General features: G+C 39.6%; 3 protein-coding genes across 4 annotated transcripts; 2 read left to right on the top strand and 1 right to left on the bottom strand.

The window, feature by feature from the left end:
• Window positions 1-10,898: 10,898 nt before the first annotated feature.
• LOC134213376 (BPTI/Kunitz domain-containing protein-like) lies at window positions 10,899-25,025 on the top strand. Its single transcript, XM_062692387.1, has 2 exons — window positions 10,899-11,351; window positions 24,585-25,025. Exons 1-2 carry the CDS (start codon window positions 11,026-11,028, stop codon window positions 24,694-24,696), a joined length of 438 nt encoding a protein of 145 aa, XP_062548371.1. The 5' UTR covers window positions 10,899-11,025; the 3' UTR covers window positions 24,697-25,025.
• A 650-nt stretch (window positions 25,026-25,675) lies between these two features.
• Window positions 25,676-46,158, bottom strand: LOC134213374 (dymeclin). Of its 2 annotated transcripts, none has more exons than XM_062692386.1 (11): window positions 45,797-46,158; window positions 45,497-45,643; window positions 44,336-44,638; window positions 44,177-44,281; window positions 43,789-44,114; window positions 43,556-43,728; window positions 27,640-27,765; window positions 27,239-27,571; window positions 26,984-27,160; window positions 26,802-26,924; window positions 25,676-25,999 (listed from the first exon to the last, which is right to left on the bottom strand). In XM_062692386.1, the coding sequence occupies exons 1-11, from the start codon at window positions 45,937-45,939 to the stop codon at window positions 25,850-25,852; spliced, it is 2,106 nt and encodes a 701-aa protein (XP_062548370.1). In that variant the 5' UTR covers window positions 45,940-46,158; the 3' UTR covers window positions 25,676-25,849. The 2 variants fall into 2 exon arrangements, with proteins under 2 accessions (XP_062548370.1, XP_062548369.1); XM_062692385.1 differs by having other exon boundaries at window positions 26,984-27,166; window positions 45,797-46,156.
• A 9,848-nt stretch (window positions 46,159-56,006) lies between these two features.
• Window positions 56,007-57,367, top strand: LOC134217668 (uncharacterized). The gene is made up of 3 exons (XM_062696477.1): window positions 56,007-56,385; window positions 56,452-56,779; window positions 56,839-57,367. Exons 1-3 carry the CDS (start codon window positions 56,120-56,122, stop codon window positions 57,262-57,264), a joined length of 1,020 nt encoding a protein of 339 aa, XP_062552461.1. The 5' UTR covers window positions 56,007-56,119; the 3' UTR covers window positions 57,265-57,367.
• Window positions 57,368-72,089: the final 14,722 nt, after the last annotated feature.

Below are 72,089 nucleotides of genomic sequence, written 5' to 3' on the forward strand. Positions count from 1 at the left end.
ACTTCGCTTCCTGATCGAAAACCATGAAAAAAGAGCCGTCGAACGACTGGTTTTGGTGGTAAAACTAAAATGTCCCCTTCAACAGGTTCCCCGGGGCCAATCCGTAGATCCTGGAAGCGGTCAGAGCCGTCAATGGACCATTTTATATTCATACTTCGCTTCCTGATCGAAAACCATGAAAAAAGAGCCGTCGAACGACTGGTTTTGGTGGTAAAACTAAAATGTCCCCTTCCACAGGTTCCCCGGGGCCAATCCGTAGATCCTGGAAGCGGTCAGAGCCGTCAATGGACCATTTTATATTCATACTTCGCTTCCTGATCGAAAACCATGAAAAAGAGCCGTCGAACGACTGGTTTTGGTGGTAAAACTAAAATGTCCCCTTCAACAGGTTCCCCGGGGCCAATCCGTAGATCCTGGAAGCGGTCAGAGCCGTCAATGGACCATTTTATATTCATACTTCGCTTCCTGATCGAAAACCATGATAAAAAGCCGTCGAATGACTGGTTAATGTCTTCTTCCACAGGTTCCCCGGGCCAATCCGTAGATCCTGGAAGCGGTCAGAGCCGTCAATGGACCATTTTATATTCATACTTCGCTTCCTGATCGAAAACCATGAAAAAAGAGCCGTCGAACGACTGGTTTTGGTGGTAAAACTAAAATGTCCCCTTCAACAGGTTCCCCGGGGCCAATCCGTAGATCCTGGAAGCGGTCAGAGCCGTCAATGGACCATTTTATATTCATACTTCGCTTCCTGATCGAAAACCATGAAAAAAGAGCCGTCGAACGACTGGTTTTGGTGGTAAAAACAAAATGTCCCCTTCAACAGGTTCCCCGGGGCCAATCCGTAGATCCTGGAAGCGGTCAGAGCAGCCAATGGACCATTTTATATTCATACTTCGCTTCCTGATCGAAAACCATGAAAAAGAGCCGTCGAATGACTGATTTTGGTGCTAAAACTTAAATGTCCCCATTCACAGGTTCCCCGGGGACATCCCAGCGACTCCAGGATCCATTAATTCAATTGGTTCTTCATTCTGGACACATTATAGGCCTTCTAGAATAAAATCATAGTGGATGATCTATCAAAAAGCGAGATTCAAATGAAGTTGTGGCCTGACCCCTTTGACAAGTATCGATCGGAACCGTTTTTAAAGAAATGGCCATATCTCACTTGTATCTGGTCCGATTCCAAATCTCAATATATGGTTCCAATCAGCAAGAGCCCTACATCATTTGTGGTTACTAATATTATTCAATTTTTAACCACAACTTCTCCTAATATCCACCTCAAATTTACGGTTTTGAACCTACCTCCGAAAAACCCGGAATATCTCCGGAATCCGGTGGCCATAGTCGGTTCCATGGACATACCGTCAAACTGCATTAATTTTCTAGTTCGGGCATGCCTGAATTGTCAAAATCGGATGATAACTAAGATAGTTACAACCAGGGTAGAAATATTTCACAGTCAATGCAGTGAAAAACATGGATCTCAGTATAATCTGCAGTCGCCTTCATCGCCCCCGTGGTGAGTGCGACTGGGTGCAGCCGAAAAATCATTTCCAACACCGACCTTTCAATTTCGCATTCAGCCACTCACAAGTCACTCTGATATGCTGCTCAGTTCACTCCTTACCGTATGACTGTGAGTGGCCCATTTAAACGCGTGGTGAATTTTTTCAATTTGCTGGGTGAATGTGTACATTTTGCTGTGGTAGATTTCATCTTCGCGGCGCAGTGGGTGATGTGAGTTCTGTTGTTTACTTTTCTGCCTCTCCGGGTATGTGAGGTTGATTTCAAAGCAGGAAGAAAATAAAAACATGATATAAAAAAACATCACCTTCATCCAGTGCTGCCGAAAATTTACAACCCTGGTTACAACACATCTAATTTTACCAAAAATTTGCCTATCCTAATTATTTTGTCCATCCCCTGTATGGTTACCGAAGAGGAAAACCCAACTTCCTTCTTGTCGGATTTTTTTCTTTGTGAAATGATTCAGGATACCTCCCATTAGCTCTAAAGCCCTATAAGATCAATTATTTTGAAATAACACTCAGTAAAATTATTGGTCTACGTAGTTCGGCAGTGCTGGCAGAATAAACGATTTTTTGCATAAGGATTGAACACTCAATCTTCGAAGCGTTATAATTCTTTTCGTGCACGTTCCAGCAACGTGCTTCTTCAGCAAAGTTTTTCGGCATCCTTTGAGTTATACTTCAACGTAATGTGCCACTTGGTTTACGATGAACTGAAACCTCTAGTAGTAGAAATGCAAAAATATACGTTCCCCATACTAATTTCCATACAAACTTCAAACGCGAGGCCGAAAGCGAGGAATCAACCAATTGGTCCCAAATTCTACACAGTTGTTCAGGACCCAGAATTCAATAATTTTTACGTGATGAACTTTGTGAACTCGTTCAAATTCTATCGCCTATGTACGAATATAGATGTAACAAGTGAATGGTTATAGAATTTCTAGACATAAAACCTACCCAAAACCAAAAATATAGATTTTATTCGTGGACAAGAAGGTTTCCGAATATTCTTAGTGTGAATCCACGCACTATTCGATCTAGTTAGGCCAATAAATTTTAAATCTGAAGTTTGTCGGTCGTTGTCGAATCAAGTTAATCCCTACTTTGAAAAGGATTGGATGAAATTTTGAATCGCCATTGGATCTACTCGGATGAATAAAAATCCAACTCTAGAGTGGATTGGTCGGAACTACTGAGCTTTCAATAAAATTCGGAGTAAGTTGGTCAATGATCGAAATGACGATTGGACCTAGTCGGATCCAGAAAATCCGAAATCAGTTTATTCGGATCAAGATAAATCCATTTTTGGAGTGTTGCGTCAAAAACATCTAACTTTTTGAAGTAGGGCTTAGTCGAATACGACTGTTCAAAAACTTATAAGCATTAAGGTGATTATAGAATGAAGCCAGAAATCGGCCATTTTGTAAACCACGTGCTTTTCCAACATTTTTTTTCACGTATGGGGCTGAAATAATGGAAGATCGTTTGCTTAGTTATGCTGAATAATCATAATTTGAGTTTCGGCACTGTACGAAAACTATTACGCCAAATTTGGGCTTTTGGAAATGTATGTAGATAAACGTGTGATGAATTAGAAAATCACCACGGGCTTCATTCTATAATCACCTTAAAGTTGCATCGGCCATATAAGGATTTGGCGAATTATAGCGCTCATTGGTTACTTGGATTATTTTGTTTAACACATCCTCGTTTAAAGTTTTTATATACCCAAGAATATGTCAAATACAATTTACAGTATCCCCCGCTTATCCGGACCTCGCTAGTCCGACGACTCGTTAGTCCGGATCTCGCTAATTCGGAATTTTCCGGATTAAAAAGTATCAACATCCATTTAAATGGATGTTTAAACACATTATGCTGTCAGTTTTCAAATTTTTGCTGTGATTTTGTTTTGGTTCATTTGTATGGATCTGACAGTCGGATTAACGAGAGAAACCCTTAGTTAAAAAAGTTTCAGCACTGTACGAAAACTATTACGCCAGATTTGGGCTTTTGGAAATGTATGTAGATAAACGTGTGGTGAATTTGAAATTCACCACGGGCTCCATTCTATAATCACCTTAAGAAGATGCGGAGAACTCGCGCGGCCTTCATAGGTAGGGTAAGACGGTATAATATGCCCCCCCTAAGGCAAATCCTTGATAACTTTTTACTTTTCAACGCAATTTATGCAAACTTTGTGTTATTTGGTAGTCCAGGAAGTCGCAAATGTATTGCCCGTGAGTAGCCATGTAAAAATATTACAGAACACGTAATAAAGCTTTTTTGAAAAGTCGTGAAAAAATGAATTTTAAATAGTGCCTGGGCAATACGCCCCACCTCAACCAAAGTCATTTAATAGCCCTTGATTAGTATTTTATCAATCCCATAATAAAAAGGCTACAAATCCTTATGCGCTTGACATTAAAAAACCAACATAGGTCCATTCAAGCAGGTATGAATTACATTTCAATATTTTCCATACAATTTGGAAGCAACTGCTGCAGGCTCGCTGCGCTTGTGTCCAGTTGGTAAGGGCATATCGTCCTGCCTACACTGGGGCATTTTGGCCAGTGAAACATGTTTTCGAAAATCGTTACATTTTTGAAGATGGAAGCAATTTTATATCTTATTAACCACTGAGAAAAGTAATTTTGTTGCCCAACTGAGTGTTCCAGTGCAAGTTTTGCGGACAGTATGCCAGAGTCGCTCCAGAATGTTCAGCAAACAAACATTAAAAGTTACATCAAAACTGTGACTTTTTGTATTTTGCAAATATTTTCATTATGTAATACAAAAATATTCACATATTCACATAGGATGATGGTTTTACAAATATTTATAGGTACCAACTGACCCTTAGTTAGTTATAGTTTTCTAGAAATCAAAGGGGGGCGTTTTGGCCAGGTGGGGCGCATTATACCGTCTTACCCTATCTGGAGTTTGGATGGGTTATTAAGGGGTGCTTTCTTGGCGTTCCGAAAATAGCCCTTTTGTGCAATAAAAATATCGTGATTTTTCAAATTATTAGCGAAGGTTGATTTTATTGCCTTCAACGAGGAACATTTCGAGAAAAGCAGATGCAGACATGGGCGTAGCCAGAATTTCGAGTAGGGGACCAACTTTTTAAGGTTTTCTGAATCGTAATTTTATAGTATATTTATAAAAACAAATGAAAATTAGTGCTTGGAACTATTTCCTTCTAGGTTCCGAAAACTTTGAAACCAAATCCACAACCATCAGTAAAGGCTGGATCACAATAGCGCGATGCGCGTCGCGTCGTGCTGGGCGTTGAAGTCAGCGTTTTGTACTAAAACGCAACGCGAATGAACGTGACGCATTCACGTGCACAATGCAACGTTCGCGTTGTGCGTTTATTTAACAGCAATAATGATTAAAACAATAATGGATTTAAAAATGCATGATTTATTGCTCATCAGATATTTTTAAATAAAGTGAGAAAGCTATTAACAAACTTAGTATTCAGAAAGAATATAAAATTAGCTTTAACAATTATTATAAAAATTCTCTAGTTTTAGTGAACTAGTGAACCATGCATCTGAATTTCTGAACAAATCCTCTCTGAAATAATATTTATCATAAAATAGGCAGGAAAAACAATATGTTAGCTTTCTCCAGGAATTCCTTCGAAAATTGCTCCAGGCATTCTATCGGGAATTCTATAAGGGATTCTTTAGGAATGCCTCCAGCAACTTCTTCGGCAATGTCTTCAGGAGTTCCATCATCAATTTCGCTGGGAATTGATACGAAAATTTCACCAGTATCTACTCCAAGACATCCTCCACGAACTAATTTACAAGTTCTTATAAGATAATTATTTCGTACTGTTTCTCATAAAAATTTCTGAAAAATTTCACCATGGAATTCCTAAGAATATTCCGTGGAAATTCCGCAGAATTGCCAGAAAACATTCCTGCGAATTTCGCGAAAAATCTTCGAATTTCTTGTGTAAATTCCATAAAATTTTCCGTGAAAAATTCGCAAAGAAATCCTAAAAGAATTACGGTGGAAACTTCAAGATTTCCACTGGGAGATCCTCCAGGAGTTTCTCCGAAAATTCCTCCGGAAGTTTCTTCGGGAATTCTTCCAGGATTTCCTCCTTCGGTAGTTTTATCGGCAGTTCCTACGTGGGTTCCCCTGAAAAATTCTTCCGGGAATTTCTCCAGAATTTCCTCCCGGAATTCATTCAGGATTTCTTTTTGGAATTCATTTAGGCTTCAACAGGAATTTATATAGAAATTACTTCAGAAGCTCCTCCGAGAATTTCTCTGAGAACTCCTCAGGGGCCTCCCTCTAATGATGATGATGGTCCAGCTGCATATCCCTACAAAGGTTTCAGCTAGACGAGATTTGTCTATAAGATGAATTTTCCAACATTATTTCCGAGAATTCTGCTGGTAGCTTTTTTGGCAGTTCCTCCGGGAGTTCCTTTGAAAATTTTCCCGGGAGTTTCTTAAGAAATTCCTCCAGAAGTTCCTTCGAGAATTCCTCAGAGAGTTCCTCCGGGAGTTCCACCAGTAGGACTCTTCCAAAACAATCATTCAGGCTTTTTCAGGAAATCATTTAGGCTTTCTTCAGAAATTTAGCTGAAAATTCCTCCCGAAGTTCTTCCGATAGTTTCTCTTGGAGTTCCTCCTCCTGAAATTTCTCCAGGAGTTCTTACGGGAGCTCCTCCGGCAGTTCTTTCGAGAATTTCTCCGGGAGATCCACCGGCAGTTTCCACGAGAATTCCTACGGGAGTTTCACCGGCAGTTCCTCTGGGTGTTCCCCTAAGGAGGAATTCCCAGAGTAATTTCCGGAGGAACTCCCGGAGGAATTTCTGGAGGAATTCCCGAAGAAATTATCAGAAGAATTCTCGCAGGAACTTCCGGTGGAACATCTGGAGGAATTTCTTGAAGAACTACAAGAAGAATTTTCGGAGGAAATCCTGGAGGAACTCTCGTAAGAACTCCTAGATGAACTCCCAAATGAACTTCCGTAAAAAATCCAGGAACTGCTGGAAGAATTCTTAAAGGACCTCCCGGAGGAATTCCCGGAGAATCTCCCAGAGTTATTCTCCGAGGAACTTCTGGAGGAATTTGTAGATAAATTCCTAAAGAAAGCCTAAATGAATTTCTGAAGAAAAGCCTGAATGAATTCTCAGAAGAACTACTGGTGGAACTCCCGGAGGAATTTTCGGAAGCACAGCCGGTGGAATACCCGGAATTGAATTTCTAGAGAATCTTCCGAAATACCATTTCCCGTGAAATTCCTGCCAAATATGCTCCAAATATCATGGAAGATATCCTGGAGAAACTCTCAAATTAATTTCCGAATGAAATTCTGGAGAAAATTCCAAGTGAAGTCCGGAAACAATTCTAGGAAAATTCCGCGGAAAAATTCGGGGAGAATTTCTTGACGGAATTCCTGAAGGAATTTCCGGAAAAATACCTGGAAGAATATCCGGGGAAATATTTGGACGAATTTTCTAAAGAAATTTCTAGAGGAATTCTTGAAGGATATTCTGAAGTAATTGCTGAAAGAATTCCAGAAAGAAATCCTAGAGGATTTCGCTATTGATTTTATGGAGGTATTCCCGGAGAAAATCCTGGAAGTTATCCCGGAGGAATTGAAGGAAGAGTTCCTGGAGAAATGCCCGGAGAAGCTTTTAGAAGAATTTCCGAAAGAATTCCTTATAGATTTACAAATAAAATTATGGAGTGAAATCGGAGGATTTCCGTCATAAATTTCTGAAGAAACTTCTGGTGGAATTTTGGGAGGAAATTCCATACGTATTCTTGAAGGAACTCTCGAATGCATTCCTGAAATAAATGCTGGAGAATTTTTCTGGAAGAATAGCCGAAGAAATGTCTAGAAGTAAAACTCGGAGAGAAGAGAAGAAATCTTCAAGGAATTTCCTCTTGAATTTTCTAAACAAATATCAGTGAGGTTTTCCTAGATAAAGAGGAATTACAATTACATGAGAAGGATTTTCGAGCGATTATCAGGGGAGCTTCTAGAAGGATTTCAAAAACAATTCTTGATCCCGAAATGTTTCGAGTTGTTTTGAGCTTTCAAATATTATGGATCCTGGATACCCTAATAAGTTTTTGGGAATCTTTTGAATTTCAACCACCTATTTCTGAACATAATTGGAACGTAAAGTGCACATGTTTAAGGGAATTAATTTCAGTACCCGTTCAATCTTTCCACCATATGGGGGGGCGTCCCCCCTCTGGCTACGCCCTTGGATGCAGATGAATTATGCAACCCATGATAGCAGTTACAAAGAGTGACAAATTTCAGTTGAATGCATGCGCTTGCCGTTCTTCGAGGTCTGCTTTGTATATTATTGGTGGGTGGTCACTGATCAACAATTGAAAGTGTTAATAAGAGGTGTAAACCATCTGCTCTTCGTTTCGCATGGTTCGACTTAGCTGTCGAAGCACTAATTGGGTCAACGCTGTTCATTCACCAGGCACAGGCAGCTTCGGATGCGTGTGAGCGTTAAGTATCGAACAGTTGCACTTTTCTAGAAATCAGCTGGTTGTTTCTGCTGTCAGGTTCCTACCATCATTCGAATCGTAATTTCATACCTTCTAGTTGCTATATGTGTACTACAGGTGAATACTAATTTTTCACCCGCAGTAAACAATGCAGCAAAAATCAAGGTACTGACATGGTTACGTGCACAATAAGGAAAACAATATTTGTATGCATTTGCTGAGTCGATTTTATTGATCAGGTAAAATAATTCATTTACGAACTATACTTTTCTTCGTAGGTAATTCTACTTCCAAAAGTGACGAATATAATGTTTTTGCTTTATTTTACTCCTCCTCTATATTTTGCAATTATCTAACTTTTAATACTTCATTTGAAATTTGCTTCAAAATCATACTTTATTAAACGGTTTTCTTCATCATCCATTTTTGTTTCACATACCTTGAATATGATAATTATGAAAAGTAAGGTGGCTCAAAAACTCTTTTTCATTTTTTTTTATGGGCCGCCCTTTTATTCGGTTCTATTTGATGCCCTGATGCTCTGGACAAAATTTCAGCTAAGTCGGTCAACGTTTGGGCGGTGCTAAACTCGTTGGAAGTTTATATGAAAAAATGTATGCAGAAACATACGAAAACAGTGATTCGCAGCACACACAATTTACGATGAAGAACTATGATGCTCATTCAGATCTTGAAGATTTTTATACCCTAATGAAGAGTCATGATCCAAAATTAAATTTTTCAATAGGAGTTAGTGATAGTGATAGTGATAGTGGTAAACACATATTATTCCCTCTAAAGGTGTTGTAACCCCTCTCATCTATGACAACACACGGAATTCGTTTCTAAAATATAAACAATCACGTAGCTTCTCTCCCATTGAAATTCACAGATGTAATCTTCAACGTTCTACTTGATTAGATAATATAAATAACACCACAAGTCGTGATAACAGTCACGAAAACGTAAAACCCCGTACCCCAATTATAACTTGCCACCACTTCGTGTAGCTGTTGTGTTGCCTTCGAATGCCTACCCAGAATTGCACAATCGTCCATTAACAGCTCCACCGAACAATAAAATTCATCTTGTTACACCATATCCCACCCCGTTGGCGCGTGCGAATAGGAAAACAAACTTTCCAGATTTATTTCACCAATTTCCGATGTAATTTCACGGTGGTTTTCCGCATGATCGATCATATCTAATACCGAGACCCACTCGTTTGGTCCCCAGCAGCGTAAGAGATCCAAGATCGACGACAACAAACAGTGTTTAGATGCCGATGATAGTTTTGCGGTAAGACAAACGATCGGCTTCAGCGCGGTCAATGGCTCTGCGCACGTAAACCACCTCCACCGTGCAATGTGCACATATTGCGGAGCAGATCGCAGATTACACATTGGCTACAGTTTTCTGTTTTGGCGCGCAAGAGGTACCTTCGGAACGGATCTATGTCGTGAGCAATTGGAAACTACTGGAAAAGACAACAACGTCAATCGATGTGACGACATCGTTGCCGCTCGATTGCAAAATAGGCTACCGCTCTCTGTGTGAACGATCGTTCGAACGGAGTAGGCCGGTGAAGCAGATACGTTCCTTTGAAACTAATTGGCTTATGAATGGCCGTCAAATGCTGATTTTTTACAAGGTGCGAACTGGAAAGTTGTTGAATTTCTGTGACCGTTAGTTATTTCGATCATCTTTGGGATTTTTAGAAACCGTTCTGTTTCATACCAAATTTAAAATTTTTGGTATAGAATACAATAAATTTTCAAATTTCAAGTGAATTTTATTCGTTTGAAGAGTCTTCGTCAAGCAAAAGTCCGAATCTTCCTGTTAGCGACTTTACTGCCGGTAACTAATGTATTTTGGTAGGATTTATTCATCACTGTTCAATACTGACGTGACTCTACTATTAGATATTAAACTGATGTTGATGCATTTCTCATTACGAAGCCTACTCTATAAGGCGAGCTTTAAACAAGGAAACTGTTTTTCGTAATGTAAATCGAAGATTGAAATTCTCCCAGTGAGGCACACCTCAAGTAGAATATATTCATAGTCTTTATTCATTGATTTCAATATAAAATTAATAAGAAAGTGTAAGTTTAAAATAGCATTGTTCCACGAAAAATTTCGTAATCTTTCACATAATCTACGCATAGGTCAGAACACTATAGTTGGGTAATACATGCATATCCTCCATAATTCCATTCTTCAATATCACATGAATTTTCTAGCATATTCCATCGCGAGCCACCGCCTTCGAATGATACCTAACCGGTATTATGGGTATCGTGCGACGTGCGTGGAGAAACGCATTTGAAACATTTGTTCAAGAAACTGCATAAGTCCATTGCAATACTGAGAAAACTGGAAAAAGGTGTGTTTTGTACCTATCAGGACACGTAGATGTTTTTAGACAAGGTTTCAGAATAAGTCTAATTTAGACTTAAAAAATATCAAATGTGCAGAATCTCGAAAAATCGATTTATTGATAATTTCTACCTTCATGATGCACTCATCTCAACGAATCTGCATCGCTTTATGTCTATTATGTTGCGCTTATTCATGATCAAGAGAGTGAACGAGCGGAACCTCGAACGATTTCGTGCTCGATCGCGCCAACTTCGGGTGGCATTTAGGCCCCCAAACACACGCGACGCGACTTTCGCCGTCACTTGGAGACTGCGATTCTGTTGCCGTTGGTATGGAAGCGTAAATGGAACAATGTATGTAGTGACCCTGCGATAGAGTCGCGGTGACAAGTTGTCACCGTCGCGTCGATGAAATCGCTTAGGTTTGGAGGAACCTTTTATCGAAATGAATATAAGATCGCGTAACGACAGCCACCATCCAACAGTATCCAGAGTGAAGCGAAGCGATTGACTCGAAACAAGTGCAAAAGAAGTGAACTCCGGTTAAAAGAAAGTGTTGAGTGTTGAGTCCAGAGAAAAAAAATCCAAAGCAGAAAAATGCATCTATCGAGTAGCATCCGGTGGTCCGTATTTGGAGTGGCAGTTTCCTTCCTAGTGTTTGCAGCCACGATAAGTGTCAGTGAGGCGAAACCGATCGATGTGTGGGATCAACTGACGAGGGATGGTGGCAAAATGTTCTACAAAATGTTGGAATACCTAAGTGACTACGACGAGTTCGATGAAGAGCACCGCTATCAGAAACGCGAGGGTTCGTCTCCGGTGCTACAAACCAGTAATCGAGTGGAAAGTGCATCAATTAAAGATGACAAATGCATGCTACCGGTGCGGAAGGGTGTTTGCCGTGCACTGCTTCCGAGGTGGAGGTAAGTCGAGGGGTTGATAGCTTTTTTTTTAATGAAATGCGGGACAAGTGCATCTGCGTTAGCGTAGATTAGGTGAAAGTTACGCGTAGTACACAGTGGTCAGATATCGGAATCAAACGCTGAAAATGCTTTTTTAGTTCGCATCTAGCATTGGTGTGTCCCAACTGAAAAGGTAATTCGAATTATGTATAAAGTTAAATTCAACTTAATACGCCAATTTCTGTGGCATTGAGATAGAGGAACTTTGAACACCTACGCCCAGAATTAACGAAAACCAATTCAGATAGGAACTCCCATACTAGTCAGTTATTCCATAAAATTTTCATTCTGAACTATGAGTTTTAAAAAAATAATATTTTTCTCCACTCGGCTTCAACAAAAAGTGGAATAATACTGATTTTGACCATGCATCGGTACTGAAGTTCAAACATAATTTTGTTTCTTCTTATGAGTTCCGAATTCGTTTTTGTACAGAGATCTGCATTCATTGCGTTTGGCATTTCAGAATCTCACCTTTACACAGAGCTCTAATCAGTCAGAGGGTTTGCAGATCCACCAATTTCGTATCCGCTTCTTTCCTAATTAATGAGCGCTCTGGAGCCACCTTAAGATTGAATTTCGTTTTTATAATTTAATGACTTCATTGACTTCATCCAAAAGGAGCAAAAGGTGGGTCATCTAAAAGCAAATTATAGTCGTTCCATACTCTTCCGACCATCAACATCAACAAGAATAGTAAGAACTAGGGCACAATGTGGTAGATCTTACTCCGTAATGCATCACGTAAAGGTCAGAGTCTATTATATATAGAGTTACGCAAAGAGTGAAGCCAAATCTACCTATTGAACTGTCAAACCGTCTACCTATCGAGCAAAGTAAACAAATGCTTGTTGGTAAGGCGGAAGTATTGTTATCGCCTAATGATTATTATGGCGAATTAAAACGCATGAATTGAAATGTATTAGATTTGTTCTAGAAACAGCTTCAAAAAACTTCAATACACCCCCAATAAAGTAGCAACAAGAAACTCACGTGTTTGCACTCTGTGGGTGACTTGGTTATCAAATTAAAAAGCTTTAGCAGTGAACACTCTCGTGAAGTCACTTTAAGGGTTGATCGTTCAGAATAAGTGTAAGAAGATCCTCTTTGCGCAACTCTATATAATAGACTCTGGTAAAGGTGTCTACCCAGCATTACGAGAAGACACACGATGTACCTATCTATTTTGTCGTTTCAAATGTCACATTATGAACTGATTGAAGAACCGAAAATGTATCTATTCCACAACTAACAAAATGTTCTAGGTATTTTGGAAACATTTCACCTTTTTTCGTCAAATTTACCAACTTGTAGTTAGGGAATCTTGCGAATCGGTCAATCCCATCATGGTTTGAAAGTTTAAATCGTGTCAAAGGAAATATCAACTCATTTTTGAGTTTCGGTGCATGACATGTTCCCGGCGAATAACGGAAATGGATCAATCAATATCCTTATGCGAACTCTTAAGCTCTTCGTTTCTATTGACTTCAGAAATAATGTTTTAGTAATCAATATCAAAAAATGGATTTTTTTCCGTCACGTAGATGTATCGTGTACAGTACATCAATATTTAGAAATAGTATGTATGAGTGGTAAACAGAATTGACCGTTCTCGTTAAAAATTTTAACTTGCTTAATCGATTCTTTAATTTATTTGAGGTAAATTGCATCACTTTTTCATGGATTGATTTTGATTTTGTAGATACTTAAAAGCTTAAAAATATGGGTTCTTTAGGAAAGTTGGCCTTAAATAAGTCAAATAATCGACTAAAACAATAAAACGACATACCATCTTCGACGGGAAAGATTAATATATTCTTCGGGAATTGGGTTGTTTAGCAAAGACAAATATGAGGTTTTTTATAGTTAAACAATAAAGAGCGTGCTTTTCTGATCTCTAACATATTTTTATATTGTTTGTAAACCTTTTATAAACATTTTTGTACATTTTTTGTTAAATATCTTGGCTGTGCATATGCACAGCACATGTTTCGAAATCGACAAATTAATATGAAATTTGCGAAAAAGAATCCACGTGTCTTGGAGGGACTCGAACCCTCAACCTCATACTCTCTAGATAGGCGTGATAACCCCTACACAACAAGATCACTTAAAGGTCACGTTTGCGGAAAAGCCATCAGAATCCGAGTACCAACCTCCACCGCGGTTAGCTCTCTTTTTTTCAAATTGAATATCTTTCGGATGCTTTATTTGTCCAATCTCCACATGTGCTTTACTGTTGTATATCCACAGTCATTTATTAAATGTTTATTAAACGAGAAAAAGTGTTTATTAAACGAGAGGATCGCACTCCATGCCCCCAACAACAGGCTGGGCGGACTGATATAGAACGCGAATCAATCGCACTTTGATGTGCCAAAGGCTTACTTGGCTAAAGCATTTGATGAGTTTGATTGCCTTACGTGTGCGGTCGCGTGTACTCAGACGACTAATGACGGTGGCAGACCGACACTTGATTACAATCAATTGCATATTATTCGGCAACTCGGCCGTACCAAAACCATATGATCACTCCCAAACCAAACTTTTAATAGAAGGCTCGGAGACCCAATCGACTCAGCTCGACGAATTGAGGTGATGTCTGTTTGTGTGTATGTATGTATGTGTGTGTGTGTGTGTGTGTGTGTGTATGCGTACAAAATTTTGTAGACACACTTTTTGGAACTTAGCAATGGCCGAATTACTCGCAAGTTCTATTCGACTGAGAATCCTGTCCCATTGTTTGCTATTGAAAATTGGCCAGATTGGACTATGGGATCAGAAGTTATGGCCAAAATACTATTTTCTTTGCGCAAAACACGCTAAAAAACACTCACTCATATTTTTTTACACGAGAAAGACACCAACACCGCTAGGTGGATTAATCAGGGTTTTTTGTTAAATATCTTGGCTGTGCATATGCACAGCACATGTTTCGAAATGGAAATCTAAATTTTTGTACAGCAAACAATAAACCATTTCAATCGAGTTCAGTGCGAGGTTTCTCTTGTTTCGGACTGCAGAACGATCGCGCGATCGGCCGAAATACTCGTTCTGCATTGCGCGGCCGGTAATAAGAGTAGCTATCGAACAAGTAAGTGCGGTGCGTGTTTTAGTCGTCGGGAAAGAAATTAAATATCTATCTTGTGTTCGGTGGCTCATGCGCATGTCGCGCGGGATCGAAAAAAGCGAGTTCTTAAATAGTTTGCTGTAGCCATCGAGCAAGTGAGTACAGAGTGCTGCGCTTCCGTGCGGTCGTCCAAAACGCGAATCTCCTTTGCGTTCATATGACACCGGGCATGCATGTTTTTTACCTTTTAACTCGTATTAGTGTTATTTCCCATCCCTTAGATCGCATCGCTTACCAAAGTGAATCGTGATAAATTATCCTTTGTAACTAAGACGATATCCTATCCCAAGACAATCGTGGAGATGCAGAGGTATACTCGGTCTCTAGTAGCAACGAGAGTCGGACTAACAATCCTTCCATTCCTATATGACCGTAAGGACGTGGCCGGCGCCGTTTTTGACTTTAAATATTGGAGTTCCCGAAACGTGTACATTGAGAATGGGTAGCTAATCCCAAGCCCCATTCATTGTGTTCTCTGTACAATTTCGCAAGTTCAGTCAATCACGGAGTAGCAACTACGAATTGTGCGGTCATAATGCTCATGCTCATGCTCATGCTCAGCAAACAATAAACCATTTCAATCGATAGAATGACAGTTGGCCAAATAAAAAATAGTTCCGGGCAGAGTCTATTATATAGAGTTGCGCAAAGAGGATCTTCTTATAACTTATTCTGAATAATGCTCTTGTTATTATGTAGGCAACTTTCCTTTTTGTTCAACCCTTCAAGTGACTTCACGGGAGTGTTCACTTCTAAAGCTTTTTAATTCGATAACCAAGTTACCCACAGAGTGTATTGAAGTTTCCTGAAGCTGTTTCTAGAACAAAATTTAATCTAATGTCGATATTTCATCCGCAACCCTTACACTCGATTTCGATCCGTCTAACGTTACACGGATCAGCGTATCAGTTTCTCCGGAAACCATGTTCTAGCATAAGTTGCCATAATTCATTCCCTTTTACTGAATCGTACGCCGCCTTGAAATCAATAAATAAAGTTGTACTAACGGAATTAATCAGGGAATTGTCTCAGCGTAAACATTTGATCCGTCGTTGATTGGTCCTCACGAAAACCTGCCTTGACTGGCAGTAGACAGTAGACTGGCCCAGTAAACAAAAGGTTGTTGAATTCTACGGGACTTCGAAATTTTGTTGAATAGTGGAAGTGACGATGCATCGGTGAACAGAAATAATATTAACGACGATGGACAAGCTGTGAGGTAGACTGGCGCAGCCTTGTATGGGGAATTTTTTTACATGTCTGATAACGCCGTAATCAGTGTTCAATCTGTTTCTCGCTTTGGTTTTCATCAAAACTGGCTCAATTTTTTTTTCACTAAGTAAATCAGAAGATGAGGAACCATTCTGCCAAATATTACAAATTCAAATATTTCATTCTGGATTTCATCGGCAAGGCTAGCCACGTCCAATGAAAACAAACCAACCAAACAAACCAACCAACAAATTTTAACCTTTGCTTGCATGAATCAGATTGGTCTCTGAACTGAATCAGATTGGTATCCTTGCCCTGTAACTTCAAGTTCAGCGAGTTTGTCTGATGTCTGAAAGGTGGAGACGTTTCTGTCATTCTTCTTCATTGAGATTGACAAGCAAAAAATGTCTATCCAAGCTTTCCGAGAAAATAGATTTCATCCCTCAATTCAAAAACGTTAAGAATATTGCCTTTTGATAACTAACAAAACGGCAGTGTAGGAAAGCGAAGTACCTCGTGATCTGCATTCATTTATTTGCAGAGTTTTTCGTACAAACATGTGTTGAGAGTTACAAATTTCATTCACAATTAACATTATCCAGCTCTTTTTTGTAATTGTTGCGTGTCTTACAAGTAAGGACATATCGATGAATCATGCAATGAACACCTTTGGCATGTCGAGCAAGTTATTTTCTCTTCTCTGAAATCATAATTTTCATCCAAGCATGGTGCACCATTAGTACGAATTCCACTAACTTTTTTCCCACCGCATGCCATCAGATTCAGAAAAGGAATTTATTGCAGCAAAAATTTCGTAGCTTTTGGTAGTAGTGTTCGAATAACTACATTAAAAAAACTCTTCTTTCAAATCACCTGATTGTGAATATACCTAATAAATAGATATTGGTACAAAATAAATTATATACTGTCATCCAGGGGAACATTGATCACCGGGGTAACATTGATCAATTTTAACACTTTCAAGAAATAAATAAAATATTATTTCCTGTTATCACAATTACTTATTGTGAGTAAGGTATCTTAATCTTGACTAAATTTGCTGCTGAATGATATAAACTTCGGATGAACTTGCATTTATTTTTCGCCAAATATGAATAATAAAATCAAAATTAATTTTTGAACGCACAGCAAGCTGCCAAAAAAGCACTCAAAACAAGTATGATAACAAAAAAATAAAGCTCGTATCCATACCTCGTAGTTATGTGATAAGCAATCTTATTTTCTTGGTTGATCCATTGTTTTTTTTCGAAATTTTGTTATATTTTGTTGAAAAACCAGATAATTCCACTAGCGTTGATGATGTTTTGCCTTTCTCGTACAACAAAGTTGTACCAGAAAGGCTTTCATTTCACTCCCAAAACGTACTTTTTATAGAGCGCTTGTAGACCCATAGTATTATATACCATTCGATTCAGCTCGACAAACTGAGCAAATGTCTGTCTGTCCGTGTGTGTGTCCGTGTGTGTGTGTGTGCGTATGTGTGTGCACATTGAAACATTAGCCAATTTTTCTAGTACTAAACCTGAATCGATTTTGCTACAACAAGTTGCATTCGATGGGGAATGTTTTCTTCTTGTTCACTATTGAGTTTCATAATGATGGCACTTCTCAAAAAATAGTAAATATTCAAAGAGTTATGAGACATCATTATTTCGTAACAAATAAGCTATCGATTTTCTAGGTTATGTTCTCCCAAGACACAATTTATTCGAAACCGGCACACTGACAGCATAGAATACACAGCTTACACGGAAGAAAAAACTTCACAAAGAAACATAGAAACCCATTAATGAGTTAAAAAGTACCTATTTTAAGATTTCATGAATACACTGAAAATTCTTGTTTATTTTTTCAAAATGACCTAAGAAACATATTTTCATGAATGAATTTTAATATTGCGATCAACAGACCAATATGATAGCTTTTGATTGCAGTACACAAATTAATTCATGAATAAAAGGTGACATATGTTCTTTTTAAAAGTTAAGCGTCATTTCTGCCATTTCTTTCCCCTATGGGCCGATGTGAGCAGTGAGAAGTGAAAAGTGAGACGTGAGAAGTGCGAAGTGAGAAGTGAAAAGTAAGAAATAAGAAATGAAAAATGAGAAATGAAAAATCACCAGATGATCCGAAATGAAAACAAAAATGTTTTTCCAAATTTAATCTAGACTATCCTTTGAAAAGAGCTGAAATTTTTTTGCTAATATTTTCAAATGGATATAATAGAAAACGACGCATCCCACAAAAAAGTGTTGTATGGGTGACCATCGCAAAATCAGTCAAACTTTCTAGTGAAAATATCGGAAACAATCCAAATTGAGCCCTACACTGAAAAAAATCAGTTTAAAAATTTTAAAGTCGATTTGCGAAAAACGCCCTTTTTATTTAAATGAAATTTTGTCTCAAGATAGGTGATTATGTTCCCTACCAACCGTCCATACATCGCAAGCTGGGCACTTTAAGGAAAAAAGTTTTTCTAACAAAAACTTTTTCTTGTCGGAATTATTTTCAGTGTATTTTCATCTGAAATTAAACCAATGAAAGCCATCGTTATAGAACCCCAAGCAAATCTATTTTTATGATACATTGTCTAATTTAGTCACTAAATATAGTTTGTTTTTAAATTAAGAGTAATATTAAGAAGGGTTTATATCTTCAAAAAATATTATATTCCATTATTAGCTTCTTTAGTTGCGACTAGCCACCCTATAACCAGAGACCGGCGGAGTGAAAACTGTCGAAATGGCAACGTATGAAAATGATGAAATCATGACAATGATACTGGCAGCACTTGAACTTTTTGCTTGCTTCTTATGGAAGCAAAAAGTAAACAAGTCGAAATGGAACCACTTTTGACGGTTCGATTGGAACCAAGATGGCGTCTTCGCCGATCTCTTATTCTAGTATTTCTAGTTGCGACCAGTTACGACCAAAACATTGTACTCTGCCTGACTGTACATGAATACTTAATATGAGTATATTATGTATACATATGTTAAATCCACCCCTTAAAGACACTGAAAAAATCAATTCCGTCAAGAAAAAGTTTTTGTAAGAATTTTTTTTCCCTTCAAAGTGCCCAGCTTGCGATGTATGGACGGTTGGTAGGGAACATAATCACCTATCTTAAGACAAAATTTCGTCCAAATCGAAAAGGGCGTTTTTTTGGAAATCGACTTTTAATTTTTTTAAATCGATTTTTTTTAGTGTAGGGTTCAATTTTGAGTTTTTCAAAAAGTTTTATTAGAAAGTTTGACTGATTTTGCGATAGTCACCCATACAACACTTTTTTGTAGGAAAGGTCGTTTTTCGATTATATCCATTTGAAAAAATCAGTAAAAACAAGTTTTACCCTTTTCAAAAGATAGTCTGAATCAAATTTGAAAAAACTAAGTATGCACTTTTCTTTTAACTGCACTTCTTAAATATTGACCAATAAATTTACAAAAAGTCAACTTAAACAATCAGAACACTTGCAAGTTCCCAAAAAGTTCTATTTTGGCTTTACGCATTTTATTACATTTCCCGCATAACTTTTCAAAAGGACCTAAGTAATTTTTTTCATGAATTCTCGCTTAACTTTTCAAAAGGACGTAAGTAACATTTTTTTTCATGAATTAATTTGAATACTGCAATCAATAGCTTTCATGTTTTTCTGTTGATTGCAGTACTCAAATTAATTCATGAAAAAAATGTTACTTAGGTCCTTTTGATAAATTATGCGAGATCTATAGTACAGCAGAAAGTCCATTGCTGATAAACGTTCGTTTCGAACAATACACCGCAGATTGCTGGTTATTTATTTTTTGACATATACTCTGTCTCGCTCAAACCAACAGCGAATAATCTAGCGACTACTTTAACGAACTATTTAAGGAACAGCTACTTTAACCGACCGTGTCCATTTAGCAAGTACGGTGTTGAACATAATCTGGAGATTAAAATAACACTTTAATAAAGTTTAAAAAAAAACTTAGCAAGTAACCGCACAATATTGAGTAAAACAAATTAAGGGTGTAGCATTTCTGCATGCGGTGAATAAATTTCGCACCGTGTATATAACTGACAGCATGAATGTTTGTGTTGCTTCTTTCGTGCTTTATTGATGATGCTAACCTCTCAAGCATTCCAAAGCTTCAAATGTGGAACACGAAAACTAATGGACGAACACACACGCGCTAGAGACCCGAAGCCGATGACTTCATCCGCTCGCATCAACACAGCTGTAAAAGTTTCATCGTTGGAAATAAAAATCGCATACCTACGTACATGCTTTCTCGTGCGCTCGTTACGTTTGCTGCCATTTTGTTTCATGCTTTGGAAGGAAAGAAGAGGCGTGCAGTTAGCCACTGCTTTTTGGTTTGGGTGGTTTGGTTGGTTTGGGTGGAATGATGATGTAGTTTGGGCATATGGGTGATTTCATACACCTCCTTATTTCCATATTATGCCGCTTTTTTCATTTATATTTATGTGAATTGTTGGTTTCATTTTCACAAATGTACTTGTACAATTATTACACAAAGGGATGCAAAATCAATGTATTACATACAACTAGTATTATTGAACTTTAATATTACATTGGTGAAAAAACACTACGTGGGAATCAGGAAAGTTGGAAACATATCGAATTTTAATCCATATGTATTTTTCAAAACGTGCCGTTGCGCTAATCATTGTATTTACTATCGCTAATCATTGTACTATCGCACGATCGCATATTTGTAACATATGCATTTTTTCCTTTCTCGTACAACAAAGTTGTACCGAAAGGCTATATGATTGCTAAAAAAAACTTGATAGAAGGCCCGGAGACCCATAGTGTTATATACCGATCGACTCAGCTCGACAAACTGAGGTGACGTCTGTTTTTTGTGTATGTGTACAAATTTTGTAGGCACACTTTTAGAACTTAGAATTATCCGATTTACTCGCAACAAGTTGCATTCGACGGGAATTGTTTGCTATTGGAAATGGGCACGATCATTGCTTTTCGGAATTATTGAAAAATCATTGTTTTTCCCCAAAGGTCCCCCTTGAAAATTCAAAGAACAATTTTTTTGAATGGTGGCAAGGCAAAAATATTAAAAATGATCGAAAAAATGTGATCTATTCCCCCAAAGAGCTTTTTTGACCTTTCTAATGTGATTTTTTCAATATATTTTATAATGCACGAGAAAGGCATCATCACTGCTAGGTGGATTAATCTGGGTTTTTTCTCGAAACAATCGATGCACATCGCTTCAGCGTAAGAGATTCCAACTATAATTGCCTACCTTAAGGCGTTTGCATACGCTTTCTCTATAAATAAATGATTGATCAAAGTTACCCCAAATTGAAAAATAAAAAAACTCGACAAAAATCATTTTCAAAATGAATTTTAAATTATCAAATGATCAAGAACAACAACTTTATACGTTCTACATGTAGCAGTACTCGTTTCAAAAATATGAAAAAAGCTATAACTTCACTTATCGGGGAAATATTTACAAAACAATTTAAAAAAATGATCAATTTTTCCCCGGAAAACATGTTCGACCGCGCACCAATTAATTAACTTTTTGACCGCACAGAGCAAAACAAAATAACGCGAGGCGCAAGACCGTTCTGCACATCCAAATCATGTTCGATTACCAATTCTTGGGTTACCTACAAACAAAACTGGCGAAAATGTATATATAAAAACTGTTGGGTATGACGATTTAGAATGTTTACCTAAAAACCCAAATTTATTCCCCAGTAGTGGTGATGACGCCTTTCTCTGAATCTTGGATTCGACTTAGAGTGGTTAATGCATCTCAAAGGTAATTGCCTATTGCATGCTTTGAGGTGTTTCATGCAAATTTAAGGGGTGCTGCCCAAATGGTCCGATAACCTTGTTTACTGTTGATAATCAAAAGTTTTAATAAAACTGGCAAATTGGTTGCGAGTTTCCAAGTCTATTGATATATAAATCTCAAAAACTCATTGAAAAATATAGGCGCTATTATCGTTCAAAATCTTACTTGATTTCATGACAGTTCCAGTTTTTGTAATTTTTATTCTACACCCTATAGTCAAGCCTTCCCTCAAGACCTAGACGTAGTTTACGTCAAATGACGTCAAAATTTACTTTCCAAATGTTGGTCTAAAAATGTCCTTATGCTGAACATATTTGTGCATTTGGCGAGATTACTATGAAAATATGACGAACAATTATGTCCATAAGTGTAAGCTTTTAGAATTATTAACAAGAGCATTGCCCTTGATCTTGTGAGCAGCTCTATTTTCAAAACTCGATCAAAGCCACAACTTTTAGTCGTAATTTGGTTAAATGAATAAACCCAATAAGAATATTTACATTCAAAAGAGTTTATAACGGTGTTTAATAAGAGTAATCTTTTTCTGATCGAAATCTATGATGGCCATATTGGAAATGGAGAACCAAGTCAGGGAAATTTATCACTGAAATTAATTATTAGACGGTGTTTTCTCCACGAATAACACGTTTTGCGCAATTGATTTCAATTACAAATTTATTTGGGAGTAATATCAATAAATTCTGTGAAGATTTACTATATTGATGTTTATAATCATTTTAAATTTATTGCCCAGCACTACAGTATCCCCCGTTTATCCGGACCTCACTAATCCGACGGCTCGTTAAACCGGATCTCGCTGATTCGGAATTTTTCAGATTAAAAATTATCAACGCCCATTTAAACACATTATACTGTCAGTTTTTAAATTTGTGTTGTGATTTTGTTTTGATTCATTTGTATGGATTTGACAGTCGGATTAACGAGAGAAACCTCGATAGTCCGGCCATACATTTGTCGGATCATCGGCAGTATATTGTAACAGGTTTATAGTGGCAATCTAGAGAGGGCCATTTGGCCATATATTACTCTTATAGTGGTCATCAGAAGGTTGTCCTGTAGTATTGGGTTTTATTGTTAGTGGCCCTATCTAAATAACCATTATAAACCTATTATAAGAGTATTTAGAGATCCTTTTGAAACCACTCGCAAAAAAGGCAATTTGTCTGCGGCAGCTGTCAAAAATTGAAAAAAGGGAAACGAAACTTTGCTGAAAAATAATAAAATAAATTGTTGATGAAAATCATGATGGGGATGTAAATAAAATAATTTTCCTTCAGGATTGTTTTTAAATTCACTTTTAACCAAATGAGCTGCGCGATCAATTCCATGGTGAAAGCTACTGATAAAATAAGATTGAACACCATGCGCTCTCAAAATAATGTAGGTCTGGGAATTTAAACCGAAAATAATTATAACAACAATATCTTAAGCCACAATCGAATCGATTGATTTCTCACGCTTATATATTTGTAATGCAAATCAATCACCAAAAAAGCGTTTTACGCGACGGAAACACTGTCTAATCAAGAATCTCAGGGTTAAATTGCATTTGCATAGACTTGGAATGCTTTTTCATTTCCAACATGGCCATCACAAATTTCGATCAGAAAAATTTTGCTCTTAATTAAAGTGACCAGATTTGTCTTGGGCCAATCCGGAACACCTTAAGCATTATATATTTTGAAAGCGAATTATGAACTTCCGAAGAAATTTTTCTCCTATCAACCTACAACACCCACAATGATGCTTGTTAACTACTTGATCTTTGAGGAATTTGGGATGTTGCAGATTTTATGATATTTTATGATATCTTACTTTCAGATTCTGCTGAAGTGATTGTTCTGACATTTTGAAATGAACAAATGAAGCTTGGTTCATGTAATCCTATTACAAAAACGTGCAATGCATGATGGTTTCTTAATTTGTTCAAAAATGTTTTGAGGTACGGATAATTTGCAAACACCCTGTGCTTATTTCGAGTTAAGATAGGCTAGTCGTAGTCGGAATATTCCATTCAATAGCTCGAGATTTCCGCAGGGCTGTAAACTTGATCTGCTGCTTTTATCAATTTTTGCCTTTCTCGTATTTTTAAACAATGTCTCGCTGTTGCTACCAGACAATTGCGGCTTATTTTGCACAGATGACATGGCAATTTACAAAATATGAAAATGCGACACGAACTGGAGCTTCAAAATATGATGCGTACCTTCGCAGATTTGTGTTCACGTATTTTGTTGTGCTTGATCATCATTTCGAACAACCGTAAGAGCATGCTGATCATCTTCGACAATATCCTTTCCGGATGTATAGTCTTATCCTAGTGCATCATTTGCATGGTCTCGGTTTTCCTGGACAGCGGACTTACATCATCCCCAGAGCCAATCAATAATTGGGCTTCATGATCAAAATTTCTGACAAGTTCCATGAGACATTATGTCTCAGAGCCCTCTACTGTTCACTGGTTTGGTCTATTTTTAAGCCGAATGCTGTCACATGGAGCACATTCTATCCCAGTTGGATCGCCTGACAAGAAACCATTAATAAAAAAACAGGTTAATTAGTGGAAGTAAATGGAAGAATAAAAGTCTTTTAACCGTGTAGCATATAAAAAAAGAGGATAAGTCACAATAGACCTAAATACTTGTCGCAGTGCTAATAAAGCTTCAACAAAAAAAAAGTGTAACATTTTCCCTAAGACGATCACGGCAAGCAGAAAAAAGGGACGTCATGGGTACTACGAAACACAACCAAAACATCAGACCCGTGGTCCAGCATCTGTAGCATTTTTAACTCTTAACACTACACTGTTGCTTCGACCGCGGTCATTGCTCTGCGAAACTCAGTATTCCTATTTACAATTATTATACTTTTGCCTTTTCTACTGATGTAACCAGCAATCTGCACCCACTGCGATTCAAACCAAATTAAACCCAATATTAATGCAAACTTAATTCTTCTCTGTTCCTATTTCAGATACGATCCCGAATCAAAGTCCTGCCACGAATTCACCTTCGGTGGCTGCGATGGCAACGCCAACAACTTCATGACCTATGAAAAGTGTATGGATACATGCAAAGGTGTGTAACATGACGCCAACTGACGTGTAATTCAAAACCATCTGGTACAAATCCGACTGCATCCGACGATAGACATCGATCAGCTGGATCGATCAGTTTTCGAGACACTATCCTACTCCTATTCTACGAAAGGAGAGACAATCCGCATCTATGCATGAGAAAAGACTACAAACCTTGTGACGGACCCAGTGCGGTCTCGAACCAGCTAAAATCCCCACCAAGTGATAATTTTTTGTTAAGCTTTAGATTGGTCGACTTTTTGTGTATTTAGAAAATAAGGATCTTGAATGTATTAAAATTGCGTAAGGTATTTATTGAATAAATATATTTTTTCGGAGCCATGTGGAATTATCATTAACGAAAAGAAATGCCCCACTTATTTAAATAATTATTTTTGTATATTTTTTCGCTAACGTTTTTGCTTGACTAACTCAATTATGGAACTTTTTTTTACAAATCTACGTTCAACGTCACGGTGCCATACTGTTTTTTGTTTTTATTAGCTGGAAATACATAATTTATTATATATTAGTCTCATCTATAGGTCTGTACGCTGCTGATTACCACTTTTAGTATCTCAGTTAATATGCATACCAAGGTTAAAATTAGATTTATATTCGTTAAAAGATACAATTGCAATTTAAATCGAATCAAACCATCCAACTATTGAATAAATTGATATTGCAGTTACAAGAAAAATGTAGAAAACAAACAATAATCGAGTACTACGCCATCGAAATAGCACTATATACAGCATTAAATGACAAATTTTGAGCTTATTTATGTAAAACATATAACGAAACAAACAACTCGACCGAGTTTTATAGTCGATTGAGGAATGCAACTGCCACTTCCACTAGCAAGATCTACAATTTCTTTCATACATTGTCCCTTGTTTCCTCATTTGATCTGCACTCATGCTTCCGTTCATACTATCGTTGGTACAGTTTACTCAACTGTTTTCGCTGTCCAGATAGACCTTGATGATTTTCGTGATTCAAACTCTTATTATTGGGTTTCAGTATTCACATTTTACGTAGTACCGTAACTTCCCGAGTGTATATAGAGCAATTCTAGTATTTTATTAAAAAGGTAGTGAAAGCTATGGAAGCTAGATTCCATACTGTTGGTTGTGAGACAGCATACTTCAAGAAACTCCGGTTAACAGTTGATTTCCGTCGTCACGCCTTTGATTGATTCAGAACTAAAATGAACACAGCCCGCCTTACACACCAGCGTCCATACGTAGGGGATGAAGAACTCCTCTGGGGCATCTTCCTCGACATATTTAAACTTCAGGTCAGGGAATTTCTGAAACCATAAAAATGGTCACTTTAGATAACTGGAACGATCGTGGAAGACCACAATGACAAGAAGGGACAAGATATAAAAAGGATCACCTTCTTCGACCAGAGGTCGCACAGAAGAAATACTTAAATTTGCTCGAAAATGTTTACACTTTAGCTTGTCACCTATTTTATGTCGTATGAATAAAAAGTAGTAAGTTCAACTTTACTACATTTTCAGTGGTAAACGTCACTTGTGGAACATGTTCGTATGAATAAAAGAGACTTTACTACACTACATATTTCGAACATACTACAAACTGATTCGGTATGAATAAAACAAGAGTTTACTACTGATTTCTTGTAGTCTGCTCAAGACGTTGCTACTCATGTTCCTAATGCAGATTATTCATCAGAATCGAAGCGAATCGGCTTTGTTCTTGAAAATAGAAGTCCAATTTAGGGAAAACAAACAAAACAGACATGTCTTTTGTTGATTAGCCGCAAAAAAAAAAATGAAATCATCATCGTCATCATGGGGTCTATTTTGTTTTGACGTTTCTCCGTGTAGTAAATGGTAGTAAACTGTAGTAAAGGCTAAGTTCGAATGTAGCATATGCCATAAGTTCGAAAATGTTTTTATTCATATCAAACATGTAGTTTTCTCTGTGGACTTTATTTTTGAGTAGATACTACAAGCGCTGAGTTTTACTACTTTTTATTCATACGACCCCTGGGTAAAAATCCCCTTTTTATCCTCTTACGGTAGCTGTCACAGATATGCTCTTGAGATTCAAAATAGGTATAAAAGAAAGTTGTATACGTACCCTTAATCTATCGCTAGACCATTGACTGGCTCCTTTTGAAATAACTTCTAGAACTTCATTAACTCCCAGTTCTCCTCGTTGATCTTGCACCCTTACCAACCTCGACGAGAAAAATCCAACAACCTGTTGTGACAAAACTCATGTAAGATCTCGTTTCAAACTTAAACCCAAACACATCTCACCATATCTATGTTCTGAATTATGTCTTGAAAAGCAGAATGACTCCGGAAGGCCTCAAAGACGCTGCGTTTGTACAACAGAGTGTACACCAGATTAGGACAGTAAACCAGCTGGTGCGACAGACAAGAATTGAGAATTTCTAGCACCATCCTTAGCACTTCTTCTAGTACCGACAGATCCTGTAACTGAAAACGTCAATCAGCAATTCCAGTAGACACAGTTCCCATCTGGGAATAGATAGCACCCATCCGACTTACCATATCATCGGACGTAGGCGCTGAGAGCGACACGGCTACATCAACAACGGCGGCTTCCCCATTTACTGATTGCTTCAGCTGCTGATCGAGACGGGCATGCTTCTTGGCGAGAGTTTCAAACAGACTAACTAACCTTTGCGCCACGTACGGGTGAAGCGATCTAAACTGGCCAGACATGTTGGCCAATGCTGCCAAACAGTTGGTGTGCAGATATTTATCGCGCATTTTCAGCATATTGTATTGGATGGTACGTATAACAACCAGAATTAACAGACCGCCTAAGGATATCTCACTGATTGATCGTTCTGTATACCAGGTAATGTTTTTCAAAATCTGAAAAAATAAAATCGTTTAAATAAGAGGCAAATGCTAAAGAAAATTTAATTATCAGGTTTGCTTACGATTTGATGTACGCTTTTATTAAAATTATCATCTTCACTTAGAATAAGAAGCACAATCAGAGACATATAAATGTGGTGCGAAGTACTGTCGGGAGCATTGTAAAGGGTTTGAAGAATTGGAATAACCTGCAAGAATATCAAACGTACATTATTATCTTCTATATAAGAACAGCGATTTTTTTAAACTTGCTTAGACTCTGAATGCTATATGAATACAATGGTAATTGATACTGAATGTTTCACAAAGATTGGAATAATCATTTATCTGAAATGCTGGCGTCTTATCGAATCAATTATGGACAATTGCAGTTGCGAGTATGAAGTACATACCGTTAGGAGAAGATCCATTAATTACGAAACGCAACAATTTGTCCGTTCCACCCCCTTCTCCCCCTATGTCACACTGCTTGTCTTAAGCGCCTGGAAATTGTGCATGAATCGTCACATTTCTAGCAACCTCCTGTATGCGATACATAACTTATAAATGTTTCTTAAGTAGGATTGCCACACAGCCTCCGTTGGTGATCGGATGAGATGCATCGAGCCGTCAAAGCCAGAAGGAAGCATCTCCGAGTGCTCATGAGACTTCCTCCTGTACGTACACCCGAATAAGGTGGTCAATGCACTCGGGGAGTACTTTGCATACTCATACCGGAAAGTACTCTGGCAAGGCTAGCCACTTCTCTCGCTGACATCGAAAGTTGTCGAGATGCTGGCGAATAAGGTACAGTGGGGCAAGTGGGTAAAGGAAATCGTATATTTCATGTTCATCAAGTCATAAAAGTTGAGTATATTATTGAAATTGATCATATTTATGACATAACGAATCATCCATCCAATCTTTATATGCCTGCGAACAAGATCTTTAAAAAATACTTTTAGGATACAAAATATTTGGAAAACAAAAAAAAAAACGTTTTCAACTTTTCACTTACCCCACAAAATGATTTAAAAAGAGGATTTTCCAATATAAGAACACATTTTCTGTTCATATATTTCATGCAAATGTTAATTATACTGTATAGAGCATAACTGTGACCTGTTGTTATGCTTTTTGTCACTTCCTGAAAGTCAAAGGGCACTAGTGCCTCTATTAAATGATTTTAATGTTTTTATGTTTTCTTCACTTGAATTTTTTAGGTCTAATATCTCATTTTCATTTGTGTCTAACACTACTTTCTATTTCAGGTTTATAGTAAGATAATGAACCTTGGCGATAATGCAGAGAAATTATCTTTGAAATATTCATCAAACCTGGAATCATATTGTGTTTCATTAACTTATGATTTTAGTAGAAGAGTCTTCATTAACAAATAAATAATTTTTATAAATTTCAACTAAATAACTCATAATTGTTGATTTATTTGCAATAGTAGTGATTCTTGTATTTAAGCTATATAAATAACATTTTTCACGAATTATTTGTCAAACATGGATCATTTAAAACACTGACACGCTTGGCACTTTGTATTCCTGATTTAATATTACCACGTATCACTGTAATAACCAAAAGCCTTCAAATGAGTTCGAATTGGTATCATTTGTTTATATACGTTTAATAGAAATTATTTGTGTTTAGAAAAATAGAAAAATGCATTCAGTGTCGGAAAATTTTCACTTGCCCCACCCATGGTAAAAAACAAGCAAAGCAATAAAATATTTTTTTCAAAATTTTTGATTTTCATATCAATATTTTTGTGGCTGTAATTCAAAACTACAAAGAAAACCAACTTATCAATGCACAAATTGAATGTGTTATGGAAACCAACATAAAAAAATATTTGTATTTATTGACACGCAAAACAACTTGTGCAAAAGATAAACTTGAAAGGTTAATAAACTTTTACTCTCGCATGTTGAAATGGTTCATTATTTCATGTTTCACTTATTTAACGCATTGATTTGAATGGCCTTGTATGATTGTGAAGTGAAATTGAATAATTCTTTGCTTCATAAGTGAAATACTTGCGTTTTTTTCACTTACCCCATTTACCCACTTACCCCACTGTACCTTAGTAGCTGCGAGAAAAACTTGAAGCCGATGGAAGATTTCTTTTTTCCTTCTCCTTGACATTAAAAAGACAGAATCACCGTCTTCGATCAGAGGTCGCACAGACTGAACAGTTAACATCTAGCATGAGACAACGGACAGGACATTTTGCACAACACCTAGTTTTCTCCTTACCGGGGCGGGAATCGAACCCACACTCCACATTATATCCCCCACTGAAACATTGCCGCCTCGCAGTTCTTATAGCACTTCCACATTAATTAACTAGGAGATAGCCAAGTTACCATTTTTGCATTCGTGTATCATAAGGCTAAAACGATGATACTTTAATGCCCAGGAAAATCTAGAAAATTTCCAAATCGAAAATTACCTAGACCGGACCGAGACACCCTCAGCATGGCCTTGCTTTGTAGCCGCGCATGAATTATGTCCAAATTCCTGAACGATGAACGATGGATGGTTTTCCCAGCAGCTCATGCAACTCGTGGTTCATTCGCGTCCTCCACGTACCGTCCGCCATCTGCACCCCACCCACTGCACGCAGCACTTTCCTTTCGAAAACTCCCAGAGCGCGTTGGTCCTCCACGAGCATCGTCCAGGTCTCGTGTCCGTAGAGGACTACCGCTCTAATGAGCGTTTTGTAGATTGTCAGTTTGGATTGTTGTTTGCCTTGCGGAGTCCAAAGTACGTACGATTCCCAGCTACTATGCGTCTCCAAATTTCTCTGCTGGTATCATTTTCGGCAGTCACTAGTGAGCCCATGTACACAACTTTTTCTACCACCTCGATTTCGGCACCACCGATGCAAACTCGCGGTGGGTGGCTCACATTGTCTTCTCTTGAATCTCTTCCTATCATGTGCTTCGTCTTCGACGTGTTGATGACTAGTCCGATCTGCTTAGCTTCCCTCTTCAGTCTGATGTAGGCTTCCTGCATCTTCTTAAAGTTACGTGCCATAATATCTATGTCGTCGGCGAAGCCAAATATCTGGACGGACTTCTTGAAAATTGTACCACTCGTGTTAATCCCTGCTCTTCGTATTACCCCTTCCAAGCGATGTTTTGACGTAGGACTACGTCTGTGTTTTCTATATTGGGGTACACTTTACGATTGCGAAAATCAGGGACCGTCACGAAAATATGATAGACTTTAAACTTTAATATCTCAGCCGTTTTTCGATGGATTTTCAATTTTTTTGGACCATTCGATCAAGGATGAGTCAACGCTTCGTTGTATTTATATGAAAATACTGATTTTTAACTACTTATTATCGAAAATTGATAAAAAGTTTATAAATAGGTAAACCAACCAATCACGTACATGCATCACTAGCACAGACATCAAAAATCAATCACTTGCGAGTTTGGATCTAATCCTCAGTTTGAACATGATTTTAAGATCAAAGCGATCGCAGCGGAGCGGGCACAGCACCACGGAGGCGCTGGTAACATTTTCAATGGAAATCCATCCTATCGGTGGTGGTCCTCGGTGTGTTGCTCCAGATCATTCAACCTCAACGATAAAAATAGCACTGTTGCGATCCCGTGCAGCCAGTAGCGATGCTTTTATTACGTTATTCCCGCATAATGAAAAACGACATACCATGCAGTCAAAATTACATCTGCGGTATAAGATATGCTGTCACTGTTGCGCATAATGCGCATCCAAAATTTGAACACTCATAACCGTATTAAACTTTGACAACCCTAAGTAAAACATAAGAGCAGAAAGTAGTGATCAACTGCTAGTGAGGAGGTGCACACAGAGTAGAAATTATTTGTTTCTATAATCTACCACCGAATTTGTAAGTTTTTAATGTTTGTAGCTGATTTCGTTTAATAAACTTATTTTTTTAGCTTTGTAGCTGACTTAAGACAATGTGCTTGTTTTTCATATCTGCTGAAAGAGTCGACTAATACTAAACCCTCCCACAACGGCAACAGTCACTATTCACTTCATTGTTAGCATACAATTTTAAGCTTGATTCATCATACCAACCCTACATCAACACTTACGGTTAATACATAACATGCTGTCGATGTGTAATTATATAGTTCTTCAATTGTACATCTACCAACTGATGTATGGTACATCGAAAATTTTGTTCGAAAAAACGACCGGTTTTAAATGTTAATTATACTTAACCGCCCATTACTCATATGGTCGTTTGGCCGTTTACCATCTGAGCTACTGTTGAAATAGTATATGAGACTGTCCATTTATAGTTAACTACTATTAGTGAGACCATCGCTACAATTACACTTATTCGCCTATTCTCTTCAATTATAACAGATGCGGTCTACGTATGGTCCTTGATTATGCGGGTTGGGAAAGCACATTGGGGAAAGAAAATTGGTGCTTCTCAGGACTAGCATTTTCTGAACAGAAAAGTTTAACTGCGAAAATGGACTGTTTCGGTGGCATCGGCGTTTGGCGTGGAAGCTTGGTTTCTGTTAGTGATTGCATCCATTCAAATTTACGGGCTTAATTTATTGAATACGAGAAAGCTGCTTTCCGGCGCGCGACCCATTTTGATCGGGATTTCACAAAGAGTGGTTTAACCATTTATAAGGCAGTGGCAACTATATTGCCACCAACAAATTATATGTTTTTCTGTTTATAACAAGAGCTCTACTTATTTCCCATGTATTGACTATATTTACTACCTAGTAATCCCCCAGATGAATTTGAGCCATAAAAATTGAAATGTCAATTTGAGAACGGTTTCTTACGAACATATCGTAAGTTTCGAGTGGAAGATGGATTTTCAGTTATAATTCGTTGAAAAATGACGACAAAGATATACTTTTTCCATTGGTAATAATTATTTTGAATCTTATGTGTTAGATTATGGCGTGATTAGCGTGAACAATGCTTTGCCTTTCTTGTATATTTGGTTTTTGGATTTTTGACAAAATTGCTTGGGAAAAAAGTGAAAAACCATTTTTTTTCACTTATGATGCGTTTTCCAACTAGGACTCTTCGCTAGAAAATGTAACGTACCTTGTTTTGATTTGTTTTACGTAAAACCTATTTTTTTTAAATCTCTTATTTAGTTTTGTTGCATTTTTCCCGCTTGCAAGGCAGTGGCAAATAACATTCTCCGACATTATCTGCGGAATCCCGATCAAAATGGCATGCGCGCGCCGAAAAGCAGCTTTCTTATATCTAATGAAGTAATTCCATTAGCCCGCCCCTTCATTAATCGTTATGAGTGCACATTATATTTACACCCATATCAGATCACAAAGGGGCGGGGCTAACGGGCTTAATCTATTGAATACAAGAAAGCTGCTGTTCGGCGCGCGCGAGCCATTTTGATTCGAGCGGTTCGACATTCGATGCAGCGGAGCGGACACAGCAGCACGAAGGCGTGGGTGGCAGTGGCAATGCGGAAAATATATTCCAAATTTTGGAGGCTGAGCGAAAAATCATCAAGTTTCAGTTTCAAGACAGTTTCAACGCAAGGTGCCGGCAAACGTTTGGATGCAGTTAGTTATCTGAAAGTCGCATTGGGAAATGAAAAATGGTTCTTCTCAGAACCAACATTTTATGGAAAGAAAGAGTTAATTGCAAAAATTGTGGCATCGGATTTGGCGTGGTAGCTTGGTTGCTGATAGTGATTCCATCCATTTAAATTTACTGCATCATCTCCCTTCGACGCGCTATCAAATTTACTATTTATGATTGAGTTTGGTACTTTGAAGAAAGATTATTTCGGATAGTCGGATCAACCTTCTGTTGTATAAAATGGTGGACGCCACCTCAGTGGAAACTATCTGCAGCAACCACCCATCGCATCGGTGAACGTCGCTCGGACCGACAGATGCCAAGAGATAATGTTTTGTAATATGAAGAAACTTCGTCTTGAGTCTTCTGTTGTTATTCCTCGCAACAATACACATCTTAGGTGAACAACATCTCATACCCAATTCAGAATCTTGCGAGAAAATTTCATAGGATTCTTAGAGCTTGTCATTCTTCAAACGGTCCGTTGTCTGCGGAATCCTGATCAAAATGGCTCGCGCGCGCTGGAAAGCAGCTTTCTTATATCTAATGAAGTAATTCCATTAGTCCCGCCCAAGGATGTAATCGATCATTTAGTAATCTGCGTTCGATCACTTAATAGTTTGTCAATAACTCATTTCAGAGGCTAAATTTAAAAATGCGTTGTATGGTGGACTTCTAGTGCGAAGGTTTTGCTACAACTCTGCCTAACAGGTCAATGTTTGAATTTAACTTATAACGGAGCTATAGCGCTAGTAGCAGTAACTTATACTAAATGATAACACAATTTCAATCATTTAGTATAAGTTACTGCTACTGGAGCTATAGCTCCGTTATTAGTGAAAATCATACAACGAACTGTTGGGCAGAGTTGTAGATAAACCTTTGCACTAGAAGTCCACCATACAACACATTTTGAAATTTAGCCTCTGGAATGAGTTATTGACAAACTACTAAGTGATCGAACGCAGATTACTAAATGATCGATAACATCCTTGGCCCCGCCACTTCATTAATCGTTATGAGTGCACATTATATTTACACCCGTATCAGATCACAAAGGGGCGGGACTAATGGGCTTAATCTATTGAATACAAGAAAGCTGCTGTTCGGCGCGCGCGAGCCATTTTGATTCGAGTGGTTCGACTTTCTTTACAGCGGAGCGGAAACAGCAGCACGAAGGAGTAGTTGGCAGCGTGGCAATACTGAAAATTTATTTAAAATTTTGGAGGCTGAGCGAAAAATCATCAAGTCGCGGTCGGACAGTTGCAACGCAAGGTGTCGACAAGCGATTGGATGCAGTTAGAATTGGTTGAAAATTGGTTCTTCTCAGGACCAACATTTTATGGAAAAAAAGAGTTAATTGCGTTAATGGACTGTTTCGGTGGCATCGGGTTTGGCGTGGTAGCTTGGTTGCTGTTATTGATTCCATCCATTTAAATTAATTGCATCATCTCCCTCCGCCGCGCTATCAAATTTGCTAGTTTCGATTGAGTTTTGCACTTTGAAGAAATTTCATATCGGATTGTCGGATCAACCTTTTTTTGTATAAAGACCTTTTTGGAGGGCACCATCCTCGAAAATGGCCGAAATAAAGGAGAAATAAGAAGAATCAGAAGTGGCGTGAAACCAAACGCAAATATATTTATTTGCAACGTTTGGTTTTCGCCCGCGATGTAAGCGTACGCGGCAAAGTAAGGATTGTGATGTCCCCGACTGAAAACCAGTCGAGTGGCTTCAGCGGCCGATGAGTCATGTTAATTCAATGGTTAGAGACTCAAAGGCCATCCAACTGGGAACAACTATTCGACTTCTTGATTCAGTTGGCCTCCGAGCAGTTTGCTCAATGTTAATTAAACGACACAAATTATTATGGCAAATTCCATCAATTTCGAATAACTACGTAGTCCTACGTCACCTTTGCGTACAACCCGATTGGGCTGCACAGGGCTGCACCTTTGAGTTTTTTTAACTAATTTTATTTGCTAATTATCTAATACATGCATTCATCACTTATGGGCCAAACACAATTGATACGTTTGCGTGCGTTTTGACAGTTTTTCCATGGGAAAACTGTCAAAACGCACGCAAACGTATCAATTGTGTTTGGCCCATTAGACTAGGTGTTCCGTGTTTTCTTAACACTATCATCCTTATTTGCTATGCAACATTTTTGATTATTATTAATACATTTCAATTGCCTCTGGCAGTTAGGATTTTTCCTCTGGTTGAATTGAACCATGTAGGAATTACAATGTTTTTAACTTAAACTAAACTTAACCTAAATTATACTAAAGGGTACAAGGAGCTAATCGTTACAATAGAAGATTGCAACGATTTTTGTCTAAAATTGGAAATTATTTTGTTGGACATTTGTTGCCAAGTTTTCAAACAGACGTCACACAACACAGACGTACTTTGACACCCTTCTCGAAAGTAAAACAAGAAAGTTAAAATTCTAAGGGGTTTAAAGGCTTGATCCTCCACGAGGGAGCTCCCCAAATCCAACATGGATTCACTGAGTGTTCACACTGGTGTATGACTTTATTGCGGACGGTTTACACCTTACACCAAGCGACGTTGTAGCAATTCAATTCGATTTGACGGAAGGCAAAATCTACGTTGAACTCCACAGCCAGGAGAGAGCCCAGGAGGTTGTCCGAGAATACGACGGCAAGCTAGAATTGATCAGTGACAGCAAGGTCCACAGAATGCGTCTGGCAGTAGAGGATGGAGGAACGGACGTCAAACTCCACCATTTACGCCACGAATGCCAGAGGAATGGATAGACGAATTCATGGCGCGGTACGGCACAGTAATTTCTATCACGGAGCAAAAGTGCAAGTCATCTCGGTTCCCGGATGCTTCAAACGGAGTGAAAGTCGTACGGATCCAATTGAGGAAAGCCATTCCATCCTACATAAGCATTCGAGGTTACAACACCTATGTAACTTACAATAATCAAGAACCTACTTGTCGTCATTGTGGTAACATCATGCATCGGGGCAGAAGCTGTGCTGATAACCGTCTCATAATAGCTGAGGACCAACGGAAGATTGTATCGTACGCCGACATTGCATCAGGAATTTCTTCTAAATCAGATGCCACCAACAACGTGGTATCTGCACCAGACAATAGTGCAAGCGCTGCGTCGGTGGTGTCTGATAATAGTCATTCATTACTAGATACATCACTGAAAGCTCCTGTTTCTACTACGAGCACACAACAACAGATTAAGCGACCGGCGGCAAACCACGGAGACTGTGAAACTGGAAAAAAAAAAAGGTAAAAGCTCGACGGAACAGCGAAACACATCTGCTGATCGCAAAGATTTAACAACAGCGAAGAAAACAGCCGTAACACATACGACAATCGGACGAACTGCAAGCGCCAACACCTCGATCGACCTAAATATATCTGATGACGATCAGCATGCCTACAATCGCCACAGCCGACTGGGAACGCAGACACGCGCATCTATCAGAGAGGCAAGTAGAACTCGTAATTCGCAACCAAATTAAAATGTCTTCACACGACCAATCATACACACTTGCAACTATCAACGTTAACGCAATACAAAATCCTACCAAAATCCACTCTCTCTCGGCATTCATTCGAATGCTTGATCTTGACATTGTATGCATGCAAGAAGTTTCGTGACGGTAATGTACTTTCGGTATGTACTTTCAAAGTTCGTGAATTATGAGTTCCCAGGGTACGAAGCAATTTTCAATGTAGATGAGCGAAATCGTGGGACTGCAACACTTAAACGAACAGGAATCGATGTCACTACGATTAGGAGAGGCTTGGACTCACGAATATTGGCCGTTACTCTTCAAAACACAGTAACCATCATAAACATTTATGCACCATCCGGATCAAACAACCGAAATGATAGAGAACAGTTTTTCAACAGAGTAGTCCCAGAACAGTAGTCGGTGATAAATACGCGCGATTCAACCGGAAATTCGAACATGAGCCCAACTTTAAAGCGGCTCGTTCATACCATTTTCGCAAGTAAGTGGAGAAAATATCCAAACTTTTTTGCAATCTACGGGCTCATTCACAAATTACATAACGCAAAAAAAAACACAATTTGAACCCCACCCACCCCTCTGTGGCTTGTTTGTAACATTTCCTCTATACCCACCCACTCCCTTCGGTGACGCGTAACGTCGGACTAAAAATTCACAAAAAAATATTAATTGATATTTTTAATGAACTCTACTTTAACTTTCTACATAGTAAATAATAATGCTGTCAAATTTGAATTTAATTAGTGATTTCATTTTTTATATTATTCGTTACCCGTAACAGAACTGAACAAACCCACCCACCCCCTAGACAAGCCGTAACATTTTGTAACGGAATATTGGGTACCCACCCACCCCTCAGGGCGTTATGTAATTTGTGAATGAGCCCTACTACAAATGACACGAAGGCTTCGCCCTTTGGCTGAGATACCCGTGTCATCTGCAAACAAAGATTTTTGACACCCTGGTGGTAAGTCAGAAGTAAAAATGTTATATAATATGGGCCCCATTATGCTGCCTAGGGGAACACCAGCTCTTACAGGTAATGTATCAGATTTTGGATTCTGATAGTTTACCTGCAGTGAGCGATCTGATAAATAATTTTGGATCAGTTTAATGATGTACAGAGGAAAATTAAAATTCATCAATTTTACAATCAAACCTTCATGCCAAACACTGTCAAATGCTTTCTCTATATCAAGAAGAGCAACTCCAGTCGAATATCCTTCAGATTTGTTGAGCCGAATTAAATTCGTAACTCTTAATAACTGATGAGTGGTTGAATGCCCATGGCGAAAACCAAATTGCTCATCAGCAAAAATAGAATTGTCATTAATATGAACCATCATTCCATTTAAAATAATCTTTTCAAACAGTTTGCTCATTGAAGAAAGCAAACTGATTGGGCGATAACTAGAAGCCTCAGCTGGATTTTTGTCCGGTTTTAAAATAGGAACAACTTTGTCGTTTTTCCATTTATCTGGGAAGTATGCCAATTGAAAACATTTGTTAAATAAATTAACCAAAAAGGATAAAGAGCTCTCAGGAAGTTTTTTGGTAAGTATGTAGAAAATACCATCATCACCCGGGGCTTTCATATTTTTAAATTTTCTAGTAATAGATCTCACTTCATCCAAATTAATTCCCGACGAAGGGTCAAAAACATTATCTTGGTTGAGAATGTTTTCGAAGCTCCGTGTAACCTGATCCTCAATTGGACTAGTGAGACCTAGACTAAAATTATGGGCACTCTCGAACTGCTGAGCAAGTTTTTGAGCCTTTTCGCCATTTGTCAATAAAATTTTATTTCCCTCTTTAAATGCTGGAATTGGCTTTTGAGGTTTTTTCAAGAATTTTCGTTAATTTCCAAAAAGGTTTCGAACTGGGATCCAACTTCGAGACATTATTCTCAAAGTTGGTATTTCTCAGAATAGCGAAACGTTTTTTTAATTATATTTTGAAAATCTCGCCAAATAACTTTCAACGCGGGATCGCAAGTTCTTTGATATTGCTTTCGACTCACATTTTTAAGACGGATCAGTAGCTGAAGATCGTCGTCAATAATAATGGAGTTGAATTTAATTTCACATTTAGGAATTGCAATGCCTCTGGCTTCGGAAATTAAATTTGTCAAAGATACGAAAGCATTATCAATATCACTTTTGGTATCGAGAGGAATATCAAAATTTCTGTCGATATACGTTTTATATAAATCCCAATCAGCTCTATGATAATTAAAAGTAGAGCTGATTGGATTGTTAATGGCTTCATGTGAGTTTTCAAACGTCACAGGAAGGTGATCAGAATTATAGATAGTAGAATCTATAAATGAGCGAAAGCATGGCTGTGTCGGTTAACACACAGAGGATTTATCTTCGCTCATCTATATATTCCACTATCTATAATCAAAATCAAGGTCAGCATGAGTTAGCAATTGGCCACACAGCTGACTTGAATCCGTTAAAACTAAATCAATTGTAGAAGGATTTCGACTGGAAGAAAAGCAAGTTGGTCCATTGGGATATTGAATAGTATAATATCCCGCAGAACAATGGAAAATTTGGATTTGTTGCGAGTTAGAATTTGAAGATCAGCTCTCAACAAATTCTTTGCTGCCCATTGCACTGGAAACGCAAGTAGGCAGCAATAAAAGAGAATTGTCCAAAATTTGTTTCAACAGAAACTCCCAAGGTTTCGAAAACTTTGGTTTCAAACGAAGAAAATAATTTATTTTTGATACGTCTATTAATGACAATGGCGAACCCACAATAATTATTTGGATCCATTAAAACGAAGTCCAATAACAATTTGTTGGGTAAATTTGATACCAACCTGAACAGCTTCAGTTTTGTTATTTACTTTGAACATTGCATCAATCATGTGATGCAATTGCTCATCTAGAAAATCAAAGTCGAAACGGAAGCAGACATTCTACCTGAGTCGACAGAACGAACGTTATTTTCCGATGAAGAATGGGTATGAAAGTAATTCATCGTCGGTAAATTTTGCAGAAATGAAATTTTGCCTGCCTGCAGCGATGCTTGCATAGGAAGGCGTGTTTGAAAAATTAGAACTCGACGAACTGCTCGTTACCCGGTGAGAGGTAGAAGCATTATTTGTTCGTGGATTGTGGTGGGTATGAATTGCTCGACCGGCAAATTATTGCGGATTTTGAGCGTTTGAAATATGTTTACCCGGCTAATCTGGGATCCTATTGGATTTTCCCGTCATCAATTTTGCACGGGAATTCAAAACTTTTTTGCGTGAAGGGCATTCCCAGAAATTGGATTTATGATTGCCCCCACAATTTGCACATTTAAATTTATTGGAATCTTCTCTCACAGGACATGCGTCCTTGGCGTGAGAGGTTCCACCACAAATCATGCATTTAGCATCCATGTGCCAATGTTTGGTTCCGTGACCCCACTTTTGGCACTTACGGCACTGTGTGGGGTTTTGGAAATTTCCTCCAGGCCTGCGGAAATGTTCCCATGAAACACAGACATGGGACATAATACAGGCCTTTCCCAAACTTTTCATATTATTTAGTTCATTTTTGTTAAAATGAACTAAATAAAATTCTTGAGAAATGCCCCTCTGGGAAGTACCAGAGTGAGATTTCTTTTTCATCTTAATCACTTGGACTTGTGAAAATCCAAGTAAATGGGAAATTTCAATTTTAATCTCATCCAGTGATTTATCATCACTGGGGAGACCTTTCAAGACAACTTTGAACAATCGCTCAGTTTTGTCGTTGTATGTGAAGAATTTATGGCGCTTCTCAGTTAAATACTGAAGAAGACGTTTGCGATCGTCAAAGGATCCCGGCAAAACGCAGCAGTCACCCTTCCTAGCAATCTGAAATGAAACCTTGATCCCCTGAAGGTTACTCAAGATTTCATTCCGAAAGCCAGGAAACTCGGCAACAGATACCATAATTGGCGGAATCCGTTGTTTCTTCGCATGAATCGAATCACCTGGGCTAGAGGTAGATTCGATTTGCTCAATTTCATCATGAATCAAATCGAACTGATTGCTCAGTTCGATAGGAGAAGAAATAATGTCAACGTTAGAGTTAGAAGGAATATCTGAAGTCTCCAGTTTCCTTCTATTTTTCCGCGCTTGGGCAGGACGGTCTTGAAACCTTGTTTCTTTGAAGGAAGTGGAGAATTCAGAGACTGCCCCTTCCTCTTATTTTTATTAATGCTCATTGCTGAGCATGGAGACGTGACCTTCTAAGAGGTTTTTTTTTTCAGAACGGTGTCCCTGCAGGATTACCACCGCTTGTCGGAATTTTACTTCCGCAAACGGGTCCAACGTAAAATGAAGGCACGGGTCCATGCAAAGGTCGTTCAGTGGGTACAAATAGCGCTGAGAAGCACTGTTGAAAATTAAAATAGCTTCGGGTAGTATTAAAAACTTCTTTCTGCAAAGAGAGAAAAGAACCGCACAGCACGAAAGCACGATGCGGTCTGATTTGAATGTTACTTATTTTAATTAGTCTAGTGCTTATATACTTTTTAACTTCCCTCCCTGGCAATGGAGTATCATTGTGCTAGCCTCGTGATATGCGAATGAAAAAAATGGTAACTTGGCTTCTGGAACTGGAGTACGATAAGGCACGTGACCTACCAAATTGGACATTTCCCTCACTCCTCCTTGTATTTAAGTTCTAGTGTTGTTCTGAAAAAGAGATTTCTTGGTTTTCTTGAAATAATTTCCGAAGGAAGTCCTGGAGAAAGTTCTGAAAGAATACTTGAAGAAAAATTTTAGAGTCTTGAGGAATTTCAGGATTTATCTCCGTAGTTATTTCTAGAGGATTTTTTAAGGAATCCCTGGAGAAAGTTCTGAAGGAATTCTTGGAGGAATGCGCAAAGAAATTATTTTAGAAATTAAAGAATATCGGTAAATCTATTAGGAGTTCCTTTGGAAATTGCTATTCGTACAGTAGACCTTGACCTTGCGTAGACCATAATTTTTAATAAATATGTATGTGTAACGGCCTTATTAGTTTTCAGTTTGCAAAAAAAATGCTTAACATTTTTCCAAAGTCGTTTTTTTAATATAGGGTTAGGCGGGGCAAGATGGGTCACGGGGTAAGATGGGTCAGGGCCGTTTTTGAGCATCGTGTACATTTTAATGTGGAGATTATGACTTTGTAGGAGGAATAATTTGGTTCTACTTAAACATCACTCGATTTGATGATAAAATTTAATTTTGGCACAGTATGGCAAGGTAAAATAGTTTTCAGCATTGTTTCTTATGCGAAACACACTTTCTATAAAACGTATAATCTCGTCGAGCAATGTAAAATTTAAACATTTTTAGTAACATAGTTAACGTATAATGTAGGTGATGTTATACTAACTGCGTTGAAATAAATACATTTGATCGAAAATTAGGCATTCTAACATGAACTTACAAATGGGGCAAGATGGGTCAGCACATACTGAAGGGCATAGTTCGTATTCAAAACATATTTTCCATTGCTGGTTTAATCATTTTAAGGTTACTTTTGATATAATGATGTCAATTTGTTTATTGAAAATGTCTTTTTTTTGTTTTTAAGAAAGCAATACTTAGACGGCTTGTTTTCATTGGAATTTGCAGACATTTTTAAATGTAGAGCCATTTCTTCATTCAATGCTAAAAAATTATTTTTTATTCAATATAATCATTGGCAATAAAGCTATCTATCTGTGGCTAATTCAATATTGGGAATAAAAACAATATTAATTGCAGTACTTAAAGGTGACCCATCTTGCCCCGCTGTTTGACCCATCTTACCCCGCCATTTTTTGATTGACAGAAAAATAGACTTATACTTTAATGACTTGAAATGGAATAAAAAGTGGAGTTTTTGTTATTTCATACGCTTGGATTACAGATTATGAGCTATTTTTTTAGATCCATGTTGAAAAGTTGAATTGAAATGTTTCTGTTTTCAGATATTCAGGGTTCGCCTTAGGCGACCCATCTTGCCCCATCATACCCTAAACATGTTTGTGCAATTCCATTGCGATGATTGCATTACTAGCTAGGGCATTGGCATTGATAACAATTGATCGTCTCATGCCTGCACAAACATGCCCCTATCTGCATCACTTTTTATACACCATGCACTACATTACGCATTTTTGTTACATTTGTTTCGACGGTGGTCACTGGTCTGGCTCCATTGTTCTACTTTTTGTGCGAAACACCGCACAAAAAGCAGAGTCCAAAAGCCAACCGCACTAAACGGCGACGGCCGAAACGAGACTCTTGCGGACAAGAAAAGAGGGTGCTGCCAAAATGATCCGATACCCTATTTTAACGTTCATAACCCAAAGTTTCAATATAACTGACAAATTATAATAAATCTCAAAAAACCATCGGAAAATAAAGGCGCTATTAAAGTTCAAAATCTTACATGATTTCGTGACGGTCTCGAATTTGGAAATTTTCATTTGTCACCCTGTATCCGAGTCTTCCCCTTAGACGTAGTTTACGTTAAAAATAACCCTAGACCAATTGAAATGTGTCTGTGCAAACGGTGAAACAGTAGTAGGAATGTCATATTCATCCATATTACGACACTTTTCTCTTCCAAACGAACGTTTTGGATGGGTGACCCATACTGCCCCAAATGGGGGCTCATATTGTCCTGTATAGTCGGGAACACACATTAAAACACATTTTCGAAAGTGCATTCTAACAATTTCTAAATTTTGAAAATCATTCATCGACGTAATATGAAATGTAACACTCCCTAGTACCTATTTGCAGTGATCGTACATTCAGAGTACAAGGTAAAATAGTTACACTATCACGGTACTAGATCATAAAATCATTCCTTCGCAGGTTTACATAAGTATCTACTCACCAGTTGCTGCAAATTTAGTTGGGCCATAACGTATTTATAGAATTTTTGGTTTCGATGCAGTAACAGATAAAGAAGCAGTGTCACTTGATCAATAGTTACAATTCGGCACAATGTGTTGTACAGGGAAGAAAAGTCGATTTTGAAAGTCACAACCTCGTCTTTTGGTGAATCTTCTAAAATTGTTTAGAACCTTTTAAGAAAAATTACTTTAGTAAGGATGCAGGTCGCGGTACCTTGTGAATCGGAGCACCCAAACAAGCTGATCCGGTAGGGATTGTCCTTGGTGGTGTAGTGATTGGTAAGAATCAGTATCAATAGCAAACTTTGATTGGCTAGCGGATAATGATCCTTGAAGGCGGAAGGTAGATCGTGCGCTGATAGAATATCTGGCTGCTTGCGCGCAAATGTCAAGATGGACCACAATGATTCGGCAATACCGAACACAAAAGAGCCACCACTACCGAAGCCGAACATCGTAGACGGAGCCTGTATCATACGACTGAGAAAGTGCAGCAAAGCACTCATCAAAGTGTTCGCATGTTGACATTTGTAGATGGTTCTGAAAAAAGGATAGGTAGAATATAAATTGCATACAATTAGATTTCATATAAACTAATGTACTTGAAGATGGTTGACTTATCTGTCCTCTGTTGGGAAAACTGACTAACGGACAATAATACAATCAAGCAATTCACCGCTTCCAAATGAAGATGATATGTAAATTCTCTGAAAAGGTTAACTTTTTATTAAAAACCCATATCATAAATAAGAAACACTTACTTCACAGGTATCACAACGATGATGTTTACCAGCGCTTCAAGAAACGTCTCGAATTTAGTCCCATCGACTAATTTAGCCATGGCTGCTTTATTATCGGCAATAATTTTGGGATCGATGCTGACTGCCACATCACCACCACTGGTCCCTGCCTGATCCGTACCATCTCGATGTCTCTGACTCTCTTGTATTGGCAATGTCTCAAAATGCTGCAACAGCTGATACTCAGAGCCCGTCTCTATCATGTATTTGATCAAACACCGAATAATGAATAGCGCATTGAATGCTTGCCATATGTGAACCGTGCTAAAAGAGATTTGTGAGTTTAAGGTTAATCGAACATTGAAATAAGACTCATTTTTCGACCAAGTTAGTACTGTCTCATTGAATGCTACGTGACAGATTGGCAATATTCTTCGGGGGCCTTCCTAATTTTTCGAAATATGTATGGCTAAGTTACGCAGTGTTTAAAACAGCTTGACCTTAGTTTGAAAACAACAATGGTCATTAAAACGAGTCATTTTTATTAAGAGACACCTTATAGGCTCTTCAGACTACAAGTTCCATCACTAAATAAAAAAATGACTATCAACGACATATAGGGGTCGATTCCAAGTTATTATTATAAGATGTGTAATGTTTGAATTCAAAATATAATTCAAGTGACAAAGCCCGTAGTATGAATAGACTATTACAAACTGGAAAAATTGGAGAAGCAGAATGATGTCTAAGATATTGCATCAAATAAAGCCGCATTCATTAAGAATTGAATATAGAAACAAAGGAATAAAATGGAATCAATGAGTTCATACATTCCAAAAAAGAACATATTAATTGCTGTGCCATCATTCAATGCCCTACCAGGTTACAAAACCTGGTGAATGCAAAAGTTACTAACAATTAACTTAAAGATGTATTATTCAATCAATATAAAGCCTTTGTTCATTACAAGGTGTACATTCTACGAGATTTTCTGCGATGCATAGTCTGTTTCAAGTGTTTATGCTGTAGTACAAAATTAAGAATCAAGTTTGACTTTGATGACTACAATAACAAAACTAGAGCTCAACGTATAGTGTTCTTCTGTCCTGATTTTCCAGTCGTTACAATCAAACAGCAAAATCAAACCAAACACCCCAAAACAAATATTCTATTGCAACTTACCTCTCGGCATCGGACAAGGCCAACAGCTCGGAAACTTTTACCAGGTAAACATTTATTAGCGCACCGAAATTCCCAGTCAAAAGATTGTGGCTAATGAAGCTCTGACAAAGCGACTCCAGTCTCGAGTCCAAACTTAACTGCTCTTGGCTGAAAGAAAAAAGGTACAACACTCATTTTGGAATCCAAAACAATCGTTCGGGAAAAAACATAAACGGTACCTTTTTACTGATAACAAAAAGCGTCCGACGCACAAATTGATAAGCCTGTCGAGTGAAACATATTTAATTATTTAACACTCACCCGTTCGTCGGTAGATTGATGTGATACTGCAGGAAGCTGTTCCAGAATTCATCGTTGTATGCCGGAATATGTTCCTTGCCGACGAATCGCTTCAGATATTCGTTCTCGGCCAAATCGTCGTGGCGACTTACGTTCATTCCCATGTTGGTGAACCGGTTGGCATCAATCCTACAGTTCTGCTGCTGTTTTGCGGGGTCCGATTATCGTCCGGTGGTGCTTCGGGGTCACAGATTCCCGTGGATTTACCGGAGCGAAACTTTTCGGCAGATGATGAGTAAATAGAATGCAAAATATACGCACACAAAATCATCAGTCGACGTCGCAGGAATATTTTGACAGTGCCACAGCTGCACAAAAATATCCGATCCGGTGACGTTTTGCGAACTGTCAACGGAGAAGATTGGGCGATCGATTTCGATTTGTCGATTTACACTTAAATCGAAAAGTAATCAAAAACGTGAAAACCCAAAACAACCTAAAACCACAGAGAACAGACTTTGAACTCGACTTTGACGCTGAACTCGTCATGATGTGATAACTTTTTACTGTTAATAGACGAATCTAAGTAAAAATAAGAATAAGACACACGACGTTGTTAACTTTCACAGATCCTACAGCATAGCATAGGAAAATCATTTTAATATGCTTATAATCTGAGACGAGTCCTGCAAAGACTTGTTCTACTTGACTACTTGTTCTTCTTTTCATCACAGTTGAACATCGATTCTCAACTGTTTCCTTGAGTGTAAAAATCCCGGGTATACCCGGGAATATAGAATCTTCTGAGCACAATAAAAGTATTTGCAATTTACGGATTTGTAAATTTATTTTTTTAAAGATATTCCTATCGGAAATAAAACACGTATTTATAGCACCGACAAACCGACGTGCTTTCCCATATACAGTTCTTCAAATTTCTTGGCAATTACTCTCCTTTCATTACCTAGCTCCATCTGTGCGATGGTTTACACAACAGCTCTCACAAGTGTGCGGGCAAACTTGGTCATGCACTCTTTAATTTATTTCATCAGCTACCACATAATAATCAATATTCGATATTATAAATATCGAGAACTTTATGATAGGATTCGTTCGCCAAATGAAAAACATTCGACTTTAGAAAATGTGTGTAATGATCGTAAAGTCTTCAATTTCGATTTAAGCATCAAAAAAGATTTTTTATTACTTGGTTATTTTCATCTACATCGCTGTGTAGATTGTTTGAAACGTGCATATAATGTTGACGTCGAACAGCTGGTGAATTGCGCGCATTTTGCTTTTTCTTATTCTTGACTTTTTCTATCAAATGAACGTTAATGTTAATGAATGGTTAATGTCAGTTAGAGTCCTATAAGAAGAGTAACGTCATGTGCCACGATTGACAGGTCTCCTGCTCGTTTGGAACGCGCATTTGTATGGAACTGACAGACGATTCTGTTCCAATTCTGACACTTGACGACACTGTTATTATATTGTACTTCCAGTTGAAAACCGAAGTGAGCTCTCGCGACAATCGATTTTTCTCCCGTTTCCTTTTGTCGCAACTACTTCGCGACTAGTGCGCATCATGGCGCACGGCGGTGGCATAGATGCGCACTAGTCGCGATGCAGTTGCGACATCAGGAAATAAGGAAAAACTCAATCGTCGCGAGAGCTCACTTCGGTTTTCAACTGGAAGCACAATACTACACTCGGAGTAAAACGATTGTATTATTTTTTGTTAATTTTGGAATCAGAGAGGCCCGTCGGTTTGTCGGTGCTTCAACACTCCAGGACTCTATTTATAACGCTCAACCAAAAGACCTGTGCAGCGGTTCATCGAATTCACTCACCCAATGGATTTTGACATTTGAGCAGGTCGTCTTCTCGAACAAAAGTTCATTTTGCGTTCATTATGCGACCCGCTCAAACGTCATTATTTCTTGAGTGAGTTCATTTTGCGTAAAATTAGGCGTAATATAGACTAATGCAAAATGAACTCCCCCAAGAAATTATGACGTTTGAGCGGGTCGCATAATGAACGCAAAATGAACTTTTGTGCAAGAAGACGACCCGCTCAAATGTCAAAATCCATCAGGTGAATTCGATGTACCTCATCTATAGACGAATCCAAGTAAAAATAAGAAGAAGACACACGACGGTGTTAACTTTGACAGATCCTACAGCACAGCATAGGAAGATCATTTTGAAATGCTTATAATAAATTCTAGACAAAATGTAATTAAAATCTGATTGAAGTATGATACGGAAAAAGTTCCGAACTATATGATAGGTATAGAAAATATTCAAAAAATTGAGCTTCCGAATATGTAATTCAGAACTTTTTTCGTATCGTACATCAATCAGATTTTAATTACAATTTATCTAGAATTTAGAATAAGCATTTTAAAATTACCTTCCTATGCTGTGCTGTATAGGATCTGTCAAAGTTAACACCGTCGTGTGTCTTCTTCTTATTTTTACTTGGATTCGTCTATAGGTCTCCCCGATCTCAGTACGGCACTATTCTCTGACGGCAGAGACGACATCGTTCTTGTTCGAGACCTCGTCCAGTTGCTTGCACTGTAGCTTATAACATATAGGCATCTTCGCCGTGAAATATGGTTCTTCCATGAAACGCTAGTGAACCTAGCGGTGGAAGTCAAGCTTTACTGAACAACGCGCATGAGACAAAGCAGCATAACATGCTTAGCTGTCCCTTTTTTTCACCTTGGATATAGGGAGTGCCGTTCGACAATTGTTGGTACACAAAGAGGAAACTTGCAGTTTGTTCTATGATACCTAACTGTAAAATGACTTCACCGTCACTTCCGCCCCCAATGACCTCGCCTCGACGCCTTCACCCAAGGCCTCTTGGGCCAGTCCGTCCCGCTAGCTTGCGCTCCGCATTTTAGAACCAAGATCGTTTCATCGGTCTTGGTGCGTACTGCGTCTTATCAGTTATCCTCATCAGTTTTCGCCAACAAGGTCTCGCCACTTGCTTTCTTTGCGGGTCAAGATGCGCTAGACTTCTGTTTTGCCCTACGGACCAGCTGCCAGGAATTTCCGGTTCCTTGTGCCGATGGCACAGGCCCACTGGTACCCTTTTGCAACCCGGCGACTCGCGTCTGGCCCAGACAACCACACATCGCATAAGAATGCACGATCAAAATCGTTTACCGATCCAAGTTTCATCAGATTCGCATTGTTGTGCAAAGCTCATCAGTTTATTTATAAATTTTCCCGCACAGTAGGCTATTTTACGAGTTTATTCCAGCTTCATTTGTTGACATCGCATATTCCTGCAATCAAACTCACATGAAATCGGATTATCTGTCAAACAGAGTTTGTTATCACAAACTACATCGCAATGCATAACGAACAAACTCGCATAAAAATCGTGCACATCGCATACACTTCCGTGCAACGTCGGATAAGAAATACACTTATATCGCCTCCACTTTTGTACGTAAAAAGTGTTTTCGCGACTGGTAAGCGATGAAATTTGTGCGCATAGGCATCGCATAACAGAAAAACAATTCTATTATGCATGCATTCTGGTTGTCTGGGGGTTGGTGCCTTTCGCTCGCTTTTTGGGCTCTTTTTGGCTCTTTTGGGCTTCTCTGCACCCCGATCTGTTCCGTCCAGACGACGTTTGGAATTTATGTTCGCACGTCGTTTGGCTTTGCTCTGAGCGCCTTCGCCGGATTGCTGCATGAGCCGGTTTGGGTTAGGCGCAGCCTTCTTCATTGGCCATCAGGGCGAAATCAAACGCCTCTTGGGCCCGGCCATAGTCGCTCTTCCGAGGAAGAAGAACGCATCGGTTTGGGCACCTTAGATGGCATTTTCTCTTCCCATCAACCGTCTGATAAACGCGTTCTGTTCATGTCTGGTGAGTTGAACATCCTTGTAGAGCATTCGGAGGTTTTGTTTCAGTTCCTTACTGATGTTCTGCCTTGCGCTCGCGAACTCGATGATGTTATCGAGTTACTCGGCGACCACTTGCACCCCGGGTAGTGGCCCGCCGAGCGTGCTGATAGGGTGCCGATAGTTGCCTCCGTCACTCCGCTCTTCACCTTCCTGGAAGGAGACCTTGTCAAACCCTTTGGCAAACGGGTTTACCACATCTGGGTGGTACTAGATGATGAAATTAAATAGTGCATGCCACAAGTTGATTCAAAAGTATAAGATTGAAGCTGTCGTCCCTGTTTGCGTGACTAACATTTAGGTTACTTTGACCTGGCTGCTAAAGTACCGGTACTACAAGTGTCTAACCGATGTTGGAAATGCAACCAAACATGCATTACAACATGATGCATAAATTATGGCCAATTGAAGCTTGTTGAAGCTTAATTTGGCAAAATAATTTAAATGATTACAGCGCCACTAGCGTTCTAGTACTTATGCTTCTACTATGCCACATGATAGCCGTTATACGACAGCACTAAGCACTCGTATATTCATGAAAGTATTCACGCCTCAAGCTAATCATAGCAACCCGGATTATCTCCGCCTCTTTCAACAAACATCAGTTCTACAGGTAAAATTGGAAAAGTATACAAAACGGGACGTTTTGTTGGATCTATTAGTCGTACTCATTATAAAGGGCCCTCCTTAGCCGTGCGGTAAGACGCGCGGCTACAAGGCAAGACCATGCTGAGGGTGACTGGGTTCGATTCCCGGTGCCGGTCTAGGCAATTTTCGGATTGGAAATTGTCTCGACTTACCTGGGCATAAAAGTATCATCGTGTTAGCCTCATGATATACGAATGCAAAAATGGTAACCTGGCTTAGAAACCTCGCGATTAATAACTGTGGAAGTGCTTAATGAATACTAAGCTGCGAGGCGGCTCTGTCCCAGTGTGGGTATGTAATGTCAATAAGCCTCATTAGAAGAATACTTCCAGGAGGATGATATACTGTTTGAGACAACCGAAATCAGATAACTGTAAAAGGTTTTTCTTGAGGAGCGGAAAGCTCGCTGAAGGTAAGCTGGATGCTGCGGGACGACACTAGATCAGGGATTGAACTTATCATTTAGTATTCAGCCAATAACTCATTCCAGAGGCGGAATTCCGAAAAGTGTTGTATGGCGGGCTTCTAGCGCTGATTCCCCTCTACAACTTTGTCTAAGGGTACATTGTTCTATGTCTAATATTCACCGCGGGGAACGCTAGTATCATTGTTTATACTAAATGATAATAACACTTATTATCATTTAGTATATTGAGTGTTCCTAGCGTTTCACGCTGTAAATATAAGACATAGAGCAAAGTGAAAGTACCCTTAGGGAAGATCCATTAATTACGTAACGCTAAAATTGGACTTTTTCAACCCCCCCTCCCCCCTATGTCACACTTTTTGTATGAAGCTTCCGAAAATTTTGTATGGATCGTCACACTTCCCTCAACCCCCCTCCCCCCTCTAAGCGTTACGTAATTTGTGGATGTTCCCTTAGACAAAGTTGTAGAGGAGAATCAGCGATAGGAGTCCGCCATACAACACTTTTCGGAATTCCGCCTCTGGAATGAGTTATTGGCTGAATACTAAATGATAATGAAATGATAAATTCAATCCCTGGCTGCACTAGATAAAAGTAAAGTATTTTGTATGACCGTGTGCAGGAGATTGCTTTTGATATGAACGAACGAAAAGCTTAGTTTTGCATTATTATTTTAATACAATCCGTGCATATGCCCAAAATTATGACAATCCCTGCATTGAATAAATGCAAGATTGCATTAAAATCTTGCAATTTCTGGTTGGGTGTATGCATGCGATCTCCGTGCTACAACTATGAGTGGAGGGTACATGTATCATATGTGCGGAGTTCAGTTGTGAAGAAAAACCCTGATTAATCCACCTAGCGGTGATGGTGCCTTTCTCGTGCATTATAAAAATAGTATTTTGGCCATTACTCTTGAGCCCATAGTCCGATCTGGCAAATTTTCAATAGGAAACAATGGGAGAGTATTCTGCGTCGAATGCAACTTGTTGCGAGTAAATCGGTTAAGGATAAGTGCCTGAAAAATGAGTGACATTTTTCTACTCAATTTTTCTATAAAAATGTGGTATTTTGGCCTTAACTTCCGAGCCCATAGTCCGATCTGACCAATTTTCAATAGGAAACAATGGCAGAGTATCCTGCGTCGAATGCAACTTGTTGCGAGCAAATCGGTTAAGGATAAGTACCTGAAAAATGAGTGACATTTTTTCTGTAAAAAAAATGGTATTTTGGCCATAACTTCTGAGCCCATAGTCCGATCTGACCAATTTTCAATAGGAAACAATGGCGAAATGTCCTGCGTCGAATGCAACTTGTTGTGAGTAAATCGGCTAAGGATAAAAACCTGAAAAATGAGTGACATTTTTTTGGGTGGGTGCGCACAGACGCACACACACACACACACACACACACACACACACACACACACACACACACACACACACACACACACACACACAAAGGCCCGTCGACGCCAGCTGAAATGTGTCCAGTAATGCTGAAGGAAATCGTGGAAGGTCTCTTCCCGAAACACGACCTGACTACGTGGCCACCAACACCATACGGCGAAGATGCGGAAGCAATTGCCGAGGATCGACAAGTGTCCAATGACGAGCTGACAGAGCTGACAGCAAGGCACCTGAAAACGAAGAAAGCTCCCGGTCCAGATGGAATACCAAACGTGGCTCTGAAAGCTGCGATCTTGGCATATCCGGACATGTTCAGAACGGTACTCCAGCGGTGCCTGGACGAGGGTAACTTTCCAGAAATGTGGAAGACCCAGAAGCTGGTGTTGCTGCCAAAACCTGGGAAGCCGCCGGGGAATCCGGCCTCGTATGAACCGATATGCCTGATAGATACAGTTGGGAAGCTCCTGGAGAGGATCATCCTCAACAGGTTGACAAAGTGTATGGAGGGTGAGGTGGACTGTCAATGATGCAGTTCGGATTCCGAAAAGGAGTATCAACTGTTGATGCAATCCGGACAGTACTCGAAAGTGCTGAGAAAGCGTCCAAACAGAAGCGAAGAGGAGATCGATACTGCGCAGTGGTTACGATAGACGTGAAGAACGCGTTCAACAGCGCCAGTTTTGAAGCAATTGCCGCAGCGCTGCACAGAATGCGGGTTCCCGGCTATCTGTGTAACATTCTGAAGAGCTACTTTCAGAGCAGAGTTCTGGTGTATGACACAAACGAAGGGCAAAAGTCGATGCGTGTTACGGCGGGTGTTCCTCAGGGTTCCATACTCGGCCCAAGCCTCTGGAACGGGATGTATGATGGAGTCCTGACACTGCAGCTGCCCAGGAAAGTGAGAATCGTGGGTTTTGCGGACGACGTGTCGCTAACAGTGATGGGCGAGACACTCGAAGAAGTGGAGGCGTCTGTGACGGAAGCGATAACCACAATCGAGAGTTGGATGAATGGAGTCAAGTTACAGATAGCTCACCAAAAAACGGAGGTGCTATTAGTCAGCAACTGCAAAGCAATCCAACGGATGGAGATCGTAATCGGAGGGCATGAAATTACATCGAAACGGTCACTGAAGCACCTGGGAGTGATGATTGATGACCGGATGAACTTCAACAGCCATGTCGACTACGCCTGTGAAAAGTCGGCGAAGGCAATGAACGCGATAACGAGGAACATGCCAAACGTTGGCGGACCAAGAAGCAGCACGAGGCGTCTGCTAGCTAGTGTCTCGTCATCGATACTGCGGTATGGAGTTCCTGCTTGGGAGAAAGCACTGCAAACCAAGCGAAACCGTGAAAAACTAAAAAGTGTGTTCCGGTTGATGGCCATACGGGTTGCAAGCGCGTATAGAACAATATCGTCGGAGGCAGCATGCGTTATTGCCGGGATGTTACCTATCTGCATCGCACTGGAGGAAGATATTGAGTGTTATCAGCGAAGAGACATCAGAAACATAAGGAAGGTGGTGAGAATCCGTTCGATGGCGAGATGGCAACAGGAGTGGGACAGTACGGAGAAAGGAAGGTGGACCCACTTTCTTATTCCGAATCTGGCAACGTGGATAAATAGAAAGCATGGCGAGGTAAACTTCCACCTGACGCAGTTCCTGTCGGGCCACGGATGCTTCAGGAAGTATCTGCATCGGTTCGGGCATGCCAACTCACCGTTCTGTCCGAACTGTGAGAACGTCGAAGAGACGCCGGAGCACGTGGTCTTCGTATGTCCAAGGTTTGAGGCACTACGAAGGGAAATAACCGGTTTAAGCTTGGAGAACGTCGTTGAGGAAATGTGTCGAGAGGAAAGCACTTGGAATGCGGTCGATAGGGTAGTATCGCGCATATCATCAGTTTTGCAAAAGAAATGGCGCAACGACCAAAGAGAATCGGTACCGGGAGAAATTCTTTTGTCGGGGAACTCTCCGTCGGTGTAGGCTAGATCCACCGCCGGGGACTAGACTGAGTAGATCGCGACGAAATACCACCAGCGACGGGTAGTCAGGGCACCAGTGAACCGGACGCCCTGTTCCACCGGAATCGCTGGACTGACCTTGGCACCCGGCTGGTTGGCTTCGGTGTGGGATCGCCGGGGAATTCTCTGTCGGAGTAGCTAGATCCGCCCTCGAGGACTAGACCGAGTAGAACGCGAAGAATTAGTTGTTTAAAGTCGTCAAAACACCAACCACTTCAAAGTGGAGGCCAAGGAGAGGTGCTTAACAGCACAACAGGCCGACTTCTCCGAAGTAAAGCAGATTGGTAGTACCGGAGAAGTGCAGGCATCGACACAGAAAGATTTGATGATAAGCTCGAATGAGCTCGTAGTACAAGACGCATCTTGCGGTCCCGGGGAGGAGCAAGATAGCAAAGCTAGGAAAGGAGGTTTTTTCCCTCATTTGAGGTTTTTCCTCCCATCACAGTGAAAGCAAGTTTCCATAGAAACAAGGATTACCTAATTATAGGTAACATAGCAGGCGTGAACCCCAGAGCCCAATCCCCCTAACAGACAGCAAGGGGTGATGGTGAATGTTTCCAAGCAGTTTTGCGAGGAAGTGCAGACATTAGTGTCATAACTCAATAAAAAAAAATACACACACACACACACACACACACACACACACACACACATACATACACACAGACATCACCTCAATTCGTCGAGCTGAGTCGATCGGTATATAACACTATGGGTCTCCGGGCCTTCTATAAAAAGTTTGTTTTTGGAGCGATCATATAGCCTTTACGTATACTTAGTATACGAGAAAGGCAAAAAAGTATGCACCTATAACATATCCGCATTTGAAAGTTCTTCCTTCTCGCTCATTGTAATTGGAAAGCGTTATATACATTCTCATGACCCTAAGCTTGGCTAACAAACTTCTCTTACTTGTCATAAGACGAGTTAGTACAATCCCATTGAATTCCACCACTTAATTGTATCTTGACAGATACGTATTTCGACCTCAAATGTAAGGCCGTCTTCAGTGTCTCGTACTTGACTCGACTTACTTACGACTTATAGTCGAGTCAAGTACGAGACACTGAAGACGGCCTTACATTTGAGGTCGAAATACGTATCTGTCAAGATACAATTAAGTGGTGGAATTCAATGGGATTGTACTAACTCGTCTTATGAGAAGTGAAGACATTCCACTAAAAAGCTCAAAATAATTTTCTTATCAAACTTCTCTTAGTTTAAGAATCATATGCTTTACAAAGTACGAATCAATAATTAGTTTACCCGTGCTGGACTTTATTCACAGCCCCAACACTCAACCTGCATAATTTATGTCTACTGTTGTTTTGTCTCTATCGCGCTGCAGAATTAGGCAGCGAGAGTTTCGCTGATGCAGGACGCTGATAAAGGACTAAAGCCATTATAATTGCCTCCAGATAACATCACACAGTGTCTAACACAGCCATAATCCCAAGTTGCGCCATCGCACTCTGGAAATGTTTTAGTAATTTTATGAGCTTGTTAATGGCTGCGGTTACAGACGAAATTAGGTCAGTGGAGGTGGACTGTATGGTTCGCCTAATCACCCAGCGAGGAGCCCTGCCTGTTATGGAATGGTTGAAGGAAATTCTAGAATGAACTTCCTGATTATCAGCAAAACCGAACCAAAATAAGAATACATGATTAGTAGCGATTGATAACAAGTTTAAGAGCACGAGTGAGATGACTCCCCAAATTTGATTCCTGGAATAAATTCAGCTTCAGCTGATTCTCTCTTGAATTCGCAAAAGTATAATTAAGATTATTTCGCGCCGAACGAACAACGAGATCACACGCTACTTGAAGCAGCATCTGAGAGATTCTAATAAAGTGTGGAGGAGAACTATGAGATTGTTCTCTTTATAGTTTTCTATTCTGTAGATGTGTATAGATAGATTTGCAGTTCAAGTGCGAGCAAACATCATGATGAAAAACAAAAACACAAATGAAAGAATCGCATGGTCGTTAATGATTAGTGTTTACTTCCTAAGCTATCTGGTTGTGTCGTCTAATTGCCAAGTCGACCGACCGCAAGTTACGAGCGCCAATACGTCAACACTAGTCGTCAATGAGGATCTAAGTCACTTGAAAGACGACAACGCTAGTGATAAGATGTCGCTTGAGGATTTCGATCAGTATCTTGGAAGGTAAGTTAAAGGATCAATTTCTGAAAATAAAACAGCTGAACACTATACGATGCGATTAATGTGCAGCTACCTTGACGATGAGAGGGAATTTGCACTGGCTTTGGATTTTGATGGCACCTTGGCGGAGCTTACATCTCATCCGAACCTCAGTGCCATGTCACCGGAGATGAAGCAAACACTGGAGAATATTGCTAACAGTGGGCGAGTGTTTGTAACGATTATCTCCGGTCGAGATGTGGACGGCGTGAAGGAAAAAGTAGGAATCAAAAATATTGTCTACTCGGGTAACCATGGACTGGAAGTGCTGTATCCGGACGGAACTAGACACAATCAAGGAATTTCCAAGGAACTTGCTGATAACTTTGTCAAAATGATTGAACAACTCACCAAAGAGGTACGATGAAAATAAAAATTCGAAATTTTGGATGAAACTTGAATGATTGAACTTTTTAGCTAGCCCATGACGGTGCTTGGGTGGAGAACAAAAAGGTATCGCTAACATTCCACCTGCGACAAGTGGACCCCAAGCTCATTCCAGGAATGCAAGCAAGAGCAACGCAGATAATCGAATCGTATGGATATCGAGCGAATGTAGCACATGCCGCCATCGAGGGCAAACCGCCCATTCACTGGAACAAGGGTCTAGCAGCGGAGTTGATTTTGAAGTCAAGCTTCGATCCGAATTGGGAGACCAGAAAGGTGGTCTTTGCTGGGGACGATACCACCGATGAGGACGTGATGCTGGCCATTAAGGGATTCGGTCGGTCGTTCCGAGTGAGCAAGGATGTGAATGTGAAAACCCATGCTGACTATAGGATTCCGTCGGTAAAATCTGTTTATTACATGTTGAAGTGGATCGAACAGAAGGTGTCGGTATAACTTTGCTAAAGCTTTTTCATTGTAAATTTTAAATATTTTTGTTTAAACGTTCGATTAAAATCAATAAGATGTGGACTTAAAGTTAGTAAATATGTCAGCTACATGTTCTTCCGATTCGTGCTTTTTTTTATACATTCCCTTGAACATTGAAGTAAATCTTATAGGAGCACCGTGAAACTCTAAAAAAATGTATATTGAGTTGAGGCAACTATTTTTCTTTTAGTTTGACTTTGTAAATATTTCAGCAAACTTAGCCAGCTTTTTGTTAGAAAAAAAACAGCTTAATTCATTGAAAAGTGATACTGCCTTCCTCCCATTAAGTCAAGACACCAACCTTATATGGTTCAATGAATCATTTTCTTAATAACTTTTGAACGCAACGTCCGATCGTCACAAAATTCAATAGTGAACTACAAGGCTTTACCATCTTTCAAATGCAACTTGTTGCAAGAAAATTGGTTAAGGATTACCATATGAAAAGTTGTCTAATGTTTTACTTAGCTTTTGTGCACACACATACACACATACATACACACGGACAGTTCGTCGAGCTGAGCCGATTGGTATATAACACTATGGGTCTCCGAGGCTTCTACAAAAAGATTGTTTGTACGAGACAGGCAAAAAGAAACAAAAGAAAAATCAACAAACGTTATATCAACTATACCGATAGTTTTTTTTTAACAAACATGATAGGTGATACAACTAGGTACCGTCAAACGGGGTGACTTGCAACGCTTGTGTGTTCCACAAGATTTTGTTTATTACACTAAAAATATACCCAACCATCGACCTTGTCATCACGCATCCCTAGTTTACATTGCATTTGAAAGACAGGGACACCGTCTTCGACCAGAGGTCGTACAGACTGAACACGACCTAGCATGAGACAACGGACAGGACACATAACACCCAGTGGACCAGTGGATATTTTTTCGATTATGAAAAGTTTTCTTTTCACCGGGGCAGGAATCGATCCCACACTCCATAGCACATGCGTCTAGACGATTGACGTCGCTATTCGCACGGCCACAAAGCTCACGGAATATTTGTTGTGCTTAGTTGGTATTTAGATACAAATATTACTCACTGTTTTTTTTTGTATCATTTTATGAAACTGTTTCGTTAATTGAAAGTCGAACGACGTAAATCGTAAGTTCGTGTGACAGATGGAAAATAATTTCACCAAAATCGATCCGCTCTCCAGTTACAGTAAATTAGGTATGTAATTCCGCAAAAACTATTAAATAATATAATTGTTTGTTTTTGAAATATCAACTTTTTTTTTCAAAAATTGTAAAAAGAACATGGAGTTATCGGACAAGGGGAGGGTATTTGTTCTAAACTTGCGCCAAAGTACGTCCAAGCTGTATAGTCAAGAGGATCGTTGGAGCCAACTGCTACGACCTTGAAGACGTAAATGGGAAGAGACTTGGCTTCGTCAACTGCAAGTTTCTTAAGAAGCTGGTCCCATAGGACCACTTTTAAGAAAATCAGTTGATCTAAACTGTTTAACAAGCTATGTAGCTCTCAGTCGAGTCTCTCAACGCAACATGATGCTTTTGCTGTGGTTGCTTAAAATACTTTTACCGTCGTTTGTGAGATTTAGCTCTGGCCATTTGGTCGGAGCAGCCCCACAACAACGTTATTTACTAGCTGCTTCCTAGGGCAGCGGTTCTCAACCTTTTTCTTGAGAGGTACCCCTTCGAACTTTTACATTAAATTAGGTACCCCTTATGTTTTTTTTGCTGTAAATGTAAATAGGCGTAATTCATAAAATACATGAAAAATTGACCTGATCAATTGCTCTCCATAAAGTTGGCTAAAATTTTCATAAGTCCGTGAAACTTTTGAATTCAAATTACCCAAACAGCACAATTGATGCAAATTTGGTTGCTGCGACTTAATTGTAACTGATTCTGGTGGTATAGATGTTGCAGTGATCTGTTTGAAACATGGGTGCTGCTCGGGTAAGTTTATTCATCGAACTTTCTACAGGATTTTTATGACTAATGAAGCCTTTTGAAAATAGGATTTCACGCGTATTGAAACGAATCTTCTGAACCTCTTGATGTATAGCTTAGGGGCCTTTTGAAATGTGGCTTTCGAGCCAGTACTAGCTCTATTAAAGAGACTTCCAGCCCTAGACAGGCTTGTCTCCGATAATTTCCGAGCTACTTAAAAAGAGACTTCAGAGTTTTTTGAAAGTAGGCTGCTAAGCCTCTTGAAAAAATAATTCAAAGCTTCTTGAAGAGAGGCTTCCGAGGTTCTTGAAAGGAGGCTTCGGAGCCTTTTGATGAAGGCTTCCAAGCCCCTTGAAGGGAGGCCTTCGAGGTGCTTGAAAGGAGACATCCGACCATCTTGCAAGGGGGCTTCTGAGTATCTTGAAAGGACGCTTCTGATCCTATTTTTAAAAGTACGCTTGCAAGAAGAGTTCCGAGCCTCTTGAAGGAAAAATTCCGAGCCTTTTATAGGAAGGCTTCCAAGCCACTTCAAAGGGAGGCTTCCAAACCACTTGAAAAGAGGCCTACGAGCCTCTTGAAAGAAGGCTTACGAACCTTTTTTTGAAAAGAGGCCTCCGTGCCACTTTAAAGGACCCAAGTAACCAAAAGTTCCTTCAAGAGTACGTTTTTCGCTTAAGCAGCTCAGTGAAGCTAATTAAGCGAAAACGTACTCTTAAAGGAATTTTTGGTTACTTGGGGAGCCTTCCGAGCCTTTTTTAAAGACCCTCCAAGCCTTTTTAAAAAAGGAAAAAAGAAAAAGGAAGAAAATTTGCAGAAAACAGCTTGAAAGAAGTCTTGCGGGCCTCTTGAAAGAAGACATCTGGGCCTCTTAAAAGATAGCTTTCGGTCCTCTTCAGAGGAGCTTCTTAAAAGAAGGCTTCCGAGCCTCTTAAAAAGGATGTTTCCAGGCCTCTTGAAAGTAGACTTCCGACCATCTTGAAGGAGTCCTCCAAGCCCCTTGAAAAGAGTTCGCCGAGCTGCTTAAAGAGGCATATGTTATTAACTATTTTCATTAGATTTTTGTTTTTTATGAACATGTAGCCCTTAAAGGATCCTAAAACATTTTTAATATGTCAATGCTCTAAATCTGAAATTGGCGGCGTGAGAGCCAAATTAGTGTTAAATGACATGAATGTCATGACATTCTGTGACATTTTTTAAATTTCGTTCTTATGCCTCACACTTTGTATTTAGAACACTGATCTGTTTGACAAAGTTCTAGGATCCTTCAAGCTTTAAATGCTAATAAAAAATTCGAATTATAAATAACTGTAGAAAAAGTTATTAGCAAATTAGTAATAGCAATCCCATGAGGTTTTTTGTCATTTTCCATAACTGATGTTGTCTTTTTGATCTTTGGTCCCACAGCCTTTAATCAACTGAGCAGATTCAATAGGACTCGCCCAAAAAACATTTGAGGTGACTAAAGCGCTTATATGACCTTTTCGACTTAAAACTAGCTTGTTCCCTCAAACAACCGCGACGCGATTCTATCGCTTGGCGACTGCGATTCTGTTGCCATTGCGTTGGTATGGAAACGTAAATGGAATATTGCCTGAAGCAACCAAACGATAGAATCGCGGCGCCGTCATTGAAATCTCTTAGGTCTGGGGAAACCTTTATTCAAACAAAATTCTTTATTTGGCGATTTACTGATCGCCATGCATATTATTATGTACAAGGCAATGTCCCGAAATGAGAAAAATACACATACAAAAATTATCAAAACTTTATCACTAATTTTTGATTAAAATTGAAATTTATCCGCCATCACACATTTTTGTCCGACCCGGCGAAGATACCCCTAGGGGTACATGTACCCCAGGTTGAGAACCGCTGTTGTAGGGGAAAGGCTTTAGCTGGACTCCTAGAAGAAATCTCACAGACGTGCTGGACTAGGCACTTAAGGATTCTCGCTTAACTTTTCAAAAGGACCTAAGTAACATTTTTTTCATGAATTAATTTGAGTACTGCAATCGAAAGCTTTCATGTTTTTTGGTTGATTGGACTATTCAAATTAATTCATGAAAAAAATGGTCCATAGGTCCTTTTGAAAAGTTAAGCGAGGATTGTTCTAGTAGGAGGATCTTTGTTGAAGATTGTTGGTCTGCTCATGCCTACCCTCTCGACCAGAAGACAGAGCGAGTCCATGGAGTTTACTCCAGGACGATGACCTATTTAACAGAAACTCGGAGCTAATACAGCGTTGAGGAGGAGTAACTAAGCATGAAGCATAAAAGTGAGAGTCTAGAGACCAAGGGTTCTCAGATGATGACCGTCTAAGACTCGGAGGTCTGCCTCATATAGGTAGACGATGAAGAGCAACCCCGAGTAAATCGAGCTGGCAGATCAACTAATCTCTAAGAAAGAAACTGTTGTCTAGAAAAATCTATTTTTGTATCTCTCCTATTAGATAATTTCTGGGTGGTGATCATATTTCAGGATATGCATTTTTATATTTTCATCATTACTAGGACAGATGTAAAAATAGCGTTAACTAGCAGAAAAAAAATGAGCACCCATTCAAAAGCTACATATAAAATTTCGAACGTTTTTGTTTTCATGCGCTGTATCCAGCCTGACAGGATTCCGTAAAAAAATAAAAAATATTAGGACGCTTGCTGGCAGCTTCAACATCTACCAGAAAAATATAAAATGCTCTAAGCAAGATTGTTTCGATACGCAAACGAAAAAGCAAATCAAAACTTACAATTCAACAAATTCGATCATCGTAATCAAAATTAATCTTGGCTTCATAAAATTTATCTCAACAGAGCTTTTCATTTTCGTGCCATTCACAGCATTTACGTCGTCTTTTCTTACAAGCTTATGCCAGACGATGTCCTAATACAATTTATTTGAAAAAAAATGAATCGATTGTTCAAATGAATTATATTTCTTTAAAAGCAAACTTTGTTTCGCAGAGAAAATAATTAAATGTCACAGAAGTTGGTTTTTCATAATCGTTTCTGATTTTGCTTTCGATTTTTCATATTTTCTACCATTTTAGGGAGATCAAGAAATACCGATCATTTTCGTGTCAAACTTTTTTTCCCGTTCTTGATTATTTTCGGATTTACTCAAAAAAATTTACTAAGCTATGGACGAGTTTTGCTTGCTGAAACCTGATTTAAAGTGTTGCGAGTGTAGTAAAGTCCTAGACATGTTAGAAGGAAACCAAGGAAACATTCTTGAGTAGGAACTACAGCGTACCTTTAATCTGATTACGGGAGTATTGAAGGATTCAACTGCGGCAAGGTATCCAAATCGTTTGGGTAGCAATGTTCTCTGAAGGTGCAACGGTGTTCGGAGCAGGAAATCAAGACTTATCAAGAAAAACAAGTAGTGCCAACATCACAAAATACGATATTGCGGATGAGCACGGCAGCACGGATCCTAATCTTCGGCTGCCGATCAAACTTACCCAGGTGACGGAGAGGCGTCGCGGGAAGGAACGTTAATGCAAGAAAGAAGTGTTCGCCGAGATGCACCGATTTACCTTGAAAGATAAGTAGAGTTCCAACCAAGGTAAGGTAAGATCTTCGACGTGGATGGTAACTTATTAAGGTAAGGGTATTTTTACTTCTGTTGTTTTTTTCTTATTATTTTTTTTAAGTTAACGGAAGTAGAACAAACAGAGTAAAAAACTAAAACTCACATATGTCTCATGTCTCAATTTGTACTATAAGATTTTCAAAAAAGAACATTGCAATCATTTATTAGATTGCAATTGTTCTCTTACGCCGTAACGGTATGCATGAGAAAGACGGCCAATATGCATAAAAATTTGTAATTTACATTGATAACATTCCTAAATATGTATTACAACTGTCCTTCTCGGGTACCGTGAGCTTTACGTGGCTTCACTTGCATTTTGTAGGGCTTTTAATACCATTTCCATTTAATACCATTTAATACCATTTCCAGGTACCACGTTTTCAAAAATCGAATTTAAATTGATTCGTGTTACAAACATTACTTTACAATAACATAAATTTACACTCTAGCGCCGAAAACACACATAAAACATTCTCCTGAACAAACGGTAGCATAAAAACACCTAAATATTCGTCAGTATATGGGCGGCCCCATCATTTCCTTTCATAGTATCATACTCATATATTAAATATTTATATGTAATTTCATTCATATATTCGCATTTATTTTAAAACATTTTGTTATTAACATAACGTCATGCTGAGTATTTTGCCCACATAGTATACAACACGAAGAGTGGCGACGACTAACCGTTAATTTTAGTCATTGTTTATTGACATACCTCTTCTCATAATACATTATTTTATGTATTTTATATAGTTAATCATATAAAAAATTTAAAATATTTCACCACTCATTTAAAAAAAAAATACAGTTATGACCAGATTACGCAATGGTTATCTACCCTCGATTTCACCACGTACAATACTATGAACACTTTAAAGTGTCCGGAGCAATGAGACCTCCCTCTACATTTAAATCAATTATCTTCGTGTTCACCGTAATTTGACATTTATATATGCATACGCAGTTTTATTATCTTTCTATTCATGATATTCGTATTATCAGTTAACTAAATATATCCTGGACTATAACGAGAATGGACGCATAAACTCCTGATAGACGATGCTGGCAAGACATTTGGATAAACTTTTTACATATTATATTTATCGTATTCCTTCTAATCATGTTCACTACGGTCCATTTTCATTTTGACTCACAGTCAAGGAAAGAAGTCTAGTCTGGACGAAAAACTTCGATTTTGGACAGCAATAGACCTTTTTAACAAAGTATTGTTTTCCTCATTGTGATATTTTCATGAATTGAATTAATGGGCATCTTAGGTCTCTACTCCCAAGCTATTGTATGTATTCTAAATATTTACTACTAGGTATTGTTTTACACTCATCACATTGCTTCTCATCATGTATATATTTCATTTTATTTATAATACATAGGGTATATTATACATAGCTATAATCATTTTTCAGTGGATTGACGACTGCTTATGCCATCAGGGATATTTCATCCGATACAGGCCTGAGGTTCAGTGATTGCGGTATATTTCAACATCTCCACCGTATTATGTTATGCTTACAGAAAGTAGTTATTTATAAAATAAATCAATGATGAAGTTGATGTTTCAGAGTTACGTATTGGAGCACAGTAGCCTTCCAGGATGGTATGCCATATTACTATTTCATATATTCTCTACACATGCCTAAATTTCCCTTACAATATTACTGATTTGATTGTAAATATATGAAATGGGGTTGGGAAGGTGCATCAGGGCATCAATTAAGTTACAACTGGACAATGAAGAGGTAGCCAATCAGATTCAAGGAAGGAAAATATTAGTCGTTCGCGTCTATTACTTTTATCTTCAACAGTTGTTAACCAGTTGACGCGCCCTTCTTCAAACAAACCATCCCGTGGAAAGCTTGACAAGTATTGCAAATTTCATTATTCTTTTTGTTGGATCATTCTGCTGGAAGGAGATTCTCATTTTCCCGTGGGTTTCGTGTAAGTGTCTCTGCTTACAGGTCCACCACCCCCATTTTTGGCCCTTCATACAGCAATATGTTGAATTCAAAATGATATTGACATTTGACCTTACTGTTAAGTGGAACCGCATGCAGAGCAAGACTCTAGCCAGGATGGTGGCTTACTACATACATACATACATGCATCAAGAAATACCGATGATTAAACGATTAAACGACAATGTATACGCGTTGTATCTGACAATCGACTTTTAAGTACAATTGAATCGCGGTTTCCAGCGATGAGTAGTCGGCCCAGATGTACAGACTAGACTGGCCCAGCCTTGTATTCTTCTTCTTGTGGCGTTGCACCCCCACTGGGACATTGCCGCCTCGGTGCTTAGTGTTCATTTAGCACTTCCATAGTTATTAACCGCGATGTTTCCAAGCCAAGTTACACCATTTTTGCATTCCTATATCATGAGGCTAACACGATGATACTTTTATGCCCAGGGAAGTCGAGACAATTTTCAAACCGAAAATTGCCTGGACCGGCACCGGGAATGGAACCCAGCCACCCTCAGCATGGTCTTGCTTTATAGCCGCGCATCTTACCGCTAGGCTAAGAAGGGCCCCAGCCTTGTATGGGAAAAAAAGTTTTCGAATTCTACGGGACACCCTCAGGATTATGTCTTTGGGTCAGAAATCAATCTCTGAAAATTTCAGTTCAATTGCGTGTTGCATAAGCTGGCGCATTTGGCGTAATTGAGCTGAAATTTTCAGAGATTGAGTTTTTCACCCAACGGCACAATTCTGGGGGGTGCCCCGTAGAATTAAACAAACTTTTGCCAGTCTAGTACAGACGCTTCTTCGGAACGACGACATGGCCACATTCTACGAACTACAAACACTTTTCCTACACGTAGATGTTCCTCCGTGACAGGTCTTGGCATACAATTAGATATTTTTATTTTCCATTTACCTACAATCATTTTTAGTTCACGAACGCACATTCAGAAAGTTATTTTAGATAATTCAACATTTATAAAAACCAGAATTACTGAAACGCTGATCATGCGGAACGAGAGTGCTCTATCGTAGATTTTGGAGTTGTGGACTCACTTGATAATGTGAATAATAGCATTTTGAGTATCTGGTTCAGTCTCGACCTTTCTGGACTGCGAAAGTGCATAGAGAATTTGCGCTATGCAATTTAGAACTCAAAGTTCGATCAAATGCAACAGCGGTCATTTTTTGCGTGGTTACATATTTGAAAGATTTGTATCTGCCTTCAGTCGTGAGCGGTAAGAAAAATGTTTCCAAGGATCTAGGTCCTTCTTGTAGGGGTATATTAGTGCTATAGAATCGTACGAAATACCTTGAGCTTGTACCACCACCACGGTTATAAATCCTACGTTTCTTTTTACCTTTCTCGTACACTAAGTACAAGTTAAGGCTATATAATCGCTCTAAAACCAAACTTTCTATAAGAGATCCGGAAACTTATAGTGTTATATACCGATCGACTCAGCTCAATGAATTGAAGTGACGTCAGTGTGCGCGGGGAAGGGTCGTTTGGCCGAAACCCATTTGGCCGAATGCCACAAGGCCGAATAAACCATTAGGCCGAAACCCATCTGGCCGAAAGTCATTTGGCCGAAAGGGTAATTTGGCCGAACTCGTCATTTGGCCGAAAGGTTAATTTGGCCAAAAAAGGTCGTTTGGCCGAAAGGGTCGTTTGACTGAAAATGTCGTTTGGCCGAAATGGTCATTTGGCCAAAAAGGTCGTTTGGCCGAAAGGGTCATTTGGCCGAACGGGTTGTTTGGCCGAAAAGGTCATTTGACCGAAAGGGTCGTTTCGCTGAAAAGTGTTCGCTATCAAAGGTGAGAAGCAAGAAATGAGGAGTTAGACAGTGAGCACTTTTAAAAGCAAAAATTGCAGTTGAAAAAGACAAATTTTCCATAAAGAAATCAAAATTTTCCGCGGAAAAAAAATACAAAATCGATAACAAAAACACTGAAGAAGTCCTCAAATGGAGGACGAAATATACGTATCTGTGTGACACACAAAAATTAATTAGTGGAAGTAAAAGGAATAAAATAGTCGTTTAACCGTGTAAACACAGAGAAACAGACATCTCACTCAACATATGTTCCATTGTTCACCTTTTTAACGGTGGATTCAAGTTTTTGTAGGTGGTTGATCGGCCACCGATGGCGCTTCCATCAATTTTGCTTGTGTTTGACGTTTACACACTACCACCATCTGGTTGCTGATCATCCACTCACAGTGCATTTAGCTTTTACTTACTTATGGATCCTGTACACCTCTGGTGGTGCAAAGGGCCGACTTGAAAGATCTCCATCCTGAGCGTTGCCCGGCTATCGCTTTAACCTGTTGCCAGGTTAGATTTCGGTCGACTTCTTTTATTTCTTTGTTGAGGCTTCGCCGCCATGAGCCTCTGGGTCTGCCTCTGCTGCGATGTCCCGCTGGGTTCCAGTCTAATGCTTGTTTACAGATTTCGTTTCCGCCCCTACGTAGAGTGTGGCCGACCCAGCCCCACTTCCGATCCCGAATTTCTGTTGCTATCTGCCTCTGGTAACAACGACTATGGAGCTCGTTGTTTAAGATCCAGTTGTGAGGCCACCAGGCCCGAATTATATACCGCAGGCATCTGTTAATGAACACCTGCAGCCGTTGAGTGTTCTCCACTGATACACACCATGTTTCGCTAGCGTATAACAGCACAGATTTCACGTTACAGTTGAAAATTCGTATTTTGGTGCGTTCACTTATCTGCCTGTTTTTCCAGATATTTCTTAAACTCGCAAAAGCAGCCCTTGCTTTCTTGATCCTTGCGCCTATGTCGATCTTGGTACCGCCGTCTGACGCCATTTGGCTACCAAGATATTGGAAGCCGTCAACATTCTCCACTGGTTGCCCGGCTACTGTGAAACTGGAAGGGGTCACCGTGTTTACATCCAACGATTTGGTTTTGTTGACGTTGATGACTAAACCTGCCGAGGAGGGGGGCTCGGCAAGGTCGTTGAGCTTACTCTGCATATCAGAGCGCCGTTGCGCGAGGAGTGCAACGTCATCAGCCAATTCGAAGTCGTTTAGGTGCTCCATGGTTATAGGCTGCCATAACAGCCCGCAGTTTGGTTCACGGTCAATCGCATCTACCAGAATCTCATCGATTACGATGAGGAACAGTAACGGTGATAGAATACATCCTTGCCTCACACCAGCTACGACCGGGATAGGGTCAGACAGGACCCCATTGTGCAGCACTCTACACGAAAAGGCCTCGTACTGTGCTTCGATGAGGCCGATGATTTTCTCAGGAACCCCCTTGCGTCTCAGGGCGCCCCACATATTCTCGTGATTGAGACGGTCGAAAGCTTTTTCGTAGTCAATGAATACCAAGTAAAGGGACTCTTGCAACTCGTTGACCTGCTCCAAAATTATGCGGAGCGTGACAATATAGTCCACACAGGATCTTCCGGCACGGAATCCGGCTTGCTGCCGCCGGAGAGTCGCATCGATCTTCTCCTGAATCCGGGCTAGGATAATTTTGCACAGAACTTTGAGAACGGTACACAGCAACATAATGCCTCGCCAGTTATCGCATACAGTCAGGTCACCCTTTTTGGGCACCTTCACTAAGATACCTTGCATCCAGTCGACCGGGAAAGTTGCGGTGTCCCAGATATTAAAAGATAAACGATGCAGTAGTTGTGCGGATGTCATGGGGTCAGCTTTGAGCATCTCGGCTGATATGCGGTTGACCCCTGGGGCTTTATTCGATTTCATGCTTTGGATGGCTGGTTGAATCTCTAGCAGTGATGGAGCTTCGGTATTGACGCGTGTTATACGTCGGATCCTAGGCAGATCATGCCGAGGTGGTGATGGCCTGGCTGGCACTTGAACAAGTTGTTCGAAGTGCTCGAACCAGCGTTTCAGCTGGTCAGTTGGGTCGGCCAATAACTGATCATTCGCGTCTTTCACAGGCATCGTTGCATTCATCTTCGCCCGCTTAAGCGTCGTTAGATATCGTAGAGGAGGCGAATGTCCCCGGTTGCGGCGGCTCTCTCTCCTTCGTCGGCCAGAGAGTCTGCCCACGCTCGCTTGTCCCGTCGACATGAGCGTTTTACTTCCTTCTCAAGAGCCGCGTATCGTTGACTGGCTAAGACATTGGCTCCTCTGGTTTTCGATCGCTCTATCGTGGCTTTGGCTTCTCTTCGCTCCTCTATCTTTCTCCAGGTCTCATCGGTGATCCATTGTTTTCTCTGGGTGCGTAGTTCGCCCAGATTGTTCTCGCTGGTGGTGATGAAGGCATTCTTGATGGCGGTCCATTGGTCTTCCACGCTGCCACCTTCCGGAATATCTGCAGCACGCGTCTCCAGTTCTTCAACGAAGGACCGTTTCACCGTGGCATCTTCCAGTCGGCGTGTGTTGAATCGTCGTCCAACTCTTTCCTCCTGCCGACGAATCCGCGCAATGCGCAGGCGTATTTCGCCGATGAGGAGGTGATGATCAGACGCGATATCGGCACTACGTTTATTCCCTACATCAAGAAGGCTCCGTTTCCATTTTCGGCTGATGCAGATGTGGTCGATTTGATTTTCTGTAAAGCCGTCACGGGAGACCCACGTGACCTTGTGAACCGGTCGATGAGGGAAGAGCGACCCCCCGATCACCATGTCGTTATTACCACAAAATTCTGCGAACAGCTCTCCGTTTTCGCTCATTTCTCCGAGACCATGACGTCCCATAATGCGCTCATGGTTCGAGTTGTCGGATCCGATCTTCGCATTGAAGTCGCCCAAACAGATCTTGATATCACCCTTCAGAATTTTATCTACGACGGCATTGAGTTGACTGTAGAAGTTCTCTTTGTCTTGCAGATCGGCAGCATCGGTTGGCGCATAACATTGGATTATAGTAAGGTTTCGGACCCGAGTTCTAAATCTGGCAACGATTATCCTTTCACTTATAGGTTCCAACTTCATAAGCGCAGAGTGTGCCTGAGCCCTTAGTAGGAAGCCAACTCCGCGATGCCGGGGAGCGTGTTCACCTCGTAAACCAGAGTATAGCAGAACTTGTCCCGACGGCGTTCTGTGTTCTCCAAAGTTTGGCCAACGGACTTCACTCAGTCCCAGGATCTCAAGCTTCATGCGGCGTGCCTCATTGGCAAGTTGTGCCAATTTACCCTGCTGGGCTAGGGTTAAAACGTTCCATGTTCCTATTCGTGTCCGTTGTTTCGCGCTAAAATTTTCGCGTAAAATCAGTCCGTATTCTTTCATTATCGGATTCTCGAACAAATTGATGTTTCGGGAACAGTAGGTTGTTGGCCCAAGGTTCCCTATCCACCGGGATGGGGCTGCCATCTTAGGTATAGCTTCCGGGGAATAGCATTTCATACTCAGCCGCTGGATGCCAGAGCAGACGCTGTTGGAGCCGCACCTCCTTGGTGGACAGACGCTCGATCAGTCAGGTCAAATTTGTTTAAAGTCCCACCCAACACCAGGACTAGGCTAGTGCGCTTTGAGCGGCACACGGTCGCTTTGATAGGGCCTGCTTGGGGACACATGCAGCTTTTTATAGAAGTTCAACAGAGCCCACTGTCGAACCCCACCACATCCTAGGCAGACCCCACAGTACGCACCCTCTCACTCTAGCTGAAGTCAGGAGGACAACAGTGCCCAGGCTGCACTACCAGCTAAGTACGCAACCCTTAGCTGGCGGTCAATTGTCATCGGAAGACCCGTGGAAGCGTGAGTATTGGAACTTGTGAGGACCAGAGCTATGTTAGGCGCCCCTTCCCGGATGTCAACTCACCATTTCGCAGCCCCATTTAGCCCCATTTCGCAGCCTGCATTTAGCATTGGACGATAATGTTTGCGTGACGATGATTTTGATAGCATTTTGTTCCAAGTAAGACGTCTGTTTTTCTGTGGTGTAAACATTTCCCCTAAGACGGTCGCAAATAATTAATCTGATGTAGAGTTTTTTTGTTTCCTCGGGCTGAAAAAAAAACTCCCTTTAAAAAAATAGAAATTTTCCAAAAAATATTAGGAAATTGGCAGGGAATCAATATTCGAGCATCGCCTAACAACATACCCTTTGTCCTCAACAGAGTTTGTTACTGACAAACGCACCTTACAACAAGCCTTTGTCAGAACCTGAACACAATATGACAAGAATCATTTTCCTTGCATGCTCTGATTTTTCCGAGAATACGAGGCTATTTTTGTAATTAGCGTTAGATTCTCGAATATTTACATGAAAGTAGAAACTACGATAGCATAAAACCGAAATTTTCTCTAGAGAGAATGTAAAATAACGGAATGAAAAGTTAGCAACAAAATTGTCTTCTTTTTTGTCGTGGACAAAATTTTTCGGATCTTTGTCATTATTATCTCCGACAAAAACAAAGCTTTGTCGCTGGTTCTCTTTTGTCGTTTGTTTCGTATGCGCATCGACGAAAAATTGATTCCCTGCCAAATTGGCATTATTTTTGCCAGATGAATCTAAAAAAACTCTATATCAGAGCAAATAAGTACTATTAATTTGACCGATTACAATACCCTCCACGCCGAGAAAGTCAAATGCGTAAGCTCATCCGTGGCAACCGGCGGCGAAACACTTTATCATCGCCGATAGGACGGTATGGCGTCGTACAATCGGCGACGGTGCTGATGCCTATTAGTTGCACTTGATTTACCACCACGCGTGTAGATTAAGCTGCGAGCAGTCAACTGGTGGCAGTAGCAAGTCACCTGTTTTGATATCAATTTACATAATGCTCAACTCGCCGAGTGCAAACCCCCCTTACACTAAGTGCGAGCAGGAAATCAAGGTGAATTGAAACGCACTCATGGTTTGACAATAAATTACGTAACATATTCAAGGGAGGGGATGTCCGATGAGGAAAATCTTATAAAATCAATATGCTGTGGATGAGCACATTTAACGTTAATATTCATATATTGAAGCTCTAACCAAAATTTGCCATCAGAAGGTTTGCTTACTTTTGGTTATTATTAATCAAAAATAACAATAATTGTGCACAATCTCTTATTTATGCTATTAAAAGTTTCGACCGAAATCGATTTCATGTTTGGCTAATTTTCCTAATCTTAGCTCTGATGGTGAATGCTTTTTGCAGCCGATAAAAAGTTTGTGCATTATTCACTATAAATCAGTAGTTAAATGTAAAATAGGCAATAAATTATAATATGCTAGCATATAAGCATGCTTTAAATGAAATTTGTAAGCTGAAATTTGGTAACGAGTGCTCCTAATATTTTCCCAAAATATATTAGGATATCATGTTGT

Source organism: Armigeres subalbatus, chromosome 2 (assembly GCF_024139115.2).
Source record: "Armigeres subalbatus isolate Guangzhou_Male chromosome 2, GZ_Asu_2, whole genome shotgun sequence".
In the NCBI taxonomy this organism is placed as follows: domain Eukaryota; kingdom Metazoa; phylum Arthropoda; class Insecta; order Diptera; family Culicidae; genus Armigeres; species Armigeres subalbatus.

Excerpts from the sequence above, each read along its gene's own strand:
- LOC134217668 (XM_062696477.1), top strand. The coding sequence starts at position 56,120 with ATGTGTATAGATAGATTTGCAGTTCAAGTGCGAGCAAACATCATGATG. Across the intron at positions 56,386-56,451 it reads TTCGATCAGTATCTTGGAAG|CTACCTTGACGATGAGAGGG; the intron begins GTAAGTTAAAGG and ends ATTAATGTGCAG. Across the intron at positions 56,780-56,838 it reads TTGAACAACTCACCAAAGAG|CTAGCCCATGACGGTGCTTG; the intron begins GTACGATGAAAA and ends TGAACTTTTTAG.
- LOC134213374 (XM_062692385.1), bottom strand. The coding sequence starts at position 45,939 with ATGGGAATGAACGTAAGTCGCCACGACGATTTGGCCGAGAACGAATAT. Across the intron at positions 44,115-44,176 it reads GATAAGTCAACCATCTTCAA|AACCATCTACAAATGTCAAC; the intron begins GTACATTAGTTT and ends TCCTTTTTTCAG. Across the intron at positions 26,000-26,801 it reads GGTCTAGCGATAGATTAAGG|AAATTCCCTGACCTGAAGTT; the intron begins GTACGTATACAA and ends TTATGGTTTCAG.
- LOC134213376 (XM_062692387.1), top strand. The coding sequence starts at position 11,026 with ATGCATCTATCGAGTAGCATCCGGTGGTCCGTATTTGGAGTGGCAGTT. Across the intron at positions 11,352-24,584 it reads GCACTGCTTCCGAGGTGGAG|ATACGATCCCGAATCAAAGT; the intron begins GTAAGTCGAGGG and ends TTCCTATTTCAG.